The sequence below is a fragment of the Camelus bactrianus genome, chromosome 14, assembly GCF_048773025.1.
Source record: "Camelus bactrianus isolate YW-2024 breed Bactrian camel chromosome 14, ASM4877302v1, whole genome shotgun sequence".
NCBI lineage: Eukaryota > Metazoa > Chordata > Mammalia > Artiodactyla > Camelidae > Camelus > Camelus bactrianus.
The window spans coordinates 64,900,508-64,972,596 of record NC_133552.1 but is presented as its reverse complement, the minus strand read 5'-3'; the positions used below and the strand labels follow the sequence as shown (position 1 = coordinate 64,972,596).

General features: G+C 36.6%; 1 protein-coding gene and 1 non-coding gene across 2 annotated transcripts; one reads left to right on the top strand and one right to left on the bottom strand.

The window, feature by feature from the left end:
- Positions 1–43,059: 43,059 nt before the first annotated feature.
- On the bottom strand, positions 43,060–43,166 carry LOC123617733 (U6 spliceosomal RNA). Its single transcript, XR_006725936.1, has one exon. It is a non-coding gene; the product is annotated as a U6 spliceosomal RNA (small nuclear RNA).
- Positions 43,167–51,779: 8,613 nt separating this feature from the next.
- On the top strand, positions 51,780–51,980 carry LOC123617727 (protein transport protein Sec61 subunit gamma-like). The gene has a single exon (XM_045518834.1). It carries the CDS (start codon positions 51,780–51,782, stop codon positions 51,978–51,980), a length of 201 nt encoding a protein of 66 aa, XP_045374790.1.
- Positions 51,981–72,089: the final 20,109 nt, after the last annotated feature.

Here is a 72,089-nt window from a genome sequence, read left to right as displayed (position 1 = left end):
AAATATTAAGGTTTATTTGTTGTTTTATAGCACATTTCACAGCAATTCTAAAACCATGGATTATATATTAGGTCATATGTTCACCAGCTTAAACTGCAAGGATGAGTGAAAACACTCTGCTAAGTTTGGCCTCTACCCAAACCTAATGCATTTTATATGTCAGATGGATTCAATGCTTTCAAGGATAGAATGCAATTTATTTTTTGGCAAACATATGAGTTTCCAGTTTGAAGAAAATACTATTGGAAAAAAATTTTCTCAAAACTATATTTTGATGTGTGAGTATAAATCAATCAACCAGTATAGTGTTTGATTTAAACACTCAGAAATCTTTTTAACATGAGCTAGAAAAGCATTTCAGTAAAATGCGTTTAGGTTTGATGTTCTTGCAATAGTTCTTTTCTTTATGATTTCTGAAACTGTTCAGCTAGATTTGTTCTAGCACGTAGACGTTTTCTTTTCAGACTTCATCTAGAATTCACTATGAGATTGGAGGAGTAACTGATGTATCTGAGTATTAAAATGAATAAATTAACTAACTGTTGTGGTTGTTGAGCATAATCTCATGCTCCTGGACAGAGTGCTGCATTTAGGTTTGGACAGAAGGGTAGACCAGTCCCTGCATTGAATCCTTGGCCACGGTTTAGTCAAAATTGCCAGGTGATGATTTTCAAAAAGACCACTCGTGTATCCATTGATTATGAAAGCCTGGTTCATCTCAACAACACCAAGGAGAGTCCACCTTGATGGAGTCTCAGCAGCATCTCAGTAGCATCCTGAAATACGGTTTAGTGTTCAGGGTTTGCGTGGCATAAATCTGTCCTTTTAATAGAGCGATTTGAGTAGGATGGAACAAAGTGTATGAAGTATTAAGATTAGTGTACAGAGTGAGGTGAGGATCCCAAAACAAGCCTGGACAACAAACAGTGTTTTGGTAAGTGCATCATTTGCTCAGTTATGTTATCTCTTGTCCCAAGAAAGTGGCTTGTGGCCCAAATGAAAGAAATATTGCCTTGAAAGGTAGCCATTGAGTAATCTGTCATCAGTGATGTTACTGAGTGATCACAGTGTTATCTTCCTGGGCAAGAAATTCCAAGGTAAAGAGTAAACTCCTATCTGGGGAGGCAGCTTTCTACACTGATAGTTGTTATATGAAAGCAGAGTGTCTCCACTCTCAGAGTAGAGATGTAGGGCACTTTTGGTGGCTAGGGGAGCGCGCTCCTGCCCTCCGAAGCTGTCATTCAGTGAGGCGGGGTGGTTGCAGTGCTTTCCTATCGTGAAGGGGCTCAGCCTGAAGTCCAAACATAATGAAGAGGGAAGATGGGAGAATCACACAGAAGAGCAAGAGCACTGACAAAACCATGACCTAAGGTGGCCATGGCACTTGACTTTTCACATACAAAACCCAATAAATTGACTTTATAGCTTTGGGCATCTTACACTGGCATGTCTGCTGTTTGCCTCTTGAAAGCATGATAATTGACAAACACACTAAGCCATGGATAATGGTTCCCTTGGCAGGTAGAACTGATAAGCGGAGATGGGAATGTTCCCTTAAAAATAATGGTTGTAGAGAATATTCAAACATATGGGGAAACCCTTCGCAATGTAAGAGGGAAATAAGGAATATGCCAAACTTCATTTCATTAATTCAATAAGTTTTGCTGGCTACTTATGTGTCACATTTAGTTCCAGGTGCTGGAGATACGTATGAAAATAAAACAGAAAAAAAAAAATCTCTGCCCTCATAATACCACTTTATTTTTAAATAATATATTCATACTAAAAAAATGAAGTCCAAGGGATTATTAATGGTAGTTACCTACAAATAGTGACATCATGGCTGACTTTTTTCTTTGTATCTTTATATTTTAAAAATACGGTTTCAATATTTTATATAATAAATGCTTATTATTTATATTCATAAAAATGACTCTAAAAAATACTAAAGAAATGGAAAGGCATTAGGAGTTTGGAAAGAGATCTCTTTGGTTTTAACCCGATCTCTACACATTTCAGAAGCATCTAAAGCTACCCAGAATGTTACTGACTTAAGATACCAACTGGGGATGTCCAGTTCCCATCTCAATTATGTTAATCATGTCCAAAAAAGAAGTCAAGGAGTGTAGATACATGAAAGACGATTAAAAGTGTTCCTCCAGAGGTATTAGTGAAAATCAACACCACTTTATAATTTTTAAAATGGCTGGTTTAAAATTTGTACTAGCATGTTCTTTTATAATTTTAAACCACACTTTTTTTACCACAGAAAACTTAGGACACAAACTGAAACAAAAGTGAAGAAAATTAGCAGATTATATCACAACTCACATAACAATTGTAACCATTATCTGTTTCCATTTTTCATATCCTTGGATTTGATTTGTGATATCTAGATATATGTGAATAAATATAAGAATTAAATGATTAGAGCCATTTATTTGAAAAACTATTATTAAAAATATTCTGGCATATTGATTGTAGTCTACTTTTGTATCTGTATTTTTATTAACCATATTTTAATAAGTTTTATTCTATAATGGATATCTTGACTTGCATAATTTCAAAAGAAATTAAGATTTTTAAATGTATCTTTCATTCGTAATTGAAGGTAGATTTCTTTTTCAGGAATCTTTCGCAGATTAACATTTCTTTGCTTTAATGAAGTTCACTTAATATCTCAAATATTAGAACTGAAAATTAAAATGTACTTGTAGCGAGAGAATAAAAACAATATATCAATTATGATAGCAGGGCTTGTCTTTTCAAACAGTACACAGTTTGAGAAAACAGAAAGGAACTTGACAATGGTATATGTATGTATATATATAATCAGGTAGAAGAAAAGGTCAGTATATCTACCACACATCTAAAGCTTTAAGTGGTTTTACTTTTTCACTGGTTACATATCAGTTTTCAGACAGCAAATACAATTTTATGACAAGTGACCTTATCCCTGTCAGTAAGAGATGTGTCTCTGAGCTGTGCATCGACACTAAATATATTATTGTTATTATACTCTTACAGGAACAGAATAACACAACTTTATTAAATGTCAAGTGTTTATTTTATAAGATTTAGAGTTTATGGAAATGTGATAGAAAATTATGTCACAATAGTTAACTGAACACGATATAAGTTTATATTTTAGGAAAATAAGCTATAATATAAAATGAAGTATACAACAGATTTTTAATGCTTTGAAAGGTCTACTGAAGTTTTTGTTGTCTACATAGAATTATAGAAACAAAACAATATATATTTGTTTTACACAGTAAGTCATTTTGGAAATATTTTCCACATATTTATTATATATAAGTAGATTCCTTTTTCAAAATATGAAGTGAAAGAACATTTATGAAGCAAAGCATATTTTTTTCATGCCATCTTGCTTTAGACTAATGAAATGGCTAGTTCTAAATCCAATCATTTGTTTCATATTCAGGTTCATGTTTGGTGGTCTCTGATTTAAACTGATATGACAGCCAATGCTCGTCTTTACTGGTCCTATCAAAATTCTATGTGGACAAATATCAGACAGATTTTTTTCAGTCAGATTTTGCTTAAATGATATAGACAAAGCTAACTCAAATCATCTGAAAATGTGCTTTTGCACTTAAAAAGGAATGAAATGTTCAGAGTGATTAGAATATAAGAAATATAATATGTATGAATAACATCCATAGTAAGTCTTATGTTCAATATCTTATAATAACCTTTAATGAAAAAGAATATGAAAACAAATGTATGTATGTATATGCATGACTGGGACATTGTGCTGTACACCAGAAATTGCCACACAGTAACTGACAGTACTTCAATTAAAAAAAAAAAAAATATATATATATATATATATCTCCATAGTGAGTCTTGTACTGAGAGTCCAAAAAGGGAGAGATGAACAAGATCATAGAATGAAACGCATGTTGTTGGGCAGATATTCTTATTGTTATTCTTCTTCCCTCCTCCTCCCCACCTGTTTCTCTTTCACCTCCACCTCCTCCTCTAATCTTTAACATTAATGTTGGGAGAGACTGGTAGGAACCAGGTAGGAGCAAACATTTCCTTGGAAACTCTAACTCATCTCTAGATTTGCAGCCATATCCAGGTTATAATTAGATTTTAACAATCCCTTATGAATTCAGATTCTTCCCTAACTTAAAATGGATCATCTGCAAGGCTTGGATTCATTGACAACCCACATTATCACCTTACCTTACTTATTAAAATTAAGTGATGGATAAAGCATTCAGGTTTCTGTTGTTCTTTTTGAACATGTTTGATGTGAATATTTCTTAAAATTGATCTATGCCCTTCTCTTCCAGCTTCTAAAGGCTGCAGCATCCCAGAGCTCCTGACAGCTCTACTGTAATCTGTTTCTCTCCTTATGTTGCCTTCTGCTACAGCTTTTGACCTTGATTGGGGAGGAAAAAGTTCTTCTCTTCCTTTTTAGTTTCTTTGGCTGGCCTAATAATCAAACTGACATAAGATAGATTAACAGGAGAAAAGCAAATCTAATTTTTTATGGGAGCCCCAAAAAGTCATGAAAGGATCTCCAACAGTCAGGTGATTGAGTCTTATATACCATCCTGAGCTACGGAGAAAAGGATAAGGATCGGAGAGTCTCAAAGGTAAGGAAGACAAGTCTAAGAAAGATGAGAAGAGCACATGTTTAGTAAACAGCTTTGCCAAACAAAGATACCTGTCATGCAGGTGTCTTCCTAATATAGCTATTTTTGGTATTAGCTCCCTCTTGGTTCCTACACGCCATCTAAGTCATTTTAGGCAGTTAGTGGGGAGAAAAAAGCTCTTCCTGAGTCTCTTGAGCCTTGATTATCTTCAGCTGGAAATAATACACAGGCCAAAGTGTCCCATTCTGGGGTGGCCATCCCTGAACCCCATAACCTTCCTTCCTACCTCTTCAGGGAACCCCTGTGATTAAATTTGAGCTCTGCAGGTAATGCAGGACAGTCACCCCATCTCAAGATCCTTTACTTAATCACATATGAGAAGTTTCTTATTCCATGGGAGGCACCAGTCACAGGTTTTAGGGACCTGAACATGGACACCTTTGGTGGACCATTATTCAGCCTACCAAAATAACATATAACCTAGAATAAATAAAAAGCAACTAAAACAAACAAACAGACGACCCCAGCCCCTTTCATACTTAGAAAGATATTTGAATAGTGGTGTTTAAATGACTTGGGATTATATTTATTTCCATAAGAGTCCACTTACATTACTTGGTGCTACAAGAAATTGTAGTAAATTATCAAAGTCATATAAAGGCTTTGTGAGTCATATAAATGCAAATGGGAGTTTGATTTTTAATTTGTTAAATCATCAGCAGACATACTTAATGTTATTGTATAATAGGGTTATTGTTCACATGTAAAATGATATTATCACAAAATAAAAGATGTGATTTTGCATATGGGACAACAGGGAGAATTGGAATAAACATTATTATTTCTTTACCTTTCATGAACCAAAGTATGTTGTCCTTTTCAAAACTGTTAAATCAAGATAAATAGGCATGTATTTAAAGTTAAGGTTTTAAAGGCAGCTTTAGAGAAAGAAAAAATAATAGAAGAATCAATAAAATCTGAAGGGTTAATGGGGAGAGAAGACAGTGAATTAGCTGTGACCTCATCCTTCATGGTGGGAGGGAGCATGTGATGACTAAGGTTGATAAATCCAGGAGACAAATCGACATTACCTGAAGTCATATTAGTAACTCTGCTGTTTATTTGCTGTTTAAATTTCAGATTGATTTCTGGTTTTTCCTTCTGCTTCCTTTACACTTTCGCACTCTGACCCTTTACAGTGCACTGCTCAGGCTCCCTGGCCAGCTGGCTTCTGGATGGTTAGAGCCAAAGGGAAGCACTGGAGAGTGGGGTAAGAATCAAGGGAGAAGCCCACTAGTGCCCCCTCTCTGGGACAATCTAAACGCTGCCTACTACAATATGCAATTTACCCCCCAACGAGAATCTAGGCTCGTAAAACTGATTAACACTATTATATATGGGATCTGGGATCATATGATGCCTTGCTATTATTTGCAGATCTGTTCTGCTCTTAAAAGTCATAGTTCTTGTTAAAAAGAGACAAATAAATGAAACAAAAAAGTATATCTTTGAAGTGAGGGCAAGTAAGACAGTGTTATTTGCCCCTGTTTTGTAAAGTGGTTATCAACAACCATTTATTAAGCACCTAATATGTTCTGGAAAGTATTGGAAACACTTGGGATATTTGGGTAAATAAGATGGAATGCTTGTCTAGAAAACCAGCGTATTTCATATGTACACAAGTATAATCAAATTATCTACAAACAGTAATGCTGATGAATGCATTTGACACAGCAAATCAAGTCAGCATCCATAGAACATTTTGCTAGAAAAATGAAACTGGTCAAGTTTAGATATTTCACCATATTTAAGACTTGTGTTATATCATTTATGTATTTTATATCCCATAATGTTGTACTATATATTTGTAATTTATTTTGTTACCCGTAAGCACAATTTGGCAGTAACTTACTTAGACGCTCAGGGAATTGTCACTAAATTGACAGGCAAATTAAATAAAACAAACTATCAATTCAGCTAAATAATTGGTCAAGAAGTCAATTCTGTCAAGAAATTGTTTTGACTGAAATGGCTTGTTGTTTGAGGAAGTTAATTTTTCAATTCAGTCAGTGCTTTCAGAGTAATTTTGTGTGTGTGCTACAGCTTTAATCTGCTGAGGGATTCCATGTCCAGTTCAAAGTAACAAATGGAACTCTTTTTGATGGTATTGCTTTATATTCAGAAAACCCAGTGGGTAGTCCCAATAAGAAATGATAAACACAGCAACATGTTTTTGAAGCATGAAGTAGAATAATTTAGGAGCCTAAAAGCCCAGGTACAAATAATTATACATAAAATTGGTTAATTATAACTCAGAGATAAGTGGAAAGTGTCCAATTGCAACTGGAATTGCTCAATTGCCTGCACAATTATCCAATTGTAGCAGTAATTATTGGCTGCCGATTTTTTTCTCTCTAAAATAAATTCAATACTCATATGTGTATTTTAAATCTCAAGTACACATCATTACACTTCTAAAATTTGCTTCAAAGCATTGCTAGTTTCCATCTTGCAAATTATCTTACAAAAATACTTCCAAGTATACTATCTAAAATTAAGTTTAAGACAAAATTATCAATTAATGGACTCAATATTATACCAGCATAATTAATTCTCTTGACCTATATATTATTTACTGAGGAAGTGTGGAAATTAATTTTTAGTAATAGAGTGCCTCTAAAATTTTGCTCAACACAGAACACTCATTTTCATCTGATGAACCAGCATTATGCAGACACTATTAAACAAAGTTATTTTTTACAATATAAATTATTAACATCATGCGTATTGCTCCAAGTATAAGAACATGAAGGAACATTGAAATATTCAGAAATAATAGGGAAAGTCCAAGTGTGATTTACAAATGTTTTACTCTTTTCAAATAGTAGATTCCCAAAATAGATGATTTATATATTTGACTTTAAAAATTTTCCAAAAAATAAGGGTGGATGTGAAATAATTTAAATTGAATGACTCCACAGAAGCATAAATTTCAGACCCACATTTGACATCCAGCATAACTCTACTTCTGATTGCATCTCCACCATCTTTACTTTGGGCATAATATTCAGAATCCAAGGAATAAAGGCAGCTTGATGAGGAATTGTTAGAGGACAGATTTGTCAGAGATATCTGTCAAAAGAATGAAAAATAAATACATTTTAAAAATAAAGAAATAGACAGGAAGGGAAGGAGAGACAAAGGAAAGGTGGTTTTGCAAAGGTAGATGAAAGGAGTATTTTGAAGTGAGCATCACAGGTTTTAGGTTGTAATTACCATAGTCATTGGTAATGTCTATTTTAATGCATTCTCTCCCAGGAAAATGTTGAAAAAAACAATCCCAGCATTACCTACTAATCTCTGTTTGCAAACTTGACTGGTAAACAAAGTTTAGTCTCATTTCATTATCCAGCCGCTGAGCTGCTTCTGGCGAAAAGGCAGATGGCCGCCGTGCCCTTCTGTCACGTGGAGGTCGCCTGCTCTGTTGGGGTGCGTCAGCTCTCCGCAGTGTAAGCAGTATCCACTTTGAATCTGAACATCTGAGTGACAGACTTGAACCCTCTGCCTCTGACTCTGTAATCTCTGAATTATGCAGAACGTCCTTATTAGGGGTTGAGTTGCACCTCCCCCCAATTTATATGTTGATGTCCTGGCCCCTACATCTCAGAATCTGACTTCATTTGGAAATAGGGTCTTGGAGATGCAGTTAATTAAGATGAGGTCACCCTAGATTAGGGTGGACATGCTAATCCTGTATAATGGGTGTGCTTACACAAGGAGAGATGTGGACACAGTCACCCACACAGGGAGAAGGCCGTGTGACAGTGAGGACAGACATTGGGCTGACACGGCACAAGCCAAGGGATGCCGAGGAGTTCTGGTGAACCACCAGAAACTGGAAGAGTGGCATGGACTAGATTCTCCCTCACCATCCTCAGACGGAACTTCCCAACCCTGCCAACCCCTGCGTCTCCGACTTCTGGCTTTTACAGCTGTGAGAGAATAAGTTTCCACTGTCTAAGCCCCCTAGTTTGTGGTACTTTTCATAGCAGCCCGAGCAGACTAACCAGTGGTTCTGTCACTCTCCGTGTTTGAGCTTCTGCTTCCTCACTAAGTAGGGACCGCGCAAGCTCCCACAGCAAGAAGGCCATCACAAGCGGTGGCAGTTTTTCATTTCCCTACCTCCAAATACATATTCAGGAAAGGTCCTCTTACCCATTTCTCCAGCAAAGGAGGGAAAAGTTGTGTGATGAAGGATCTATTTGAATAGCAGGTTTTCCTATGGATTTGACTAGTTGTTGCATTGATTTTTATTAATATGCATATATAGTTTACTCTTGTAATCATTTACACAAAACTTGAAATTTTGAAAGGAAAATTTGGAAGAAGAAAACTTTCTTGAAGGGACCGTCTCCCGAGCCATTTCGACCATCGTTTCCCCCATGACCCAACTCCACTGGTACTCCTGTTTCTGAAAACAAATTCAACAATATGTGGAGAAAAATGTTGTTTAATTCAATAGCTCTCAGATAGTAAAAAGAACAAAGGATCATTTTAAATAGATCAAAAATCGTAACCAAACAGAATTCTTCAATCCCTCAATTCAAAGCTAGCAGTCCGTATTACATAAGAAAATCATCCTTTGAAAAGATGAACATTTGTGATTCCAATGTTTTCATTAAATACAGTTAAATTTCAGAGCACAAATTGATTTGATGCTTGTTTAATTTAATTTACTACATGCATTTATTTGTCATACTTTTATTTTTTTAATTAGTTTTGGTTAAGAGTTCCATCATTTATTTAGTGTGATCTCTAAATTCAAGTTTCAGCAAATGAGTTGAATACATTCTGCTTTTGATTCATAGACTCAGTGCCCTGGGTAAACCACATAAGAACTAACTGGATATTTTTTACAAAGGACAATCATGGCACCCACTGGAGGGCAAGGTCTCAGACCAAGACATCCTGGTCCTCATTTTCTGAGATAACAGCCTAGAATAAACCAAGATGCTCACAGAAAATGAAAGAAGGAAAACCTTCTGTTTTCTCCAGGGAACGTTATTTCAAAGCTGCCACTTGTTCACATATTGCCACAAATCGTTGACAATTTCAGCTCAGCCATCAAGAACACATTACCTCTATCCACTGTGGGGAGAAAGCTGTCAACGATATTGATTACAAATGTTTTCATGCCAAGAAAAAGCTGAACACTGAATATGTGCCACCAAAAAGCCCCACGGTGTGCGGTTCCAAAGTTACCCTGCAGTCTTCTTACATTGCTTTCAAAAATGACACGAACTGGTTAATTCAGTTCTTGTTATTTCCCTAAATGTTTGTTGACCCCTGTGTGTCAGCAGCGAATGATTACAGGAGTACAATGAGACCCATGTTTACTGCCAAGAGGCTCAGTTTTAATATAATTGAAGATGTACTTTGAAAAAATTGAAAAAAAAATTTAGAAATTCAGAATTCAATTTTCACCATGCATGTACATATATAAACACACATTACTTCATTGTTGGTAATAGAAGTTGTTTAACCCTTTGGTAAGCAACTACTCTGATGGGTATAAAATGTTTATAATATTTAGTCAAATATCCAAAATAAGAATCTACAAGATGACGAGGCATATACCAAATACAGAGATATTCATTGCACTGTAATAGTATCAGTCTGGTGTGACAAAAATGTCTCATGACAGCAAATGGTAACAGCATTATTAGAAACCCATTTGAGAGAAAACCCACAGCAATTTGGTTTGCCTTTCATATTTTAAATATGAACATGGTGTTGTACTAGAAAATACAAAAAGAAAAGTAAATTTATCAGATTATAGCATTTCAAATTAAGTTATATTGTTTTTAAAATAATTTGTAAAACTCCTTCATTCATTAGCACAATGATTATATAACTTGATACACTGTAGAGAAAACATGAAAATCAAACAATATAAACAAAAACTATAAAGGCTGAGGTTGGTGACTTATTTTAGAGATTTTCATTTCCTAAGGGATAGAAACTCTTCACAATTTGTGCAGTGTTAACATGAAAACTACCAGTTTAAAACTCCAGTTTAAGTCATGGTTATTCATTCATTTAGCAAGTATTTATACACCATGCCTTCTGCCAGCGCTGTATGAGGTGCTGGGAACCCATTAGATGAAAGTTACATTTCTTTCTCCAGGAGCCCAGGACCTAGTAAACAAGGGAATTTTGATATAGAGTGATAGATTTTTTTGGTGAATTTACACACAGGTGCTGTAGGAGACCACTGCAAGGGAGCTTATTCCAATCAGTGGGACTCTGAAGGCTCCCTGAGGGGGTACTATAAAAAAATGCACTTAAAACACACATGAGTTTGATGTGTTTCTTGCTTTACTAAATTGTGAGTGTATATATATATATATATATATATATAGTCCCACATATAGATATGGGATTAAGGATGTATTGGACAAAGAGATGGGGATAAGGATTCTAATTAAATATTCACAAAAATCTATTAAAATATCCTGAGAGTGTGGAAAAAGGGTGATTGAGGAGAAAGTCATAAATTCTCAATAGTTCCTTAGCTTTGACAGTGGTGTTAAAGGAAATACAAGATCAAGATTTGAATTTGGGATCCATTATCATGATTTTGAAAGAGGGAGTATTGAGTAACTTCAGATAACCTAATATTCAGAGATAAACAATATTCCATCAATCAGCCCCTAAAAATTAAAAAAAAAACAAAAACCACTGAAGGCAGAGCTCTGTTCAAGGAAACACCTTATGCTAGAAAAAATAAGATCGCAAGGAAGCTTGCATCAAGGTATAAAATACCTCATTTTATTATTAATGTTGCAATGGTATAAACTAAATAAATGGAAGAAGATGTTTGGAGAAAAAGTATAACAACCAACATTCTCTAGACTACAAAATGAAAATTGCATTTCCAAGAGGGAAGTAATTATGTGAGTGTTCTGACATTTTTTCCATATCTGTGCCAAATAGCTTTTATCTTGAATATTTCCTAAATATGAAAATTGGTTGATAGAATACAAAATAGATGTAGGAGTAGATACATTTTCACTAAAATAATTTAAATGATTATTTTATACACAGAATTTAATATGTATGAAAGCATGTAATGTTTAACATAATATATATTATAATAATTATAAAATTACTCTTTCCTTTCAATTCCTATTTAAAATATTAAATAGCTACACATAGACTTGCTGCTCCATAAATATTTATTGAATTCCAGGACCATTAGACTGTATGAAACACAAGATTTAGAGCTATGCCTGTTTATATTTAAGGTAAAAATCTACTGTTTAAGTGGGTAATTATTATCAACAACAAACCAAAAATAAATTGTAAAATATTTTTTAAAATGGATTTTCCCTGAAGGAAAAATATTAGAGATAAATGCTGCAAAGTAAAGAACAAAGATGGACTAAAATGCAACATTCACAAAGAAAATACCAGTGAACCAGCTCCGTAATGTGTGAAGTGCTCAGTCTGATAAAGAATATACAACTGGCTCACGATATGGGAAAAGGAAAATATTTTGAAAAGATGCAATGTTTTTGTAATTCTTTGCTAAAATGATTTATTATTATTAATTTTTACAATTTACAATCTTTTTTAACATTTTTTATTGATTTATAATCATTTTACAATGTTGCGTCAAATTCCAGTGTAGAGCCCAATTTTTCAGTTATACTTGAACATATATATATTCATTGTCACATTTTTTTCTCTGTGAGCTACCATAAGATCTTGTGTATATTTCCCTGTGCAATACAGTATAATCTTGTTTGTCTATTCTACAATTTTGAAATCCCGTCTATCCTTTCCCACCCTCCGCCCCCTTGGCAACCACAAGTTTGTATTCCATGTCTATGAGTCTATTTCTGTTTTGTACTTATGCTTTGTTTTTTTGTTTTTGTTTTTGTTTTTTAGATTCCACATATGATTAATCTCATATGGTATTTTTCTTTCTCTTTCTGGCTTACTTCACTTAGAATGACATTCTCCGGGAGCATCCATGTTGCTGCAAATAGCGTTATGTTGTCGGTTTATATGGCTGAGTAGTATTCCATTGTATAAATATACCACATCTTCTTTATCCAGTCATCTGTTGATGGACATTTAGGCTGTTTCCATGTCTTGGCTATTGTAAATAGTGCTGCTATGAACACTGGGGTGCAGGTGTCATCCTGAAGTAGGGTTCCTTGTGGATATAAGCCCAGGAGTGGGATTCCTGGGTCATATGGTAAGTCTATTCCTAGTCTTTTGAGGAATCTCCATACTGTTTTCCACAGTGGCTGCACCAAACTGCATTCCCACCAGCAGTGTAGGAGGGTTCCCCTTTCTCCACAGCCTCTCCAGTATTTGTCATTTGTGGATTTTTGAATGATGGCCATTCTGACTGTGAGGTGATAACTCATTGTAGTTTTGATTTGCATTTCTCTGATAATTAGTGATATTGAGCATTTTTTCATGTGCTTATTGATCATTTGTCTTCCTTGGTACAATCTTTATTGAGAGAAAAGCATTTATTATGGCTACTTGGAAAGATTTAAATGTAATCAAAGCAAACTGGAAAAAGGTTTAATTTCTCCCAAAGCAACCAAGAGGAGGAAAGACAACTGAATGGTTGCTTTGGTTAGGGAAACAGAGGACCTACTGTTGTGCTGGAGCTGGATGGAACTCCTAGAATTTGTCAGGATAAAGCATACATTGCATTGCCAGAGAACAGAACTGGCATGAGGTCACCTTGGATTTTACTAATAGGGTCACCTGGAGCAGGGAGGAAACACAACAGGAAGAAGCCGGGGGTTGATACTAGATGCACTGAGATGAGGGAAGGTGGCACATCTCCACCAGGATTGGAGATGCAAGGAAGATCTAACTGGTAGAAACTGTGTTTGAGAAGAACAATGAGAATCCCTGGAGAGTCAGCAAGGTTACCTTGAGAGAAGGAGCTAACTTACCACCTGCTCGGCCCAGAGCCCATAGAGCCCATCACAAAGCTAGCAAGACAGAGCTTCCTCTTTCTTCCTTCTCTGTCTTCCCGAGTTCCAGCACCCACACAGCTTGAAGTCAGGGTTTGGGATTAGGGGAATAAGGAGACAGGAGGAGAGTTAAACCAACTACACCCCTACCCCTGAAGCAGAGGAGTGTCTAGAATATGCCCCAGCAGAGAAGGAAGTCCTCACCAGGTACAAAGTCACAGTTGTTCATTATTCTGACCTAAGTTTGATGAGGTCACTGAGCATTTGCTGGGCCTGACCAATGTTGTAGGCATGGACATCCCTATACAGACTAGATAGTGGGCTTGCAAAATCTGACATAAACAGATGGCGTAACTGTCACACAATAAGCATGTTAGAATTAAACATATACCGTTGAAACTAAATAGCAATTAATAGCCTGATTTTTATGGTTCAGTTTTTGTGACTTACAAAGTAAATAAATAAGAAATGTTGAAACTGGTAAAAATAAAAAATAATTCTATCATAAAATAGTATCAATTTGAAGCCTAAAAATCTAATCTTGTTGTTTAAACTCCTTAAACATTTCTTATAAGACAATATTTCAAATTAGAATTACCAGAGTTAAAATTAACCTTATTCATTTTATCTAGTCACAGTGATCCAAGACCCTTGATTGGTTAAATTCTATTTATTAGGGAGTTTATCTCATTCTAAAAAAAAGTATCAAATCAGTAGCTGATTCTGCCATTTAATAAATCAAATATTTTCATGAGATAGAATCAGCAATCATTTGTTTTCCATTAATTTAATCAACAATTCAACAAATAGTTACTTAGCACTTAATAAATTTAAGGCCTATTCTAGGCACTAGGGTTAAAACAAGCAATAGAATAGATTAAATCTAACCCTTAGTGAGCCTTAGAGTGTATGGAAGGCAGGGTGGGGCAGGGTGGAGGAGAAAGAGGGAAACAAAGAAACAGAAATCAGATAAGGAGATTGTGCTTGAAAGGAAATACAACTTTAGATCTGGTGGTCTAGGAAACACATTTGATAAAGTCACTTCTGAGCAGAAACCAAAGAGATGGGAAAGATCATGCAGAGACGTAAGGAACAACATTCCAGAAAGAGATACAAGCAAATGCCAGTCCCAAGGCAGGAGCAGCATGCACGTCCCAGAAAAGGCAAGCAGGTCTGTCTGTCTGTCTGGAGCACAATGAGCAAGAGGAGGAAGGGTGGTGGGAAGTAAGATCAGAGCTGGGCAGGGGCAGAGCCCGCATCCTGTGAACCCAGGGCGTCCTGCTAAGATTTATCCTGAGTGAGGCAGGAAAACACTTCTAGCCAAGGTGTGACCAGGATTTGGGGGTTCTTCTGGGCTATGGGGTGGGAAGGAGCCCATGAAGGGAAGCCTGGGAGCAGCCAGCCCCATGAGAGCTCTGCAGAGAGAGATGAAGTGACCGGGCCCAGCCTGGCGCTGCTGCAGGCGCTGAAAAGTGGTGCAACGACGCGTATCTGAAGGGGGGTGTTCCGCTGCCGCAGGCGGCTCACCTGTGGGAAGTGAGCAAGGATGGAACCCTAGGTTCTGGGTTGCTGAATGGTGGTGTCACTTATTGAGAAGAAAACTGTGGGACAAGCAGGTTTGAGGAGAAAAAGCAAGAACACGTCTCTGGACCTCTTGTTTATGTTCATTACACATCCGAGAGCAATCATGGGATAGACATGCTGTTCCATTCAGTTTTCTCCTCAGGTAATGGCAAGGGCACTTAGATTAATAATGACAGAGGGTAGTTTTATGAGTAAGTGAAGTCAATTACTGCAAAATAATTATTGACTCTGACTGGATGAAAAGAGCTTTAAAACGTTTAGAGTATATATTCTCATGCCATCCCGTGTTATTTATTAGTAAATTTAGGCTAGGGCAAGTGCATGCATTCTGTTGTTTTTGTTGGTTGTTCTTTAAAGCTTAATCTAGAGCATTTAAGTAAAGCACAATTACATTCTTTCCCAGACTCCATAAAACTCACTTCACATGTGGAGGACACACTGAGTGTTAATTGGTGACACAGAAACATGGGATGATGATAATTACTGCAGCTCTACAGGAACCCATACCTACAAGCCACAGGGCTGTGGAGGTTGACATTGAAAGTCCATGGTAACCTGCCCACTTCCTGGGCTCAGACATGCGGTGACTCTAAGCTATTCCAGGTCCCCCAAGAAGCAGATGCTGATACGGGACTAAATGAGCAAGGCTTTGATTAGGGGAAGTGCCTGCGGAGAGCAGACAGGGAGGGGCTGGCAGAGTGCATTGTGACCCTGAATGAAGGAGAGAGGGAGGGGAGGCAGGTTACAAGCAGGCTAAAGGAGTTTCAGCAAGGCCCTCATGAAGTGCTTAAGCCAAGGTCAACGTCAGAGTTGTCCCCTGTCTTCCAAAAGTGCAGCCACCTTAGCACACTCCCTGTACTCTATCTTTGGATGCAAGCAGCTATGGGAGTTTTGGCTCCAGTGTAAATGCAGTGATGGATTTCAAAGCCCAGTAGGAAGGGCCCTGGGCCAATGACCTCCCAAAATTGTAGAGGAAAGCATTATAGGAAGATAAAGATAGACTTGTACTGAATTTAGGCAAGAGATACTATCTTTAGGTCAAGGGAATGGTCCATTGGAAGGATGCCTATGAGGAAAAGGTACCATCCATCATCATATTAGAATTAATTGTCAAGAGTTAATATTAGAAAGTAGGAATTTCAACCAAACATACTTTCAGGTCCGTCCAGGCTGCCGTAACAAAATATCATGGACTGGGTGGCTTAGAACAAAAAACATTTATGTCTCACAGTTATGGAGACTGGGAAATCCAAGATCAAGGCACTGACAGATCTTGTGTGTGGTGAGAGCCTGCTTCCTCATTCAAGGCTGACTTTTCACTGTGGAAACAAATCAGGAAGCTTTCTGGAGCCTCCTTAATAAGAGCACTAATGCCATTCATAAGGGCCCCACCCTCATGACCTAATCATCCCCAAAGCCCCCCACCTTGGAGGTTAGGGTTGCTGCATGTGAATTTTGAGGGGACACAAGCATTCACTCTATAACACTTACATGGATTATTTTGAAAGTATCTAGGCATTCCCCCATGGTACCCAGACACCTAGGCCAACTGCAATCATTTTGGTTCAAGAATAAAACAATAATAACAACAACAAAATAACATAGAGCCGGTATTAGGTTTTTCTACTGCCACACGTACTTCTTAAGAATTAACATATTTAACTTGTTTATGGGGTGAGTTCTGTATTACCATAAATGTCATGGAAGGAGGCAGCTGAGGCACAGAGAATTTATGTAACTTCTCTAAGGTCACAAAGCTAGGAAATTGGAAGAGGCAGTTTCCACACCAGGCATCTTGACTCCAAAAACCAGACTCCTAACCACTAGGGTACCCTGGCTATCCTTGGGGTTTTAGGCAATTCAGAAATGGTTCATAGAACCATTTCCCTAAATTGTGTCCTTAACATGATTATACATATCATTTTGACGATAGCAAATAAAATGAATTTTTTTTCAATTTCAAAATCTAGAGTTTTATAGAAAACTATCTTCAAAATATTAAACATTATACCTCTTAAAGGAAAAGAAAAAACAAACATTTCAGTAAACACAGTAGAGCCTAGGTGAAAATAAGCCTTTTTTAAAAAGAGACTGCCTAACATAAAATTGGTTTTGGCACATCACTTGGGCATAGCTTTGAAAATGGTTTATCGATAGCAGCCCGATTCACTGACTGTGGTGAGTGTTAATTTCAGAGGTTTATTAAAAATGTGAATCCTACTTTGTCAACCTGTTAACACAATGACAATATAAGCACTATACCCAAAGAGATTCTCACACCCTGGATAATTATAAAGCTTTTTATTCTGGGCATGTCAATTATTAGCATTGATCTTTGCTCTGAAAGCATTACTACATCTTAGGAAGTCCATGAAGGGGTGTTAAGTATGGGTCTCCTGAAGTGAAGTATGTAACAGTTAATTAAGTAGCTTGTACTGTAATGGAAAAAAAAAATAGCTAGAAATATGACTGACTCAGATCTTTTTAAGAAAGATAATGATCCAGTCACTGATAACACTGGAAAGGATGGGAGCTTAGACATTTATAAAATCAAGAATTGCCCGAATCTGTTCACTTTAGTAAAAAATTCTTTCCAACTATAGTGTTTCTTTTGGTGAATTAAGTGACATTTATCTGTCCAACAAGTTGAATCCAAATAATTACTAACAAATCACAGAGTCATGAAAATAACCCAACATTCAGGGCTCAAACAAAGCGCATGTGGGAAAGCAGATGATTTGATAGGGACTTGCTGAGGACAGACCACGGTGAGCAAAATGCTGTCCATGTAGGGTGGCATTCTAGCTCCCAGGAGTCATTTCTGTCTTTAGTTCAGTTGTTTTAGGAGGAATAATAAATTAATCTATGAATACTATGTGAATATATTTTATTAGAGGTTTTTAAGGTTTAAAGGTACCAAGGGAAAGAAAAAAAAAAAAAGACAAGACATCCCAGCCAGGTTAGCTGAGATGCAGGAGGAGAGCAGACTGCTGGGATGTGGGTGTGCGGGGCGTGGTGGGGGAGGGGGAAGCGGAGCGGGTGGCTCGCAATATGGAGAGGACAGGACCACACTGTGATAGAAGTGATCAGATGCGGTGATCAAGGACCACTCCTGAACATTTCCGTAGAAAACCTCTGCCACAGTTGTTTGATTTAACTGAAAAAATATATATATAAATAATAAATAAGCAAGATAGCAAAGGCATCATCTTGCTGCCGACAGTGAATCCCCCCCCCCCCCCCCAGGATACAGGGCTCACGAGGAGAGCAACCGTCTCTGTCCCGTTCCCTGCGACGGCCTCTGCTCCGGGCCACAGGATGAAGTGGGTGGGCGTGCAGTGGGCGTCATTGACTGGCTGCAGACATAGTCCTTCCCTGTTGCTCTAAAATGAAAAGGAGCCTCCCCAGTCTGCGACCATCCCCTGCACCAGGATTCAATGATCAGTAGAACATCGTTCACAGCATGTCCGCAGCTCCATTTCCACTTAATGTGTCCTCGATGATACAGAGACGCTCTTCTGTCTAGATGTTTAGTTATATTACTTCTCTCATAGTCTCCTGCAGAAACAACACTTCTCGAGCTTTCTGCTTTTCAAAACCATGGAGACCAGTGTTCCATTAGGAATTTTCAGGTTATCAAACAAACATAATAAATCCATTTTTTTCAGCAGTACCATCAGAATGATGTTTTTCCTCCAGATTAGCCTGATTGTATTGTGTCATTTTTTAAGGGATCTCAGCTTTGCCAAACATCTCTTTCTTTCTTTTTAGCCCCGAATGGACAGAGAAAACCCTAGACAAGCCTTTGAATAAACAGAAGGCCTCTGCTTTCAGGACATCCCAGTCTCTCCGCTGCCTTGTAGCTGACCCAGGCGGCCTGCTGTGGCATCTCGTTGAATCCTGACGTTTCTCACTAATATTTAACTTATGACAAGACTGACGATTCCCCACCATCAGCTGGTGTCCAGCAAACAAAACTAGTAAAACCAGGACAGAGAGTTCTACCTCCTCCTATCAAAATGCAGTAGAGAACTACATCTCATGACAAACTTTCTTAACATTCCCTTTCTTCTGTACATGAATCTTTCGCATCTTACAAGCACTAGAAAACCGTTTCCTTGTCCAAACTCTCCCTGAAAATCTATACCCAGTCCAAGCTGCTCTCTCTTTTATTGCTGTCTTTCTCCCCTCACCTATCCATCTCCCAGTTCTCCATATAGTATAGTAACTAATTTAATACTGACAACAATGCTAGTAGGGAGATATTATTGTTATTATTACTATCATTATCATCATCATCATCAATGTGATCATCAAAACTGTAGAGAGTCAAACACCAAAACATAGAAGCCAAGAAACTAGCTCAAATATGTAACCAGTAGAGGTAAATTCTGAACCTCACACTCTGAGCCTAGAGAACACCCCCATAGCCCCATTCTTCTCTACCTACTACTGGGGACACCCTCTGTTTCTCTTCTCCTTATGACATCCCCTGTTTCTATACACAGAAGAGACTCGATGCAACTTTCTTGAACAAAGGCAGACAAACACAGTCTTTGTTTCTGTAGGATGAAAACAATCACAGGAATGGAAATCCTCCTTTAAAAATAAATGATACTTTCAGCTTCTGACAATACTCCATGTCAAGTTTAAATAATTGCAGGAAAACTAAGAGAGTCAAGATAAGGAGGAAAAGAAGGAGATGGATGATGCTGATACTGGAAATATAATCCATCAATATCTACGTCCAACAATGTCAAAGGAAACATATTATTTGGGGTTGGATTTTGTCTGCTCCAAAAAAAGGATATCTTGAAATCCCAACCCCTAATACTTCAGAATGTAATGTTATTAGGAAATAGGGTCCTCACACTACACTCAAGTTAAAGTCAGGTCATTAGGGTGGGCTCTAATTGTACACATCTAGCATCCTTGTTGAGTGGGAAATTTGGACCCCAAAATGGGCATTGACAGAGAGAAGAAGACGTGAATGCCATCTACAAGCCAAGGAGCACCTGAAGCCCTCAGAAGCTCGGAGAGAGGCAAGGAACAAATTTTTCCTCTCCACTTTCTGAAGGAACCAACCCTTCTGACACCTGAATTTTGGACTTCTAGCTCCCAGAACTGTGAGACAATGCATTTCCATTATTTAAGCCAGCCAGTTTGTGGTACTTTGTTTTGGCAGCCCTAAGAAACTGATAAGACATCATTGGAACATCATGCTAATCCTCTCCTCCCTGTTTAAAAATGCAGAATGATCATTCTTTCACTCCCAAGCCAGGAGAGTCTCAGAGCCTCAGCCAGTAGGTGCCGAGCGGATGACTTCTTTAAGGAGAAGGCCAAGAGAAAAAGAAAGAAAGAAAGAAAGAGAAGAAAGAAATGTGCATCCATGGGCGTTTTCAATCTTCCTTCTTTGCTTGTGCTGCCCCACTTCCCTTTTACGCTGGAGCGTTCAAAGGAACTCAGCTTTGCTCAGCCAGAAGGCGGAGTCGGGTGGCTCATCCAAATGGCCACTTTGGGAGAAAGGAACAAAGGGGGAGGTTTGCTCTTCTAGGTAAGCGCTTGAAAAATGAAAAAACAAAAATGGTTAGGTGGCCTTGTGAAGACAATGTGCTTGATAGAACTCTTAATGAGCAAAGTCGGAACTAGCATTAGGTAGCCTCCCTTAAAATAAAGTATACACATTCCATTTTAGAACTAAGTAGTAATACCCAAAATAAAGAAGTAAAGCCGACCCAGCCAAGCGGCTGTTTGAGGAATGATGGCTTTCCCCCATGAATACATGTAAAAGTTTGCCTCATAAACCCCATTACCTCCCTGTAGCCTCTCGGAAAGTAGTCGCTAGGAAACACTTTGATAAAAGCAAGCTCCCAACACGGAAGGCAACGTGCCGCACCAGAGAACAAGCGCATTTCAAAAGTGGATGATGATGACCTTTCCCCTCGCAAGCCCAGCAACGGTTTCTCTGAAGTGTTGGGACTTTTTAGGTGAGAACCAAATTAATCTTTATTAATCCTCGTCACTGTGATTGCATAATGTCTACACTTGAATGTCTGATGTGTGCCTCGCTTTCCTCTACCTCTGGAAATCAGAAGTGTGAAAATAAACCTTACGCTTTAAAAGAAACATCAAGTTTGAAAAAAAAAAAAAGATATAATCATCTGAACCCAAAAGGGGAGGAAAAAAGTCTTCACAGGAGAGAAAATATACACTATGTCAGAGTTGCAGACATGTTCTGCTATGTTAATATATTCGCTGCTATATGTCAGGGCTGTGAAAAAACGCAGCAAAACAAGAGAGCAGGTGGCCAAGTGCATAGAGAAATTTTTAAAAATTTATTCATTTGCATTTTTTGAGAATCTCTCCTTAGAGCCTAATTAATACCTTTAAAATGACTTCCTGGAATGATCTGCATAGAGGCCCAACTGGAATTGCCAGGAGGTGCTAATTAGTGAGTGAGGTCAAGTTCCATAAAAAATAAATAAATGCAAACACAAACACGTCACAACAAGGGCAGGTTTCTGCCATTCTCAGTGTTTTCATTTGCTAACGTGCTTAGTCTGGCTCCCCATCTGAATGGATAATCGGACATAGGACCCACGCACACTGCAATCTAGGGCATCTCACGATGTCAAATCAAACCAAACACCATGGTGTTTAGTTCCCCTTCCCTAAACTTTAATTCTACTCTGATCTCTGAATCCCAGACCTTACAGGCTGACGCCATGTCCTCTTCCGACCTGGCTTCCAAGCATCAGTTTTTATACAAACCATCCCAGCATCTGTAAGATTTTGGATTTGTTTATTTTTTTCTGTGTCATTACTTTCTGATATACTCATTGATCTTGATATAAAAATCCATCTGCATATTTTTCAAAGGTCAGAAATTGTATATCTAGTATAAAGAAGAACTTATGAGGTCATCTTTTTTGCCAAAATTCCCTAAAGCAGCATTAACATTAAGAAAAGAAATAGAGGAGGTGTTAGTGGCCTGGGGTAGTCCTAATGAGGTTACCGCACAGTTCTGGGAGCTGAAGGGGAAACTTTCCCAGCAGAGGGTAGAGCTGCAGACTGTGGGTTGTGGGCTGTCGGCCGAGTCAGCGCCATGAGGAACTTACGGCTTCGACTTTGGGTGGTGACTTCCCCGGGCCCCAGTGGTCCGTGGGTGGTCAGCAGTGGGACCGGGATGGCTGCCCGACATCGTGATCATTCTCACGCTCTTCAGTCCAGAAGCGAGCACTGGAATCAGTCATTTTAGAGGGGGCGCATTATTCTAAGTCCAGTGGGCCAGGTGACGGGGCGCTGGCTGAGGTGGAGCTGCGCCTTCGGGTGTATCCGCAGGGATGAGCCCTGTTTTGACCTGTGCTGTGTTGCTTTTATAACCACACAGTTCTGAAGTCTGAAACGCATCCAGGTGCCAGGACTTTGGCCACCGAACTGAGGACCTCCATCCCACTGCCCACGTTTCCTTTCTACCCTCCACCCTGAATCTCTCCTTCCTTCCAGACAAACGTCTTCAAAGTCGTAAGTCGCTGGGTGTCCCTCACTTCTCTTCACCGGCTTCTCTTCGTCCCACTTTTAGCGCACCTTCATCTTCATCAGACCAGCTGGGTTGCCATCAGCCCAATCAACAATGCCACCAATGGCGTACATCCGTGTACATCTGTATACTTCTCTGGATTTGCACTGCTACCACCTAGTTAGGAGAAATGATGCCCCCTGAGAACTTACGAAGTGCCAGGCTCTGTGATATTTGCTCTATGTGAATTGTGGTGTCTAAGCTGTACAGCGACCTTATCAGGGCACTTTTGTCACCACCATTGTGCGCATGAGCGGAGTGGGCTTGGTGTGCTGTGTGAGTCCCACGGCCGCGAAGCTGCGCGCAGACAAGTCTAACTTTATAAGCTGGGAGTATGCTTCTCTTTCAAGCTCTACTCAGACTTATTCCTTCTTACACTTCTTACCCGCATAGTTGTACTGAATTCCTAATTGGTCTCCTTCCAACACTCCCTTTTATGTGTATAAATATATATATATATATTTATTGAAGTACAGTCAGTCTACTGTTGTGTTCAATTTCTGGTATACAGTGTCATGTTTCAGTCATACATGAACATACATATATTCATTTTCATATTCTTTTTCACCATAAGTTACTACAAGATATTGAATATAGTTCCCTGTGCTCTACAGTATGAACTTGTTTATCTGTTTTACATATATATTAGTATCTGAAAATCTCGAACTCCCACCCCTTTCCCCACCCCAGTAACCATAAGTTTGTTTTCTATGTCTGTGAGTCTGTTTCTGTTTTGTAAATAAGTTCATTTATCTTTTTCTTTTTTTTTTAGATTCCATATATTAGTGATATCAAATGGCATTTTTCTTTCTCTTTCCAGCTTACTTCACTTAGAATGACATTCTCCAGGTCCATCCATGTTGCTGCAAATGGCATTATTATATTATTTTTGTGGCTGAGTAGTATTCCATCGTGTTTATACATACCACAGCTTCTTTATCCAGTCATCTGTTGATGAACATCTAGGTTGTTTCCGTGTCTTGGCTATTGCAACTAGTGCTGCTATGAACATTGGGGTGCATGCATCTGTTTGAATTAAGGTTCCCTCTGGATTTATGCCCAGGAGTGGGATTACTTGATGATATGGTAAGTCTATTTTTAGTCTTTTGACACTCTTATCATATTCCTTTCAAAATATTCTCTGTCATTCCTTCATTCAGACCTTACAAGATTTCCTCTGGCTTCTGGGTGAAAGTAAAGTTCTGATCAGAAACCTACAGGCCTCTATTTGATGTGGTTTGGCCATTCCCCCAACCACACAGGAAGCTGGCCCCCATTTCCATCTTTCTCCCAGCTCTCTGCTGTTCTTGAAAATCATTGCATAGTCCTTTCCATTCTTGATATTACTGTGGATTTCTGGAATGTCATTCTCCTGCCAGCCTGATTATCTGATTAACCTTTGGATTCTACATAATGCTATAAAATACTAAAAGGCAAGAACCCATATCTAGTCTTTCTTCACCATGCCTACACACCATACTTAATAAATATTTGTCAGAGAAACACATTTTCTTTTAACAACCATACAATTCTAACTATATGATGGTACTCTAAAATAATGCATATCTTTATAGAAAATGTGGGGAATTCGTATAGAGTCAAAGGGATAAAAAGAAGAAAGAAAAAGAAAGAATACAAAAAAAAGAAAATCACCTATCCAGAAATGATAATATTTTATTAATATTTATCCCATTATTTTGCCATTGACAGTTAGATATCATATTATTTATATTTTTTCTGACTATGATTTATTTAACATTTTATTTAAAAAGTTTCTCGTAGCACTAACAGCTTTAATGTTTATAACTGTAATGGCTATGTACTAATCCAGTTGGGTTTAAATGTTGTTTAACTTACCAAATACTCATCACATAGCTAATTAGATTATTTCCAAGCCTTGGCAATATGAATGATGATCTAATAAACATCTCCGCACATAAAGCTTTTCTTCCCATTATATTTTTTTAGAATATTTACCTGATAGAACAATTAGCGAAAGAAGGATTCATGGCTCTTTAAACAGCATGTGTGCTTATTGCTAAGTTATTTCTGAAATGATTTCCCAATGAATAGGAAAGCCACATTCACTGACTTGCTAAAATTGTCCTCCATCACTCATTTTTGTTAAATTTTAGATCCCAAAATACTATATTATTGATTAATTTGTATTTCTTTACATTTATTGTTGAAATGTTTTATTATTATACTTTCTTATCTATATCCTCTCACTTCTATTTTTGTATTTATCAATATATGTGTGTGTTTATGTATATTTGGATACATTAGTCTATACACTTCTTTAATATACAGCTATTTATTCCCTAGCTATAATTATTTAGAGATTTTGATGCACATAATATTTTTATCTCTATATAGATGGATATCTTTTTAGATTTTGATATGGACATTGGCATAGATATCAATAGAGACATAAATACAGATACATTCTACGTGTCAGGAAGTACACTGGACTCTGAAAACCCAGGAGTGAAGAAATAGTCTTCTAGAAATAATGGAAGAAACCAGTAGTAAATAATGTTGCTATCCATATCACTGCTTTTCCAGAATATCAGAATTTAAGGCATATGGATTCAAGCATTATAATAAAATCCAGAAGTAATTTTTCAAATCCTTTTCTTTCTTGCTTAGTGTTTTTGATAATTTTATTGAAGTTGATGCCATCTCTCCCTGTGGGGGGAGGGGAGAGACCACGCTTGGTGAGCGTTCTCTTTAGTTACACACTGGTCTACAATATCTTGGCACAGTTGGGGTAAACTGAGAGAATGATGGCTTTTCTGAAGATTCTGATCTGGGTAATTTCAATCTTTTCTAACATGCCCAGAATGTACTTTACCTGAAGTTCATGATTATCTTCGTTAAAGGAGTCATATTTTGTGAAATGCTGAGTATATACTACACTAGTCTGTGGGGGAAACCCAGCTGTGCTTTCTCTGATCTCCTGAAAGATCTTAAGATATAAATTTAAATTAAGATTTCCCCATTATTTTAATGTTCTTCCTACAAATTAAATCAAGTAACCTTAGATCCACCAAGTGTGATTGCTCTATTTTGTATTAAGTATTTAATAGACATTTTCTGAGTGTGGAATTCACTTTGTACCTACTGCATTGCAAGTATAGGTGATTTCTATAGATTTTAATGAGACTGAGGGTGTTAAAATCGTTGGATTTTTCGCCATTTTGCCGTCAGTCCATCTCATATTGCCCCAAGAGCAGACATAAGCCATTTACTTCACATTCTCTCATAGTGATTGATCTATTACCCTAGAACTTTGAACTCTGAATTGCATGATCAGCCCACTGAGTACCACTGGGTCTCAAAATCATGTTCCATGGACAAGTCATTGATCCAACTGAAATGAAAAACTGCACTGTAGCCAAGGTCTAATCACTCCCAAACGTGTCAGGATTTTCAGAATGTTTTTTATGAGGAAATAAAAAGCTACAGAGAATATCAAACAGCTTTTCGAGGAGTGTGCCACACACCTAGTAGTAACTCAGTTGCCTGCTCCCTGGTTGAGATGAGAAAATGCCAACATTTACGTAAATCAAATTTAAGTAGAACGATAAGCAATAGTCAAGAAAATTGCTAAAAAGTGAAAACTTAGAGCAAGTAATTCCAGTAATCTCTCTATTTCTTATCTTCTTACCCGTATCAAAAATATTCTCGTACACATTAATTTGCTATTGGAACTTAAAAATCAGGTTTCGCAGAAATTTTATACAAAATTTTGATATATCGTAATTTGTTTACTTAGTTAATTCACCACTTCATCCTGACCCACTTTTTGACCTGCAGGAGTTACATATTAAATGTGAAGAGTTATACTATTTAATAAATAATGTTGTTGCATTTTATTTAAAATTAATTGATATTTCTCTATATCAAAAAGTCAAGGTGTAGATAGTGAAGGTAGAGAGCATCAATGGGCAATGACTTAAAAATATACTTGTAGAAACCTGCCTTTCCTGTGACTCTTTTTCTCAGAATTTGAAGAAATTAGCATCATTATTTTTGCTTTCTCGTCATGGAGTTGGTCCTCAGTTGTTCCATCTCCCTGACTCTCTCCTAAACTTCTAGAGAGAAAGGAAGCTATGTATGAGTATAAAGAATTTCAAGGAACATTTGCTGTCAAGATTAAATTAATGCATTTTTTCGGAGCATTAAGATTTAATATGTCTTGGGGGATGGAAGCAAACCAATAACCAAAATCTACTAAAATCAGCATTAATCAAACTTTACAGAATTTTCCACTTAAGTGTTAAGTCCTACTTTTCTTTCTTATGTTTCTAGTTCATAGCAATGATGGATTTAAAATATATATTTTCCCATGATGACTGTATGTTCTTTAGGATTTTAAAATGTTGGGAAGTGTAGGGAAGTCAATGGGTACAGTTATTAATACCTAAGTTGGACTGTATATTGTAAAAAATTTCAATAATACAATGAAATTAAAAGAGGAAACATAATCTCAATTTAACATATTTTTAATCTGTCCTTTGTAGAAAGCTGATTTGAGTATGAATTGTTAATTAATGAGCATTAATTGGGAAACTACTGTCGAGTCAGCACTCTGCTCAACACTGAGAATGGCTAATGAATCTGCTTCCTGTCACCAGCAGGCCCCTGCCTTCTGCACTAGCAGGGGTGGATGGGCATATATGTAGTGGAAAAAAGCAATAAAAGCAATAAATTTTGCAACAGAGGTTTGTACAGAAGCAATAGTGACTTTTAGAGAACAGTTAAATCCACCTGAGGGAGGGAAAACAAAACTGTGTAAGGGATATAAAACTTAGGCTGTATCTTGAAGAATTAATAAAAATCCTGATATTTTTGCCAGGAAAAAAAAATGATTCCAACCAGATGGAATAAAGAATTAATCCCAGAACTTTCTGAAGGTAAAGTATCAACAGACTACAGAACTTGGCAGTTTTAACCAACCACATAATATTAAAAAAAAAAAAATTATCAGCAGCTTTCAATAATATTCAGGTATATCTTGCTTATATACAAAATATAGAGGAAATCTAAGATAAAACGCCAATGATTGAAACCCTTGTTAAGTCACAATTCTTGTAATTTTCTCAGTTCAAACAATTACAATTCTTGGGCAAAATGATGTTTGTGTTTTGCATGGAGTTTGATTCACAGGTGAAGCAGCTGCTCTAGCTGGACACACAAGTGTTTGAATTCACCACTGCTGCTTAATGGATGGTGGACAATCTCTTTATCTCTCTGATTAAGTGACAATTTTTTACCCATTTGCCTGCTTATTGAAACATGGGTAATAATAGTGACTGCTCCTGGGTTTTGTGAATTTCTGTGCACAATCCTTGACCCATGTTAACATTACTGGTATCATCCTCATCACGACCACCACCACCACCATTTTCATGATAATTCACTTAGAAAGAGAATGTTATTAATAGTGATGAATTGAGAAAGAAAATTTGTATTTTTAGAAACAGCAAAGTCAACTAATCTTTTATTTCCTAAAGAAATCAGTCATGACAGAACAGGAAAGGAATCTGTTGCTTTATCATTTTTTTCAAATAAATTTAATTTTCCCAAGAAAATTTTATTCAAAATATGTCTTTTCTTTTTTTGGCTTTTCTTCAAGCATGTATTAAAATTGCCAAATATGATTTATTTTATAAGTAAATAATTCATTTTTGGGGACTGCGACATGATTGCTATTTATATAATTATCTTGAACAAAGAAGATCCATGTTTTTCTGTAAGTTGTGGTTGCTGTCACTTTATCACTAGGCTCTAACATCAGGGAAGTCTATAAAACAACGTTTTGTTTGCTGTGCAAACAACCACTATCCCCCTTTTTTAACATCTCTGGAATAGACATTAAATGCTGCCGCACAGATTAACGTCTTTCCGTAAGGATTTGGGAGATAGTTTTGATTTCTGAGAAAGAGCATTGAAGTTGGTACCGGAAGACATATTTAAACCCAGGTCTGTCTCTTACACACTGTGGACTCTTTCGTCAATCATTGAACTTCTTTGTGGGACTTCTTTCTTGGTTGAAATTGAAATGATGAAACCATTTGTTTTTGTTGCAAGAACGAATCGAGATAAACTGTTTTGCTGGCTGCTGTCACATCTACAAACCCAAGGCAGTATTATTACTAGTGAATATAGATGTCGTTGTCATTCAACTAATGAAAAATGACCCCAGGTCAGTTTAATGGGAGAATGTATTTCCTAGCAGTGGGAAACTTTCTTTCCCTCCATTCCAGACTTCAGGATTATGTAAAATGTGTATGAGAAGCCACTGCTTCCTAAAAGCTGAACTGGTGTGTGTGTGTGTGTGTGTGTGTAGAGAGACAGATCTGGATTTTTTAAAGAATTTCCAGATTCATTTCATGCTTTCATTCTCCAAGGTATTTGTATTTGCTGTTAACTGCATTTAAAAATCAAACCAAACCCTACAGTTCTTTTTTCCCGTTAGCCTTCCTTTGACACAAGGACTGTAGCTCAGTTAGGACTTAGCATCTCCGTGGTTCCCAGAATTCCTTGGCAACGAGAGTTTCTTTCCTCTCCAGCCCGTCTGCAGTGTCTCACCTTCACCTCTGCAGGCACTGTGTAATTATCATGTCCGCAGACTACTTTTCTTTTCTCCATCAGTTTTGACAAGAAGATGGATCCTCTCGCTACAGAGTACATGTCATTGTTCATGAAGCCCTTGCCCAACAGGAACTTAAATATTAATTGTGAAAAAGCGGCATGGGGTAAGGATCTTTGATGAACTAAAATTACTGTTGTGCCGTGATGTGAAGGGCCTTTAATTTTGCCATCTGGGTCTAATTGACAGAGAATGACTAAGAATTGTAGCCTGGAGAATTGGTGAACTTTGTGTATGGACAATTAACTAGAAAAAGAAAGAGCTAGTTTGGAAAATTGTATCTGAAAATGAGGTGTCTGAACACCTTCGGATTATGCAGCCAGTTTTCTATCAAAGAGACCCATTTCCTGCACTGAACGGTAGCTGGGCTGCTTAAGATTGGTGTCCATGCACTTGGACCCAAATAAAGATATCAATATTCTAAAGAAACCATGGCCCGTGTCACGGGATCTCCCAGTGTCTTCCCTGCTGGCTAGCAGTTCTTACTACACTTCCTATTACAACAAAGATCATTTCACCAGATCTCTGATGTAAGTATCTAAGCCTTTTGATTTAGCAGATATTTATCTCTAACAGAAAAAAAAAAAAAAATGAAAAAGCCGATCATAGATGTTTACATTTTTAGGCTAAAATTAATTGATTGTGGGTTTATTCACAAGATTAGTTTTTATTTTCAAAATGCACAAAGGAGAACGAAATTGAATTGAAGCACTAGACGCTTTAAAAACAATTAATTTACTAGAAAAACTAACGAGCTATTAACCTGCTGTTATCAAATAGTAATCTGCTTACAAATTTCCTTAGCTGAACTATCTTTTTTCTTTCAAATTGATGTGCTTAGGCTGTGTGTATTTTATAATGTAGATTTATGGTGTTGCAAAATCAATGAGAAAACATTTCTTACATACGTTAGCTATAATAAATGGCTTTTAAAAATTACTGGGATTTTGACCATCACTTCAAAAAAGGAGCATTTGATGTTCACATTTTCTTAAACCTCAGGGGACTTTACATTTGAAAGTTATGTGTGGGAAAATACCACACTGGATAAACTTTAACATTTCAAATTACAAAGAAAATTATAAATGTTAAGCCTAGCAGATACCTAGCCCAGTCCTCTCTTTGGAAAGATAGAAGAACTGAGACCAGAAGGGTTTGTAGCTTCACTAGTTCATATCACAGTTGCCTCCATGTCTTTTCTGCTGACATCAGTCTAACACTCAAACCACTAAAAAGAGTCAGGAAGCGTCACAGGTACAATCCAAATGCATGACTTACAGCTTCAAGATCAAGATCACTTTATGGACAAAAATAATTACAGGACAACTGTATCAAAAGCTCAGTTTGGAGCCTCCATTTAAAACTTACAGAATACCCAAAGCAATAGCTAATCTTGAACATTGCAAATGTCAATGGGGTGAGGGAAAAAGGCAACATACCTTAGGAGGAAATATGTCAGTGTTTTCTATTTAAATATATATTTTGTAAGCAGGAAAAGATCAGATAGGAAGTCTGTTTTCAATAATTCCTTAGGGAAGCCTCCTAACATATGAATGAACAAAACTGGGTTTGGTGAGTATCTTGATAGCTAAATAAAGTTTTCAATCCGTATTCACCTCTTTGGCATCTTTTGGCATTGCTTATATATGGTGGTAAATATATATGTCTGTGTGATTTATTCTGTAAGCTCTGTGCTTGGAGTCAATGCTTCAAATGGTGTCAGCATTGATTTCTAGAAGGAGAGTAAGCTTTTAGGGGAAGATATGCTGCTGCCTCTGTTTCTGGCCATGATAATGGTTTACATGTGTCAAAAATTGTCATTTCAAAAATAATAAAAGTTTTTTAAAATATATACAGGCTGCCCAAGAATTATGCCAAAATGTATTTCCTTTCCATCATTTCAGAATATACGTATCAAACATTTTCACCAGGTCACTCCACTTTAGATCACTGAAGCAGCAGAGGTTACTGAAATTTTCTCCCGGTTGCTTCGGTCAGTATGATCAAAAGGAGACTGCCAGCATCACTTCATCTTAATCACACGTAGTTAATTAGAATAATGTACGTCTGGGGAGAAAGAGAGGCTAGCCTGTCCCTGGAATAGGCATCCAACCCCTTGAAAGCCATCCAAGTGAAGGCAATATATGGACCATACAAACTAATGAACGCTTCTCCTCTCATTGTTGCTGTGTTTGAAAAAAAAAAAAAAGTGTATTTCTTCTGAGCCGAACACGGCTTCCCACGTGACTTCTGTGCACTGCTATTAACCAGTAACGAGCTAGTCCGCACACTGCTATCAGGCTTCTGTTCCTCTTCGTGCCTGCCAAAACATCCTTTTTTAATAATACCCTAAAACAGGTCCTTCCTGTCTTTTCTCTTATTTAAATATATTCTTGTTCCTGTGTTTTATTAACATCGCCAATGCTGTCTCCTAGGTAAAAGATTAATTACTTGGCTGTGATTCACAGAAATGGAGCAGTAACTAAATTACTGAGGGAATATGTCAGAAAATCAGTCATTGTTATATCACCGATAAAATTCTTTAAAAGAAGAAATAAAGAAACACTCTTCAGTATAGGAACGTGCCCATATGCCAGGGGAAGGCACCTCAAGCCTTTGTTTAGACGTGGATGGTACCCCAAAGGGCCTCCATATGCAGTAGCCAATGCCTACTTAACGCTGATAAATGGGTCTGACTTTATCGTGATGCTGCCCCATAAGTGAATATCTCTTTGTTGCTCATTAATTAAATTTGGGTTAGCTATATTTCTGTGAACCCTCAATAACGGTGGTACTAGGGGAGAATCAAACCTCACTTCTAATTAAAGTTGTAACTGTGATTTGCAGTCTTTGAAGTTTTTTTTTTCCCCCAAAATGCTGTTCCTGAAACCCTGTTTTGTTTTCTAGCTTCTTTCAAGAAATCAGTAACTCTCAAATACCATTATACAGCACAGATTTATCAAAACATAATGGACTATGAATAATGATAATTTCAAAACAAAGATTATGCATAATCCAATTTGGTGCACCCAAAAGCCAAATCACAGGCATAATAATGATAATAATCATAGTAATAAAGATAAAATTGGAGGATATTAGCATCAACAGGAATCATAGCTCCATGACTTGATCAAGCATCTCTCTTTCTCCCTTGCTCTTTTTTCCTTTTACCCTCTTTTCTCTTTACAACACCTCATCCTAGGTCTCAGCCCCCATGAAGCTTGCTGTCAGCTTTTCTCAAATCTCATTCTGCAAATACATTAGTATCTTCTATTTTTTTTTAATTAAGTTGCTGCATTCATTGAGAATGGCAGTCATCAGAAAGACTGGTCAGGAAAGTGTAAGATTGTGGTATGCCAAGACTGATGAGTTTGGGAACAACTTCTGTATCCATTCATTAATTTTCAAGGTATTGGATCTATTGTCCTCAAATGTGTCAAGAATACAGCTAACCAGAAAGTGATTTATTCCAATAATATCTTTACACATAAAGCAAAGTAGAGAGAATTCAATGAGATGTAACAAAAAAGTCAGAACTTAGCTTCATCCTGGAATTTCCAGGGTCCGTGTTTGGATGCACCAAATGATCTTGCATGGAGCCATGATTGACACCAAAATTATCATCCTTAATAACAGTTAAGGGTTGTAGGAACCGTATTGAGTTCATCTTTTCATTCCATTGCCATTACACTTGGTCTGAAGCTTTCAGTTTTTTAATGACTTTTTAAATAAAGAGATTTATTTGATTTAAAAATAATGAGAAGAAGTGTGGTGGATTTGTTTTTTTACATCAGGATCAACAGAAACTTTCCATTTTGGTTCATATGTGAAGGACATACCATAATTTACAACAAAGTCACAGAATACCAAAAGCAAATGTTAAATACGACAGGATAGTTTTGAAGACGTAACGTGTGCCAAAAAGAATTACAGAATTTGTACAGATATTCGTTTGAATTTGGCATCTGTCACAATGAAACTGCTGTAGTCACTTAACTTTCCTAAAACTCATTTTTTACGCCAAATAATATCAACTGCCCCTTAGATTTATTGAGAGATTATGTAAAGGCATATATGGAAAGCTAATAGCATGGTATCAGGCATAGGGTTTAGTATGTGGTCCCCGATTTAAGCTTTGATCATTATGATTTTTAAATGGAAAATATTTTAACAAAATGTATCCAAAACAATACCCAAAACTGAGGAATACTGCAGTATATTTACATTTATCTTCACGATTCTGTGTTTTTTATAATATATCTCTTTAGAGAATTTCCATGAAATTAGCAGCTGCATGGGTAATACAAAAACAAAAATAATGTCCGAACTCATCTTTGTTTTATATTTAACTTTTTCATCTAAGCCCTTTACAAGATCTGTCATTATGCACAAAATGTGGCTTATATTATATATTTCCTGAAACATCAGTAAAAATAAATCATTACCCATCAGCATCAACATTTACTTCTAAGATGATGTTTATCTTGCGTTTCCCAGGTGAGGTGGTGGCTGGATTAAAACTCTGTTGTTGCTGCATCTCTGGTGTCTTATCCCATAATACTCACAGAAAATGTGAAGTCAAGAAAAATGGAAAATTGTACATGTCAGATACATATATTAGCAATGATACTAATTTAATAGAGTTCTAATTTATCATTAGTTAAGTTTTTCTTTGTGTGATCTGAATTAGTGCCTCAATCACCACTAATCATTTATGACATTTATAAAACTGTGTTTCAAGTGATTTTATAAAACTGGCTATATAAAATGTTAAAAATGAACATTATTGTTCTCAAACACTTAGATATTGGTCAACAAAGCAAAGCAATTTTAGTGGAAATTAATGCCAGATAAAAAGGTTAATTACAGATAAATTACAAAAGGGTGATAACCAACTTGGCAGTGACCTAATTATTTCAAAACAGGAATTTGGGGCTTCAAGCATATAGATTTTGTTTTAAGAATCATTCACCATGGACTAGCACTTATGATGTACTAGGCAATTTGATAGATGTGGTGAAGAGGGTGAACAGAAATATTTTGAGGATGCTGAGGCCACTGCAGGAAGTCCTGACTTCTGTCTCTCATGGGCCCATGCGAGTCCTTGCTGAAATAGGGGACAAGCTGTCCCTGCTTACTCTGGGAACTTGCATCGTTCGGTGCTGCTGGGAACACCCCCAACTTCATCCACATTTTCTCAGGTGTCTTCAGCCATCCTCAAGGTTCCAAACTGAAGCTTAGTGGGCAGGGCAGGGGGCTTTCTGCTGCAATTCCTTGTCTGCTGCTGATGCTGGATGGCCACTGTGTGCATACCACTGCGCCTTATGAGCGGTTTTCATCACAGCGAAGTCAATTCCTTCATTTTGTAATTTTTGACATTGTCAAGGAAGGTTAAGTTTTTCCGGAATTAACACTGAGGTATTCTGTGTGAATTGCTTAGCTTTATTTTTTTAGTGGCAGAGGTGGCGAGATCCCAGGAGAGCAGTGATGAGCCCTGGGGATCTGGAAAGGAGAGCTCTTCTGCCCCAGCCATTACTCAGCAAAGGAGGGCACAGGAAGGTGAAGGCAACTGCTGTCAAACCCAGCGTTTCATTAGTGGATGGATAATGAAAGGCAGTTGAGACTCCGCAGTAATTCTGGAGTTTTAAAATTTACTTGCAACCACTTAAAAACATTTATATCTGAATTATAAATCAGTAAGTGCTCATTTAGAAGAGATTTGTGTATATAAGCCACATAAAAATTAAGAGGATTAAAACTAAGCTGAACCATTTCGTGTTTCATCCTAATGGCAATCTTTTGCTTTGCTTGTTTTTCTAATACACAATCATTCCTTGATTCTTCAGGTTTGTCTTCTAGTACTGCTATGAACCTGACAAACTTTATAGATTTTAAAATGCCATATTTTATCAAATATGAGAGATATACATTTTCACATACCTTGACTTCTTGGAATGTGTCTTGCAATTGCCATCAACCAGGCCACAGACAGGACACAACTTTTACTGCTTTGCATGGATATGCATGGGTTAGAGCTTGTTAGAGTGTCCTCATTTTTAAATTAGTTAAGTATTTTTAGTTTAATTGGTGGTTTAATTGCCAAGAAATTCTATTTACAAAGATTGCATCATCATGAAAAAGCATTAAAACAAAAAGGTACTGTGTCTACAGGAAAAAAATGGAACTCAAACAGCAGAGTAAATTCCACATCGGTGAAGAACATATCTATCATTGGAGGAATGATTACAATTTCATATTTTCTTGCAAAGTAACAAAAATATGCTTTGTGAGACCTAAAGAAGTAAGATGTCCAGAAGTTTGAAGTTCTGCTGCGTTTTGCTTGAGTTAGGATTGCGTGTATCACAACAAGCCATGAAGCTGATGTCAAGATAAATTGCCAAATAGCTAAAAATAGGTGAAAAAAATTCAAAGCAAAGAGATGCTGGTGTGACAGATTTATGCATCAAATGCGACTATCGTTAAGGTGTCAAGCATCAATTTGTCAGGAATTTCCTGCTGACGTTGAGCAAAAGACAGTAACAACACACTCTTTTTAGAAATGCTGCATCACCAGTGCTCCCGTTGCCACATAGCACTGGACTGTGTTTAAGAAAAAAAGACACTGATTATTCTAAGTCGAAAAGTGACTCAGAAGACTTGGACTCTGAATATGAAGAAACATCAAACTTCAGTTTATTTCACCTTTTTTTTTTGGATGCCCGAGTATGATATGATAAAAATCTTTAAACTTTAAGAGAACTCTTTCACTAAATATAAAGTAAATATTCTTTGTGTTAAGGAAAATACATACTTAGAAATCTGTCTACGGAAGTCTATAGATGGGAGGTGGCAACACATTTTGGGCAAAGGGGACAGAACGTGAAAGGCCTTGAGAAAGAGGAATCATCACACGTCTGATGTATTAAAATGAAACTGAGGAGACCTGACAAAAGATATTGAGGAAGAGAGTTTCATGCGGTGAAAATGAGGGCTCGTCAGAGCCTGAATCATGCTGCCCTTGAAGGCCGAGTTTATACATATATATTTTTTATATTATCTAATCATTGAGCCCATTTGACAGATGTAGAAAAGAGAGATCAACACAGAGCGCTGGTAACACAGTGAGGCAGGAGACGGTGCTGAGAACGATTCTAAGGTTCTTGTATTTGATCATCGAGAGAGGAAGCACTGCAGAAGGTTCAGAGTCGAGGAAAAGGGCACGAGTCAGTTGGGGACTTAGCAAAGCTGAAGTATTTGGACGCTGTAGTATTTGCGAATAGACATCTGGCTAGTTCAAATTTCCTACCCTGCACAGTGATAGGAATTTTGGAAAGTAGTCTAGGCTGACCTAGGACATTTGAAGTTCTCCATAACCTACAATGGAGTAGTTGCATTCCTAGGAATCTACATTGGAAAAGGTAGTGGGCTGGAATATTGTACAGAAACATTCATAGAAGCCTGGATTATAATAGTGAAAAATATTGGGAATGACTCAAATAGACACACACAAATTGTGGTACATTCAGAAAATGCACATTTTACAGCAATTAAAATAATCTACAACCACCATACGCCATACCTCTGGCTATAGTTTCTTCATTGGGTAGTGACCATCCGTGAGTTCACTATTTAATGATGCATTAAACCGCCCATTCATGTTTTATATAATTTTAAGTATATATGCTGTATTTTACATTTAATGATATGCACATATATGTTAATTATATATACACACAAGATGAATATAAATACACAAATGCATACACATATTGATATCAAATGGGGAGCAATGAAACTAAGAAATGTTAAAAAAAAACTAGATGGATAAAGTAAATTTTTTAATGCTTCTTACTGGACAGAAATTACATTAAACAAGAGAAAAGGTTTATTGTGATGTTGGATAGGACGACCCTAAGCATCATAGAATCATTTCTCCATTTGTTAACTTATACATTTGACAATATCCTGATAAAATAGCAACAAGGGTTCTTTTTAACTACACTATTTGATTTTAAATTTATATGGAAGTAAAGGAACAGATAAAAATACCTAGGGAAATTCCAGAAAGCAAATAGGGAGTGGTCACTACAATGAACAGAAACTGAAACATATTGTGTAGACCAGACACAATGTTTTATGAATCTGGCCTAGGAATAGACAAGAACAATGGAACACACTGGTAATCCAGAGACAGACATAAGTGGATACAGGAATTTGGTGTTAGTTGGCGTCCAAGTGTGTTAGACAAGGCAGAGTTGGACCATTCCGTAAATAAGGCACGCATCATAGCCCAGCCTCTGTAAAAACAAAAGTAAACATGGATTCATACTTCCTACCTTAAATATACAATTTCAATGAATCCAAAATACAAATGTTAAAAAATAAAATTACCTAAGTGCTAAATACGTGAGAGAATCATTATAGCATTTGGAGTGAGGAAAGATTTTCTCCTGTGATTCAACTGAGAAGTCATGGAAGAAAGATTGATAAATACACCACTTACAATTTAAATGTTACCATTTAAAATTCTTTGCGGGAAGAAAAGATCAACAAGAGCAAAGCTGTACAACAGATGAGTTAGAAAAATCTACTTTCATCAAATACCAACATCAAAGGGCCAAACGTCCTGAAATACGTACTAATCACTATTAATGTATAAAAAAAAACAAACACTCAATAGAATAGTAAATGCAGCCAGTTACACACACACACACACACACATACACACACAATACAATTAACTTTTAAGTGTTGGAAAATATGATCAGATATATTTGTAAGAATAACACAAATTACATCCTACATTGATAGACAGTTTCCTCCATCAGATTAGAACAGTCTAAAAGCTTAATAAAGAATCTCGAAGCAGGCCTTTGTCCACACCCATGGAAAGCAGGTTGGCAGTATCTGTGAAAACTGGGATGTGTGTGAACAGGAACAGAAAACAACACCCCAGAATGTGACTGTAGTAAGCAGTTCAGAACAGGCCAGCCTCAAATGTGATGCTTCGGTATATTGATTATTTTGAGCTACAGGTACTTGAGAAAGAGCAAATACAGGGAGAGCCTTTTTCTGGATTCCGCTTATCTGCCTAATGACAAATCTTCCAGAAGGAACTCAGTTGTCGTAAACTCCCTCCCCAGAAGCATCTCAACCAGGGAATGCTGACTCATCACAGGAGAGACGAGAAGTCACTGGGCAAACTGTCACAAACTGTCATATTTCCCATCTGCTCTTCTAAGGGGACATTCATCTTCCCTAAAAAATTACTAAGTCTCTCCAAAAGGGCCTCTGCCCCCTCCCTTGTCCCAATTAATATGGTAAATAGATTTTTATTTCTTCTTTTCTTTCCTCCATCCTCATATTTTTCCTTCAGTCTCTCCTTCCCTCCCTCCCCTCCTTCTCTTACTTTATATTTATTTCATGAAGGACCATCCAGTTGGTGCAGCACTGCTAAACCTAGTTTTCACTGCACTGTAGTTGGGGAAATTAACTCACAGATTCCGGCATCAGTTTATCTGTCATGTGTGGGCATTTTTCTTCTGTGACATGTTACAACTTCTCTCTACATGGGGATGTTTTAGTGGATGTTTAGAAGCAGAACATTCAAAGAAGGAAAACTTGGCACATTCTCGAAGACATATTTCTACATTTCAATTATAAAATGTGGTATGGTCTTTAAATTTTATTGTGGTCTTTAAATACAGCTAATTTCTTCTTTGCGTTGAATAGTAATGATTGATATTTGAGTTTATACTTTCAGCAAAGTGTATTAGTGACAATCATGTTTTGGCATTATTCATAGTACCTTCTTTCCCTATAAAAACTGAATTATAAAATAAAAAACTGATTTAAATAAAATTAAACAAAAAATCTTTGTGTTAACACTTTTCAAAAATTGAAAGCTGAAATCAGGCTATTTTAAAAATCAAGTTAGGTCCAAACCATACCCTAGAGCAATTTATAATCTCTACTTCTGTCCCCCATCATTCCACCTGTCTCATGCCTGCACGCGTGTGCGCTCGCGCAGACACACACGCAGAGCCAGAGAAAGACACAGAGATTTCTGTGTCATGAACAAAAGTAGTGAGATTGTTTCAACATTAAGATACCACTTACAATACTTTAAAAATACTATCTGCGTAGTCTGCTGCTTTATTGAAAGTTTTTAAGCCTGTAAGCCATTAAAATTATTGATTTGGGGGGGGGTCTTCTGAAACTAAACTATCAAGTATCCTTGTGCACTTGATAGGTTATTGATTTCCTTCAGAAAGATTTAAAGAAATGTGATGAGACCAAAAGATCAAAGAGAAACTAAATTTTGTTTAGCACATCGCCTCATAACCAGGAGGGTTTTTTTTAACCCATTAATATTTTCTTAACTATATGTTTCTCCTTTTTTAAAAAATATTCTAATGATTAAATGATTCTAGGAAATAAACATTTTAATATTGCAATGTTGTTGAACATTGGTCATAAAAATATACTAAGAAAAATCTACGTATTTAAGAAGAAAAGCCAATAAAAGACCTTGTTGCCTAAAAGTTTATCATCATTTTTTACTTTCTGACTACAATGCTAGGTGATTGTGGTTTTCCTCAACCAGATTCATTTTCATCATATATTTTAAGTTCGCAAACAATTCCCCTCTGCAGATACTTCCGAATTCATGTATCCATCCAATCATTCACTCCACCCCCAGACCCGTGTTGTCGTGTGCCTTCCGCGATTTGTTATGTGGGAGACCGAGAAGGAAGCTCAGTCCCAAATTTAAATCCTTTTGCTTCAAGGGAGGAGCTGGGAGTCAGGGGGTGCGGTGAGGTCCGGAACACAGGAGCTGCTCACTAAACGCTTCCGCACTTTCCATGCTGCGTCATCTGCATTTCAGTGCATTTAAACTGAGGACCAAAAAAGAAAAGGAGATGGCTGCTGGAGAGTTGTAAGGAGGTCATTCCAGGCAGAGAAAAAAAAAGTTGGTTTAAGGACCTTGGGGAATGAAAGCATTTAGCATTTCTGACAATTTGAAAGAAAACCAAGGAGCAATCTGAAAATAGTCAGGACCTGGTCATGTGTAACCTTACAGACTTTGAAGAAAATACTAATTTTTAATGGAATGTGTAACACTGTACTTTAGACTAAATGAGCACATCATAAATGATGGCTGAATGAGTGAGTTAATTAGATAATGCGAATGAGACCACCTATTAATTATACTAAATAAATGCTTAAATGTGTTCATGTGTACGTGTGTACGTGTGTGTGTGTAGTTACCAAGGGAACAAGATTCCAAATAATTGGTAATGGTGGTTTTTATATTTGTATCTTATTTATTTTTAAAGATTTTCACCATAAATATCCTATTAGATGCAAGAATAAACTCTATTGTTTTTAATTATGTCTTACAACTTCTCTTTATTCTCATTTTTAAGACAACATTGTGTCTATAATAAGTGTTAGTCAGAGCCATGATTTATCATTAGACTATGCCCTAAATTATTATATACTTTCATTTAGTTGTTTTTCATATTTCAGGCATAAATTTATCCTTTCAATTTGATACATAATTGCGTGAATTTACTACTTAATTGCACATGCTTTGCTGAAACAAAATAAATATTAGGACTAATAGATTTGATACAAGGATTCATGCTTTAGTCCTGAAAGATTTTCTTAAACTAGCTTGAAAAACGAATTCCAAGATGCTAGGCAAAAATGTCTACCTTGATATGTTTTAAAAATTCTAGGTTAAATAAAGTTGAAAAGTTTGTGTGTGTGTGTGTGTGTGTGGCGTTGTCATTGTTGTGGATCTCCAGGGATGTGCACTAGGAGGCGAAGAGGGTGAAATATTTTTCCGTGATATTTTGATACCACAGCTAATCAGAATAGGTATTATAATCTCCTCCAGGTGGTGATCTAAAGAATACCCATGAGGACTGTGTTCTTGCTCTGAGAGGTAAATAACTCAGCGTGGTACAATGGTAATCCCAGTGAGCCGCACAGAAGAATTCAATTTCTAGTTCTGACAGTGAAAAATGCCTAGACTTGTGAGCAAGATCATTTAAACTACCTACTCCTCAGTTTATTTAGTTGTAATAATAAACAGCTAATATCTTATCTTTATAAGATAGGTTAGGACTCATAAAATAATATTTAAATTCTACAAAAATTTCATCTAGTTATTAATTTTAAAATCCTGACATTTTCATATATTTGTATTTTAACATAATGGTAAAATCATACTGAAAAACTCTATCAGTGCAAAGAGCCTGTATTTATTTCTATTAGGACTTTTCTTTAAAAAGAATAGAATTAGATGTTGAAAGAATTAGATAGTCCACACTGAAGCAGAAGACCTGGTTCCTAAAATTCCCTTTCCTGAGGGAAGAGAGGGATTAGGACTTTTAATATGAACTTTGGTCATCTTTTATCCAAGTCTCCTTTACCTAACCAATCAATAATTAAACTTCCGACCTGTGACAGCGATGTTATTATCCAAACTTTAAAGCAAGAAAAGTCAACAATTTATCACAGAGAATATAAATACCTGAAGGCATCCAGTTAATTACTTTCAAAGGTTATGCCATTATAATTTACAGGTGCCAACGAGCAAGCCCCACTTTCCAGTTACCGATTCCATTTCTTCAGAGGTTATAACACGCACCTGCGGCACACGCAAAATGTGAAGTGTGCTGCCTTCATCGTGCTGAACCTAAGGGGAAGAATGTAGAAAACTCTCTCTCCACTGTAAAGCAGTGCCCAAAATAAAGACACACGGCTCATTTTCCTAAAACAGAAGTAGAGTATCAACCATCATATTTTTGATGTGTTTTCATATTATAAAATAATCTTGGTACTTACACCAATCTGTTATCATAATAAAAAAAGACTTTTGGACTTATTTTGTCCTCTAAATATAACAAGATGTCACTGGCTTTTAAATCCTTGTCTTCCCATTAATTACATATTTGCTGAGACTAATTAGAAATAAATAGAGAACAATGATTCAAAGAACCACCATCTAGTATATTACTGATAGCATTTTCATACAGTGGCCTCCAAACGTTTTATAAGTGTGTACTTCTGTTGTCAAATACGAATGTTCCTCCTTTTGCCGCGCAGTAGAGCACCGCAGACAAGCCCCTGTCTCCTTGGACCATTAACCAAATCCCCAGTACTTCTCTGTCTCCAACTACTGTGTGTTCGCTGGGCTCCTCTGTTTGTTGTAATTTTCTAATTACCTGGTAATTCTTACCACTTTATCTTCTCTGTTTTGAAATTTCTTTTCCTGTTTTCAGTACCTTCTTCATGTGTTTGATAATATTTGTTATTTTCCTCAAGGAATTGTATTCAGTCAATTTCAGGGATTTAATGACAGCCTTAAAGAGTGGTCTTAAGGAATCCTCTTCATTGTCTTTATAGAAACTTGGCATTTTTACAATTTTTTTTTTCCCAAGTACTTGCTAATCCTCACTCCACGGGGACCATGACGTGGGTGAGACCCCGCCGGTACACCTTAGCTGAAGTTCTAGACCCATCACTTAGGATACTAATGAAAACACCGGATATGGGAGCAAATATTTTGTCTATGGAGATTTTTTTTTTAATATGGAACCCTTCATGAATTTGGGTGTCATCTTTGCACAGGGGCATTGCTAATCCTCTCTGTGTCATTCCAATTTTATCCTATGTGCTGCAGAACCTAGCACTATGGAGATTATTTTTATTTGATTTTAAATTGCCATTATGTAATTTTTATCATTAGATTTAACATTGGGTCTTTTCCTTTTTGCGTTTAATTGTAATTAAATTCCCCATCTTGCATCAGAAATCTCTCATTTAAATGTGAATTTAAATTTGAATGCCAAACATTTAAAATTTCAAATGTTTCATGATAGAAAATTTAACATATTCTCTGTTCTCTTTTTCTGGATTTTATCATGACCCTTAGAGTTTCAGTTATTAGTATTCTTTATATCAGTTTAAACACAAGCACAAACTCTGAATTATTTTGGCTTAGATAGTTAAACAATTCAGTTGTTACTTAAAAATTGCCACTATTAAATTCAATCACATTAAAATTAGCAGAGGCTTGATCATTTCTTTCATATGTTAACACATTCCAGCTTTCAAGGGACTTGAAGCAGGAGCATAAAGGTAGTTTTTAACTGATAAAATTTAATGTGATCAAATTGTTAAGCCAATTGATTTAATTATCAAATGTATGTTTTCTAGGCAATCAGAGTAAGGAGAGGTTTATTTTGAAACTTCATCAAAACCTAGTCAACAATGCTGCAGTCGCACATGTTTAAAAGAGTTCACACATGTGGAGGAGAGAAAAAAAACAGAACAGCCAGGAGGGACTTCAGAGAGGACGTCAAATTGGACTAACACGGGACGGAGTGTGGAACTGTGTTGGTCAGAGGTCAAAGAAAGTTGGCAGATGGACGAAGGGACTAGGGATCAATTAGGAGATCACAAGGCATTAAATCTACGCTTTGAGTTTTTCATCTTTACTGAAAAACATATTTGGTTATTACTTCTGACCTTAAGGTTATAGTGTGCCAATTATTTCCATTCGTTCATTATATAAAATTCGTTGTGATTGATCATAGAATAGGAACATGTTGGATTCTCGACTGTGAAGAGTAATAAATGTTCTTTGTTTCTTCAAGAAGTTCTGAAAGAGTCTAAAAAGATAAAATGTGATTATACTTGATATTAAATAAATGGAAATCCCATATTTAGAAGAAATTCAGCATGAAGTGGCACCCTGATGTGAGACTGAACACACTCCATACTAATGTCAATGGTTAGCAGTATCTAAAAGTTATTGTTCTGTGTTTTACGCTGTCTGCACTTACACATTTACAAATAGGAAATGCTTATTCAATAAGAATCGGGGATTCCTTTTAGTCGCTAAGAACTCATTCATGTATTCCATTCACTGAAGTCATCTGGGGCTTTTCAGATGCCTATTATGACTCTGGAATTTCTTATGCTAAAGCAAACAAAGTTCAGAGAGCAAATAGCCCAATAGCAAGTTAAAAGTCCTCGAGGTGCTAGATAATTTATGCCTTAGGAAACCCTCTGATTACAACTGATATGAGTTTCAAAAATAACCAGACTTAATAGACTAATTGTGAAAGATTAGTCTATTTATCTGAGCTAGTTAAACACTGCAGTAGACTGGAACCAATTAAATAAATAACTCTAATTCTATATTATTAACTTCAAAAGCCTCCAGTTCCCATCACTGCAGCGCTATGATAGGTAATTTTTTTTCAAAGCACAATTCCTTCCCCCCACAAAAGGAAGTGTAATTTGGCACATTTTTTAGTGAGTCTGCATACATCAGACTAAATATGGCCAATTGAATTTGCCATATTAGCCCTGCGTATAAATAGAGCAGAATATCAAGTTGAAGTTTTGTATTTTAGGTGCAAGTAAGACTTCACCCAGATAAACTGTTTCAATGTATTTAACTCATTGTGTTCAAATAAATGAAATCAGTCTGATTCTTAAAGATGATCCTCTTTAAATCACATTTAATAACTTAATTTAAAATATGTTCCTGATCTCATTACCACAAAATCGAGTAACTCAAAAGTTCTAAAATAGTAGAGAAAAGAAAAACGAAAAAGGAGACTTATTCACAGACTCCAACACTGCATGTGTCTGATACAAATGCAGTCTTACTTATTTATAGTCCCCATTGCCTAAACAAGAATATAAACTTTAATATTTTTATCTCAGAATTAAATGAAAACTCAGAGTCTAAATTCCTTAATTAAACGTTCTTAGCTCTGTCTTGGTTAAGCCAGAAAACAGTAAAAATAAATGTAATATATTAAGTGGGGATTTAAAATAAAATGATCTCCATGGGAGAAATATTTGTTGATTACTTGAATGGTGTGATTGGAAATTAAATATTAATGTAGATACCCTTTACAGATGACTAATATGATAGTAACTGAAATGTTCAGAGTATTGAACTGAAAAGGAGATTTGGATATTTGTTGCCTAGATTTATTTGTCAAACTTGGCATCCTCTCTTCCTATCCCTCTCTCTCTCTCTATCTCTCTCTCTCTCTCTCTCGCTTCCTCCCTCCCTCCCTCCCTCCCCCCTCTCTCTTTCATATTTATCTCACAAACTCACAAATGTGAGTTGTATAGCTGCTTTTCCATAAGCTCTGAGGTTTGATGATAAATATATCTTAGTTGACACTCTTCCTTCTCAGGGACAGTTTGCAAATCAGAAATTAAAAGAAAAGTGTCTGGACACTGTAGCTAAAAGTAAGGGCAGTTTCTGACACTTCCTTCATCTGTATCTGTCCACGTGAATTAGATTTGAAATCCAACTGTGATAATGTTGAATCATGTTTATCCCTGTGTCAGAGGCTAACATGGATTCAAGAAAATTTCTTTTAAGGGTCTTATGCCCTTTGCTATAGATAACTCTGTTTTGAATACAAGAAAGGAGAAAAGCTTGACTGCTAAATTCTTCTTTTGACCAAGGCTCATGAAATCCTAGAGCATCAGGGGAAACCATCCAGGCGCTGATACGTCAGGTCCCGCGCCCACAGACTTCGCTGTTCCTGCGAGTTTCCCCAGCCTCCTGGAAGCAGGCGGAGTGATGCCGCCAGGCAGAACCGTATGAATCTGTATCTGGTCCACAACATTTTCATTCTCCCAACTGCTGAGCGCCTGTAAGTGTCCAATAATACTTTTAAAGGAATGAGAGAGTAAATTAAAAGGGCTGACTGAAGATGCAACGTTGTATCATTAAGCAAAGTATTTTCTCACGCTTTGACAAACTGGAGCGAAATAAAAGGAAATGTATTTGTTATCAAGTGGAAGATCACCGTCACTCTTTGGAAGATAAGAAGAGCAGGAAAAATGGGATCACAGGAAAAGAGTCAAAGACAGGCTTTAGATATTGGGGAAAGCATTATTTAGAAAGGACCATCTTTTAAAGGAACAAGTTCACCTTTTAAGACGAGAACTGACGGGTGGTATCGATAAACTTCTTCAGTCTAAGCCCCTGGCTACTTTGGTTAATGTCCAGATGTTTGCTTTGAGGAAAAGTCCAGAGACGCTAATTCCTGGCCACCATGCCCACCCATTTATCCCAAATCATGGATGTGAAGTGTCGTCTAATTAACTCTCTGCTCAGTTTCCAGAGGGACACTCCGGACACTGGAAGAAGGGCAGGGGAAGGTGGCTTACTGACTGTAATTGGTGGCAGAGACTCTGGGAAACAGATCAGTTTTCAGTCTGGTTTGTAAACTTTTATTTTAAAGATTTATGTTTTTATTTTATTTTTATTTTACCATTAGAACCATCGTTCTAGGCAACTGCTATTGCATTATTGGACCAGGCATTAGGAAGTAAACCACTAGGAAAATGTCATATAAATTCAATAATTTACACTATAAAACTTGCCCTAAGTTAATTTAATGGCTTTTTGATTTCCCTCTGAGGCCATGAGTCTGTGTTTGGAATCCAGTGCTAAATTCATTAGTGAATGCTTTAATCTGTGCTCTATATTTAGTTTCCAATCAACTTTCTTGTAAATAGAACCATTTTCTTCACTTCTATTTTCTTTATTTAATTTAAAACTGATCAGTAAACGTCCTAATAAGCTTTGCTTTAATTTTGTAGTTGTCTTATTTTTTGACGCTGCAATTCAAGGCGAATGTGAGCCTTTAGTGGACGATTCCAACTTTGTAACAATAATGATTCGGATCTGTAGATTGTGAACCATCAGATTCGAATTCTTTACAATTAGGAGATGATGGGCTTCATGTGGGGCATCTGCGATGATCCAAAGATTCTGCAGCTGCCACTTCGTGATTTTTAAAGGAAATTCACTTTCAATCTGGGTACCTGGTGACAATGAGATTCTCACACAAGGGCACTACTGAGAAAAAAAAGATGAAGACTTAAAAAATTACTAAACAGAATTTTCTCTTCCTGAAAATGAACATAGTAATTAATATTTCAATGGAAGATAAAATATATGTTTATAAATATAAGTTCTTTATATTAATGGATGTTCATTCATTAAAATATAGTAAATTGTTTTCATTATCAATTCTATACTGAGTTCACAAAAGATGGATGTAATGTCATCTGATCTGAGTCACGTAGAATAAAGATTAAAATTACATTAACTTTTCACATTTACTAGTTAGCTTTGGAGCAAGTAAAATGCTTCTCTACATGGTGTCGTTCCCCTGAGTTTAGATTATTACTAAGGATCTTATGTATTCTGATTATTACCCAAGGTGGTGTTGAGTGTAGTTTAAGCTAAACCAGTTTTCCTTCTTTTATTTATTTATTCTTTTCCCACACTCATTTCCATCATTTAATTATTTGGGGTCTAAATTTAAAACTCCATATTCTACTAGGTATTTAAAATACCTTTAAGACACTTTGAGCTAATATTTAATCAATAAAATTCTCTAAATTTGGTTTCCCTCTATAAAATGAATATAGTAATTTCCATTAAAATATTAGTAAGATTTAAATATAATAATAACATGTTTAAAAGTGAATATATATCACAAAGATGAAAATCACTGTTCTGCTTTGGACATATTCTTCTGGTGCATGGATTATGGAATTACGGGAACAGAAATACCTCAGTCTGTATTCATAGGATTTCTGCTGCTGCAGATAATCACTATTAGAGCAGTGTTAATGTTCCTATTAATATCCCTTCACATCAGTGCTCTGTCTATGACAATTCATCACTTTTCCGAAGCCAGAATTCTCCCTGAAGAACATCAAAACCTTTGAATGAAATTGCTGGTAAAGTTGTTGCTCAAAATCACAAGCTTACTGAAACTTAAATGTATCATAAATTTTTGAAGATAATAAATGAAGAGAAACTAATATTTTTTGGTGGGAAGCTGTAAAACTCTCTGTCCTTACACTTGTTAACTTCCCGTAGATTCAGAGAATAGATCAGAGTAGTAACAGGAAAGAAAATACGTGAGATAACAGCTGAAGAGGTGAAATTTATGCATTACAGTTATACTGGCTTACCCAGCTAGGAAACAGCACCTGTCTGTCCAGCCATCCATATTGAGAGATCCTGAAAGTTACAAAAGCAGAATCCGTTATTCAATTATTAAGTGATAAGCACTACTTATAATGACTTAAAATCCCACAATTTACAAACTTTTCTCCTGAGGTAAGTATAATAAATGCCTGGCCAATCTTTAAGTTTTCTAGGAACAGTCCATAAAACTTTTAGCAGAAACCAATAAATATAAATAACAATTATTTTCTCCTCAGGCACTATTGTAATGATTTTCAGTTAGCCCTCGCAAGCTTAAAAAATAATTCTCATTATTCAGATTTTGTAGACATAAAAAAGCTTCAATAAATTTCTTAAGGTCACAAAATTGTTGATTTATCACTTAATCCACAGGAAAAATTAGACTGCTCAATCATCATTAACTATTTCTAATGATTTGAGTGTTCCTTAAGATTTTCTGTCATAGACCAGAGAGGTAACCAGTCCATGCTGCTTTAACTTCATTTAGATTTTGTAAAATAAAAGCCTGGGAAAAAAAAGCTTATATCAGATTGTAATGGCAGAGTTCTGTTAAAAAATATAACTTCTTAGGAGGAAGCAAGTGCTTGGGTGAAATGTATTTTCTATTTTCGCATGCCAAAGAAAAACTGTAGTTCTAAAACAGGAGATAAATTAGTTCATCATGTCCCTCCTCCTTCAGGAAAACTGATCAGCAGATCTGAAGAGGGGAAGTTCCCCAACAAGAAAATAATTATCCTTAGTAAGATTTCCTTTCAATTGCTGTATTTGACCTCTTTAGAGGATAACATTTATAATGAAGGAATTAGAGCATTATAAAACTTTTTGAGCAGATGATTTTTAACGCCAAAAGATAACAAGGAAATTATTATAATTTGGATTGTCACCATTATTAAAATCATCAGTGAAATAGTTCTAGGTAGTTTCAAAGAAAATGAAAAAGGATGATGATTGCCCTGAAGAAATTTGCATATTAAACTTCAAATTCTCGTTGTTGAATACACATATGATGGGATGTACAAAAGCCATCTCAGTGTTACCAAGCTAAACCAGGTAGGATACAGAAAACCACCACAAGGTCTATGTAAATACACTGATACTGATAAAAGTACATTTCTCCTGGATGGTGAAAAATGCCATCCATGCTCCTCAGAAGTCTACTGACAGAAACGCTTGGTTCTTTGGCTTTTACCTCAATGACAGCTATACATCATTTCCAAGTTTCCCTTTCCTGAGACGACACACATTACTTGTTTACTTTTCAGGCATTTTCTACATATTCATAAAGTTTCTCACAAACAGAATCCCATACTATGTTTTTTCCTCCCTACAGATATGTGAGTCTGTCATAAACTCTATTCTCCATCCTGCTTTTTTGCACTCCTATTATGTTATGGAGAACATTATACATCAGTGCACGTAGAGAAGGCTCATTCTTTCTAAATGCTGCATATAGTTGCATAGACAGAACACGATTTATACAGGTCTGAAATTGATAGCCGTTTTAGGTGCTTTCAATCTTCTACTATTTTATACTCTTGCCATGAATGACATTGTGCATAATTATTTACTTGTAGGACAAACATATAAACAGAAATAGAATTGCTGGATCAAAAATCATGTGCATTTTAAACAAATACATGTAAAACATATAGGTGAAATATACATTCAATTATATATGTAAATTGTCTTCTGTAGATGTACCATTTTCACAACCAGCAGGAATGTATGAAAATGCCTCACCAACACAGTGTGATTTTGTTCTCATTTCTGCCAATCTTTGCCAAATTTAATTTACTTTTATTGTATTATGAGTAGTAGATAATTTTCCATATAAATAAAAGCATATTTGTTTATTTTCCAAAATTGTTTATTCATATCCTTTGTTAAGTTTTTATTTTGCATTTCAATTTAATTCTAATGGACTTATAGAAGCTCCTTGTGTACAAGACAATGTCCCTTTTTATACAGTACACATCGCAAATATCAACCTCACTGTTAAAGACTGAATTATTAGTCCCAACTTTTCACATCTCTTAGACAGAATTATATATGAAAAACCTGGTCCTTGCTGCATCATGAGACAATGCTCTTCTCTACCTCTGGGATTCGTCCTTGTCAATGTGACCTGTTTTGTCCAAAGATGAGTTCACAGATGTGACAGGAGAGGAGAATTTTAACTTGCTTACAAGCCTGGTCTTAATTTCTGGCATTTTGTGATCCAGAATTAGAAATGGTTCCCTGCAGTTACCATCGCCCTTTCAACCTGGTCACCACATTGAATATACAAAAAGCCCCGCGCCCACGCTGGGCCAGCAGCCAAGCCCAGCTGACGCTGCAGGCTGAGGCAGCAGCCCAGTCTGCATTGGCTTATTTAGCTGCAACCTGAGGCTGCGTGTGCATGAGTGTAAATCCTTACAGAGTAAGATTTAGGGGTAGTTTGTTACACACCACAGCTGACACAAATACTAAATGGTCAGTTGTCTCTGGCATGCTGTTTTCTTTAAAAATGCAATATAGATATATATATTATTTATATAGCTTACATGTATTATTTTCATGTATATCTTCTGAGATATGTATGCGGATGAGATGGATCTAAGTACTGAAAACATGAATTACAATTAGATACTTTGTTTTTTATTGTACTTTGATAGTATTTTTCTTTCACTTAATTGTCATACACCTTTAGATTTCTTTTAATATAAATTGAAGACTATGAATTAAAATATATTTTTCAATTTGAATATTGCCATGCTATTTACTAAACTATACTTTCTTTGCTGACTTCAAATGTCTCCCTTAATACACTGAGTTTTCCAATGTATTGTGATTTATTTCTAAAATGTCTTGTGTCTATCTCTCTACATATATATTATAGACACATATTCATGTAAATTTCCTAACACTCTTTAATCACCATCTTTGTTAGATCCAATTTTTTCTTCTTATCCTTTCTGAGAATGATTCTTACTTATTTTTTCTAGGCATTCCAAAGTGATATTAGTAGTTTATGGAATTTTTCAGGAGGGGGCCCCACCCTGCCCTGCGCCTGCACTGTGCACTCTGCTCACCTGTTCAGGAAGCAGGTCGAGGCCACATGGGGCTGTGCTGGTGTGCTGACGTCTCCCCAGAGGACCAGCGAATGCAGAGGTGGGCAGGTGGTAGCCCGCCGGCTTCCTGGTTCCAGGGTTGCCTGTCCGTCGGCTCTTGTGCTCTGTGTCACTGGTGTCTAAGCTGATGGCAGGCAGACGTCATGGACCAAGTAATGCAATTCGTTGAGCCAAGTGGGCGATTTGTGAAGACCTCAGTGCAGCTAGTTATAAGATGCACCAAACTTGATACAAAAGAATTCCATAAAATTGCCATGGCAACAGCATTAGGATTTGATATAATGGGGTTTGTTGGATTTGGGGGGAAATGGAGCCATATTCCTATTAATAGCATCCATTGTTGATGGCTGAAGACCTTTTCTGAAAAGTGTGTTTTATCCTGGGTATTGGTGAACAAGTGAGGATTTGAGAAACTCATGGAGTGGAAATGTGCCTATGTATTTTGTTTTTCTTTCTATTTTTTCTTCACAGATGCTTTGTATTTCTTAATTAAAATAACTTCAAAATAGAAAAAAAAAATTTCAGTTGGCATTTTCAATGAAATTATATAAAATATCAAAATGATTTAGGGGAAAGTTATATTTTTAGGATATACTGAGTCTTCATTTTCAATTATATAAAACATGTTTAACTTATTACTCTTTTATGCCCTTCAGGAATGTCCTTTAAAGGTTCTTGATGTTACGTCTATTTTTTTTATTATTATATCAACTTCATCTTCTTTCTCACTGTTGTTTGCCTAGTGAGAAGATACATAAACTTTGTATCCAGTCAGTTAAATGAGGTACATGTTAATCTGAAATTCATCTTTGTCTTTTCTCCTTTATCAAAGTTTTCTAGGTGAAATATCGAATCAATGATTTAAAAAAAATATTTCTCTCCTGACTTTTTAAAAACTTTTATTGGGAAACAATTGTAGATTCACAGGCAGAATAACACAGACAGATCCTGTGTACCCTTCACCCAGTTTCTCCAAATGGTGGCATCATCAAAAACACGTCACAGTATGTAACACTACATCTCAACTAGAATATTGGCGTGGATACAGTGGAAACACAGAAGATACCATTACACAAGGACCATGCAGTTAACCCGTCTATAGCCACACCCACTTGTCCCTCATCTTCACTTTCTACTTAACCACTTTGAAACCACAAATCTGTTCTCCATTTCTAGACTTCTGTCGCCAAGAATGTTATTTCACAGAATTAGGGTACAAAGCCTATTGGTGTTGGTTTTTCACTGAGCATAGTTTTCTGGAGCTCTATCCATGTTGTTGCATGTATCATCGGTCTATTCCTTTATATTCCTGAGTAGGATCCTACGGTATGGCTTTCCCACAGTTTATTTAATCATTCACCCACTGAAAAGCATTTGGACTGATTCCAATTTATGATTCTTATGAATAAAGCTTCTATGAACACTTGTACTGGTTTTTGTGTCAACATAAGTCTTCATTTCTCTGGGACAAATCCCCAGGAGAGTGCCATTGCAGGGTTGTATATTTAGTGTTTTAAGAAACAGACCTACTATTTTCTGGTATCATTTTATAATTTCACTAGCAACATATGAGTGACGCAGGCCCTCTCCATCCTTGGCAGCATTCAGTATTGTCACTCCTTTTTTTCCTGTTTTAGCCATTTTAATAGGTGTGTGCTGCTATCCCATTAATTTGCATTTCCCTAACAACTAATGCTGTTGAACATCTTTTCATGAGTTCATTTGCCATCTGTGTATCTTCTTCAGTGAAATTGCTCTTTGTGACTTCTGCCTTGTTCTAATTGGATAGTTTGCTTTTTTATTGTTGAGTTTTGAGAGTTCTTTTTATATTTTACATGCGGGTTCATTGTTAGATAAGTAGTTTGCAAATATTTTCCCCACTTCACAGTTTGTTTTTTCATCCTGATGTCAACTCTAGGTACTCTTTGCTTAGCGCTATATCACAAAGATTTTTTCCTATCTTTCAATAAAAGTTTTAGTTTTACATTTAACCCCATGATCCCTTTAAATTAGTTTTTGTATAAGGAATACAACTTAAGTCAAGTTTCACTTGTGTGTGTGTGTGTGTGTGTGTGTGTGTGTGTGTGTCTATGGATGTCCAATTGCTCCAGCACAATTTGTTGAAAGATTTATTTTACTCTCATCAAATTGTTTTTGCAACTTTGTCAAAAACCAGTTGGGAAGAATTACGTGGGTCTATTACTAATTTTGCTACTTTGATTATTGATCTAAGTATCCATCCCTCAGACAGTACCACCCTGCCTTAATCACTGCAGCTGAGTAGTAAAACTGAATATTAAGTAGAGTAATTCCTCCCACTTCGTTCTTTTCTTTATCAAGTATTGGGTATTTTAGGTCCTTTTCTTCCCCATATAAATTTTAGAATAAACTTGGCAACAAAATCCCTTCCACTTGCCCAAATGTGAGAATGCTTTGATATCCTTTTCATCCCTGGAGAATATTTTTTGCTAGATATCAGATATTGAGTTAAAAGATCCTTTCTATCAACGTCCAAAAATGTTGTGCCTGCTTCTTCAGACGTCCATGATTTATGATGATAAATCCGCTGCCATTACAATTGCTTTTCTCATAGAGAAGTTGTCACTTTTTTTTCTGACTGCTTTTAAGAGTCTTTTTTTGTCTCTAACTTTCAAAAGATTAATGGTGTTCCTTGGTATGGATTTCTTTGGGTTTATCCTGTTTAAGATTTGCTCAGTTCCTTGACTCTATAAGTTTATATTTTTTGATAAATTTGGGAGGTTTTTAGTTATTATTTCCTTGAGTACTTTTTCAGTCCTACCCTCTTTCTTCTCTCCTTCAGGGACTCTGAAATCATGTATATTAAATCTTTTTTTTAATGATCATACAGATCCCTGAGGCTCTGTTCATATTTTTTTCTAGTCTATTTTCTGTTTTTAGCTAGAGTGATTTCTACTGTTCTATACTCAGGTTCACTGATTTTTTTCCCCTCCGTACCCTCCATTCAACTGTTGAACCCAAATTTTATTTCAGTTATTGTATTATTTTTTAAGTTTTAGAATTTCCAAAAGTTCTCTACATCTTTTATTTCTTTGATAAAACTTTCCACTTGTTTTGGCTGAAGGCTTTTATATTTTCATTTGTTTCAAGTGTGTTCATAATTGCTCATTGATGTTTTTATGTCTTGACTACTCTAAAACACTTGTCAGATAATTCTAACGTCTCTATCATCTTGGTGCTGATATCTATTAATTATCTTCTTTTTTCGTTGGGTTTGAAGTCATGCTGTTTCTTGATGTGTCAGGTACTTTTTTTTTCTTGAAACCTCAACATTTCTGTATTGTGTTATGAGTACATGGATCTTATTTAAAACTCCAGTTTGAGGGGGCTTTTTCTGTTGCTGCCCCAGCAGGGGAGGAAGGATACTGTCTCGTCACTGCCGGCTGGAGGTGGAAGTCTATTTCCACACTGGCCTCTATCGGCGCTCCAGAGGCGGAGGATCCGTGTTGCGGTTGGGCAGGGGAAGGTTCTAGCTCACCACATTGGCTCTTCTGACGCCAGTCTCAGGGTGACTGCATTACTGCTGTATGACGGTGAAAGTCCCCTCCCTCGAGGAGGCCAGTTCTAACGCCACCGAGCAAGAAAGGGCAGGACAGCCCCTTAAGGCTGGAGGGGAGTAGAAATCCAAGCCCCGCATCCATCCTGCAGGGGCCCCACACAGGGGCACGGTGTTGTCTGCGACGAGGATCTCTACTGTCAAGTAATGCTGACAGTCCCATCTTTTACTTGATCTGTTCTAGTACCACCATGGTGGGCTTGTGGGGACAGCCAGTGCACCCCGGCAGAGGTGGAACTCTGGGCTCCCCGCAAGGCTTTTCCTAGTGTGGTGGGAGATGAAACCAAAGTGTTACCTGTGATATTTTTTCATTTGGCTGGAGTAGAGCATTTGTTCTCTAAAGTTGTCTAGTTTGTTAAATTTCTCCTTTCTGGCCCTTTGTACAGGAAGAACAAGCTTTTGTTGGGGCTTTTTTCTTTTTTTTCTTTTTTTTTTTTTTTTGTGTTGACACAGTGAGTTTCAAGTTGACCACTTCTTAAGCAAAAAGAAAATTCAGAGAACCCAGCACCACATCTTTCCTTCTGCGTCAGCGTGTCTACCTGGTCTTCCTTCTCTCCACTTTTCAGAGTCGCCTTATGCTTGGTTCATGTCTGATGTTCAGGGTTTGAGTTGTACTTAGAGAAATAAGTAAAAGCACATCCACACCACCTTCTTGAAAGTGTAAGTCTCTATTCAGATTTTTTTTTCCTATTTCAATTATGGGACTGATTCACCCATATATTCAGAATAACATTTAATAACAATAAGACACTCATAATTTCTACTTTAAAGAAAAAAAAAGCTTTACTTTAAAGCTTTCACAAAGGCTTCATATGCTTGTAGAATATTAAGAGAACATTAACATGGGATTTTTCATTTAATTCATTAAAGAAATGGGAATTCATTTTCTGTTATCAAAGTAATTATTCTCATTTCATTTAGATATTTTTTCAAAAACTGGTTGTTGCATTTAAAACTTTCTATTGAATATACAATGAGAAGATCACAAGTTTTTTGCTTCCATTTATTAATATGATGAATAAAATATTTTAACACCAAAACATCTTGACATTACATCTTAAATCCTACTTGGTCATGATGTATCAATGCCCTGTTGAAAATGGATTCTGTTTTCTAATTTTTGTTTGAGATTTTTTTTTTCACTGATATTCAAAAAAATGATCCATGATTTTCTTTGTGCTATCTTTTTGAGCTAATCTTGATGTCAGTGTACTCTTTTCTCCTTTTTTAAAAACTAAAGTTTCTTTTCTTTTTTTTTTTTTTCCTATTTCAGTACTCCATGACAGAAAAAGCAGTGTTTTACAGTTTCTTTGTATAAATAGTACACATTTCTTGTTAAGTTTATTCCTACGTATTTCATTTTCTCTAATTATATTTTATTGTATTTCTTAAATAGTTGATAGAATATAGTTTGAAATTGCCTAGGCCTGGTACTTATCTAAGTGTAATTCTTCCTTCCCAGTTTTCTCTGTTTCTCCCAGAGTTCAGTCTGGCAGCTTCGTGTTTTCCCAGACTATGACCTGTCCAAGGCAGCCAGAGCCAAGCGAAATTCTACGCTTTGGTCAGTGGGAGCTCAGGCATCCTTGCTGTGTTCAAGCTAAAGCTGTTGATTATTCCTCCTGCTGCTGACCAGTAGGAGTAGCAGCAGTCTTAGTATTTAAAATGGAAACCCTGCCACCCCTATTGACTCCAGACTGCGACCTACAGGGAGAATGAAGGTGCCCTAGACACCGTTCCAGAAGGAAGTCGTCTATGAGAGGGTTCTTTTGGACTCTTTCTCTTAAAAGGAAGGCAGGGTGGGGGCAGTATGTTCTTTTGTTCTACAAACCCCCAAATGAGTCTCTAGAGTTACTCATGTCTATCAGTGTCCAGACTTAGATCAGTCTCTAAACTGCGGTGTGTGTACATGCATGTGTGTGTGTGGGCGCGCGCGCGTGCACGCGCGTGTGTGTGACCAGACTGACTTTTCTGCACTAGGCTCTGCTGAGAGGTATTTAGCAATGCTCTTTGATTTTACTGAGCGTCTTCTTCTCACCCATCCCCCCCCCCAGCCTTTGAATCTCATCTAAATCTCATCCCACAGCGGAATTCTATTTAACCTTGGTGTATTGGTCAAGCACTGGTGAAGAAGAAATGAGTTTATCTACTTCCTTTTAACTTCCATGAATCAGTTTTCACCTTCCAGGTCAAAAAAGTAAAGGTAGCAGTGCCATTGCCAAGGATTCTCTTTTGAGCTGTCATGCAAAGTTGCTTTCTTTATATTGATGGGGTTCTTTTTGTTTTGTTTTTTTGGGGGGGGGTTTCCTCTTAGAACGTAGCTGTTCATATGCCCAGAGGGTCTATATGTGTGTGTATCTATGTGTATATATAAATATATATCTCTTCAAGCTTTCTTATTGTGCCATTGACTTTTGACATTGAAAGTACTCCCTAAGCTTGCTCTAGTCCCTGCGTCCCTTAAATACTTTGCAGTAAGTCACTTTGCAGTTCCTAGCTTCTTTCTGGTGAAAATAGATACTTAAAATATGTTTGCTTAATTTTGAACACCTTGGGGCAATTTTTAAACATCACTGCACAATGTTCAAGTCATCTAATTTGCGGTTTTCTTAAAGAGATATAGGAATAAGGGCCGAAATCACTGAAGACATGACAGAAACTTCAAAAAGAAAACATCAGAAAGCCACAAAGACATTGACTAGATATTGACGATTAGGAAGGAGAAATGATTTGAGTGACACTCAGTCTTTGCACATGCTTACACATGTGCAGGGAGGTGACAGCACTTTGCACAAAATTATGAGCTTTCGGATGGCAGGATGAAGGGTAGTTACAAAGAAATGCAGCAACCAGCAGCAGCCCGGTGGCCAGCAGGCATTCTGTAAATGACTTTGGAATGACTATTAAATGAATTCCATACTACATACACCGAGTTTGACGTGGAAATTTCAGTGCTAGTGTAACCTTAAACCTATATTGTGCTTTAAATTTACCAATCACTTTTGTATGTTATCCCATTAAGTGCATGGTAAACCCATGGAGTAAAACATCATTTAAGCCTTTTATAGCTTATTCTGTTTATCTGAAGGCATTAACTGCATGTCTTCTAAGTTAATCTTCATTTTTGAAATATTGTTATTCATTTATTTCAAAGTTATTCTGGGTGCTCTCACATTTCTGAGTTATTCTAATTTAGATTTATGCTATTATTTTATATCTTTTATCATTTTCTTAATTTATTTTAGTTTTCTATATATTTTTTGGAATTTTTTGTATCAGTTTCCATCTGTTCTCTGCCATGCCTTTTTGGATTGCTTTCATTTTCTATAGGTGCATTATTTTATTTTAATTTATCTTTTTTCTTATAACTTAGTATGGAATTTAATTGTGATAAATTTTGTTGTGCTGTGTTTTCTTTCTCTGCATGAAATTAGTTTCATGGGTCTTAGGAAGAAGGGATGAGTCTGAAGAGTTTTTCTAGATTCAGAGCTGGAATGCTGTCTCCTGGAATTTCCAGCAATATTTAAGGTATGGTCATTTTCCATTTAAAATCTCCCAACAGTTTGTTTTCCTTATTTTAATCATGACTGATTCTTTTGCCCCTCTCTTTCCTCATCTGATAAATTCAGATTGTCTTTCTAGCAGATTATTTTTCAAAAGAGATAATTTTACATATCTGTCAAGCAGACACTGTCCTCAGTGTGCGTCTTTGTTGTGGAAGGGGTTTTTAAGATTTCATAGACTTCAGATAACTCCTACCCCTTCATACTAAGCCATGGTCCCATGATCATGACCCACAATTTAGACTGTGAAAAAATATTAATAGTTTTCATGGCTGCTTCTCCATCTGTCTGGCCCATGTTCCAGTGCTTGCCTGGTGGCAATTTTACAGTTTCCAACTTCTCATGTCCATTTCATATCATCATGGTCGCGTCTCTTTCCTCCTGAACAGGTGCTGGTTGCAGTCAAGTCTTGTGCTGTCGGTGATTTGTGCTCCCTCCTCTTGTTTCGTGATTTCTGGTTGTGGGTGTTCCATGGGGGTTTGGCTTTGCTATTCTAGTTTTTAAGAAGTGATTCCAACATTACTGTTGCCACCATTTTCTGGCATATCTTCTCCTGACCTCAAGGTGAGAGCACAAAGCTCAATCATTAAGCCTTCAAATGACATAACCGGTTTCTTGGATTGTGGCCTCCAGTGCATTAAAACTGTATATTTCTTAATTTAATAGAACAGAATAAATATCTATACATGTAAATGCCTTATTTCCTGAAATTGAAAATTTTCATATTTCTATAAGCTCTTTTCACACACACATAAGTACACACACTGCCTGCTCATAATTGAAAATTGACTTTGATTTTCACAAAACATTCTAAGTACAAAGAATCTTGTTTTTCACCAAATTATCTCAGATTTTTTCCACTTTATAATTTTTATCAGATTGATGTGTCTGTTCTCATTGTCAGAGTGAACCACAGAACAATTCCACTGGTTTGATTTTACTGCAGAGTCTTGGCAATGTTTTTTGTTTTGTTTTGTTTTGTTTTTTATAGACTGGAGATTTCAAATCACACCTCTTACCCCATCAGAACTGGAAAAAGATAGTCTTAGCAAACTAAAAACAATGATGAACGAGGAATGTTTTTGCAAGTTCAATGCACTGAAATAATTATTTCTTGAACACTCAAGTTTGTGTCTTAATTTTACTAAGAAAGTTGATAGATTTCAAATATCTGGAAACCATTTCTGCATCTCTTAACTGTCTGGTGATAAACTGAGGAGAAAACAATCATCTTTGAGTGTCAATAATTGCGATAATAAATACTTTCTTGGGGAAAATCTTTATAGGCTGGAAGTAATTTTTAAATTTCAAGGCAAAAAAATAATGCCACATTTTCTACCCAGTTACACTAGGCATCCATTGAGGCCAAGGGATGTGTTCCTTTGCTGGGGTCTCCATCTGAACCCTTCTCAGGGTGCTACATGGCATGTCTCCATACAGCCTCATAGCTTTGTGAACAATTTACCAAGGGATTATGGCATCTCCATAATATTCCTACCTACACATTTTTTAACTCAATTCAGTAATTAATTTAGTCAAATAGAATATATGATTAAATGTTTAAAATAGTTGTTACTTATCTAGCTAATTGCTTGTTTGGTTTAATTAATTAATAATTTTTAAATGTTTGTAATTTTATGGAAAGTAATCTTGGTTTTGCTACAGTAATTTGTACACTCCCCAAGTTCCAGCACGGTGTGTCATATTACAAACTCACCTATGGTTTCTCTCTACTCATATCTTCCCACCAAAATGTAGCTAAGTCATTTCATACACAGAGTTCCTTCTAGCCATAAATTTAATACACTTTTTAGCTAAATATTTTCAGAGTTGTGTAAAACATTTTTTTTTCCAGGAGCTAAATAACATAACTTAAATTTTCAAATATGACTCCTATGTTATTGAAAAAAAAAAAAAAACCTCATTTTGGTAAATTGATTAAGAAATCAATTTTCAGTTGAATAATTACACTGGTTTTTTTGCCTGAGAACAGTAATTATTCAGAGCTTAAGGGGACAGAAGTATCATAGCAAAGGGCAGTTTATTCTGTTTATCCATTGTGACTTGTATTTCTCATTCAGAGTTTAAAAACCATTTAAAATATTAAAACTTCCCGAACTGCTTAGATCTGACTAGGAACACAGTGTGGAGTGAACAAAATGAAAACCGCCCCCACCACACCACCAACAGGAACCACAGAACAGTGAGCAAATCGCAAAATGCTTGGATGTTAGTTTTCCAATATCAAATAAGATGAGTGTGATACTTGACCTTCTGTGCCCTGTCGTCGGTTTTTTTGTTTGTTTGTTTTTCCTCCTGAAAGTTGGAAGAGTCCAAACCTGAGCTTCCCTAAGGTTGCTGTCAGTGTCTCTGTCACCATCTCAGTAGCTGAGTAATCCCCTGGTCTCTACAAATGCTTCTTTGTCTCTCCTGGTTATGGAAGGGTTAACTCTTCAAATACAAAGACATCTATTAATTGTATTTCCACAAGGTATTTAGCAACACTCCTTTCTTTCCTTCAAATATGTACATTTCTTTTTTACTTAGGATGCAAACTGACAGCACAAGTTTGTTAAATTCTTTGTCTTTAAAAACTTTCACACAACTGAAAATTAAATAAAAATTTAAATATCTGTTACCTTACAGAACATAGAATGATAATGAAACTGTTTTCTACTTTCAAAAGTCTTGGATAAAGTTCCAAAAAGGGAAGTAAAGAAATTAAAATTTATCACAAGTCTAGTCTTTGCAGGCTGCTGTGAGTTTATTTAATTACTTTTAGTTAACTCACTTAGTTTTATTTAAAACTTTAAAATATATTGGAAAATATTCAACAAATCATTGTTGAAATCATACCAAGAAGAAGATTTGTGATTATCAGGTATTTTTCAAATAAAATTATAATTTAAAATGCAAAAAGAAAAAAAGTGGAAAATAGATTTTACTACCTTTAAAATAGATCTGTGTCTTAAAATATTTTAAAGTCTTAAAAGTAAAATAGATTTTATTGTCTTATTTTACACATGAAGAAACAATGAGATGAAAACAATCACTTAATCATCAACAGGTGTGATATTTGTACACCAGCCTCATGGCGGAACAGTGAGCATGTGCGATTTACTCTACATCACAGATGTGAGGCCGGCCTGTCAAGGGCAGTGAAGCCATTCACATGGAGAGTTGGTTCTGTAAAATGATCGCCTTTTTTTTGTGTTTGATTTTATGTAAGATAAGTTGCAAAGATAGAATTGAAATCGGAGTATCACATTTACTTGCACAAATAACACACATTTTAAAATGAAAGGGTGCAAACCAAATAAACAGATTGTATATAAATGAGCTGTGTGAGGAATTGCACTTAACGTGGAAGTTTAACAGTCGTATAAAAATGCATGCAATACTGTCATAATTTTACCGAGAGCTCTTTTACTCTTTCTAGAAATTTAAGTTGGAATTCTTCTTGTGATTTTGTAGTCTGTAACAACTTACAAAGAGCACATTATAGTCAGCATGGCTTGGAGCTAAACAAGTGAGGAAGCGTCCGTTCTTGGTTTATGGCAAAGAGGCAGTGCGGTCATCAGGATAATTCCCCATCCGCATGTCTGCTCCTCACACGACAAGCTAGGAAGAAGTCGATATTCTCCATGATTTTCATTATTACTTCACACTGTCTGAAAGTTCTAATTAATTGAATAATACAAGAAACAGATATGTGAGCTACCTGTGTTGAATAAAAGTGTAAAACTACCAAAACACAGCAGAGGAGAAGTCTTCCTGGCATTGGTCTGGGCGAGCGTTTTGGCTTTGACGCCAAAAGCACAGGCAACAAAAGGAAAAACAGACAAGTAGGAGTGTGTCTGTTGACTGAAATCAATGCACAGCCTAAAAGTCGAGAGTCATGTTTTATTTGGCAGACGTTTCTGAGGACTCGAACCCCTTTGAGCCCTGGATGACAGCCTCGCAGATCCCTCCTAGGGACTGCTCCGAAGTGGTAGGGGAGGAGCTAGGATGTATAGGAGCTTTACAACAAAGACCAGGTAGTCAGAACATTAAAAGATTACTTGTTAACTAAAGAAAACCAGGCATCTCAAGTTAAAGAATTTAGCGTTTTCCTATGTACGGGAGGAGGCAAACATTTGGGCTCATTGAATTCATTTCTTTGACAAGCACCTAGCTATCTAGGGCCAGCATCCTGTCCTTTCTTATTCTGAGTCCCCTCGGGGTGCACCACTGTGAGTGGCTGCAGAGCAGGGCTGCGGCCTGTCTTCACTGGGGGGTGGCGGCAGCCGCTGATGTCTTGATGGCTTCAACATTCTTTGTTTACTGATGTGGTTTGCAGTATTTTTTGTTCACACATGAGACAAAAAAAGCTTCTGTACAGCAAAGGAAATAATCAATAGAGATTATTGAGACAATCTATGATTGGAAGAAAGAAAATATTTGCAAACTGTACACCTAATAAGAGATGAATAACCAAATCATGTAAGGAAACATCACAGCACAAAAACAAGAAAAACAAATATTTTTATTTTAAAAATGGGCAAAGAACTTGAATAGACATTTTCCCAACAAAGACACACAAATGGCCAATGAGTATTTTAAAATATATTCAGTATCACTAACCACCAGAAAAATGCACATCAAAATCAGAAGGAGAATCCACCTCACACCTGTTATGATGGTTTTTATCAAAAAGACAGAAAATAACAAGTGTTTTGTTGAGAATAAGGAGAAGTGGCACCTTTCTGCACTATGAGTGGAAAGTAAATTGGTGTAGCTGTTGCAGAAAACAGCATGGTGTTTTCTCAAAAAAATTAAAATACACCATAAAGCTTTGAAAGATATAGTGTCTTACTGAAGCAGGAAAACAGATGTGGGGCATGAGGAGGGCCATGTCCCAGGCTTTGGTTGAGCCCCTGGGATGTGCCCCGCCAAGTGTGGATCCTTGGCTTCACGCAGGAAAGAATTCAAGAGCGAGCCACAGTTGAGTGAAGGTAGATTTATTCAGAGAGATACATTGAAAGGCAAGAGAAAAGCCACGAGGTGTGGGGGTTGGGTGCTCAGATTAAAAGTAGGTACACACCCCATAGACGGAGTGTGGGCTGACTCCGAAGAAAGAGAGAGAGGGGAGGCCGAGAGGCAGCGTGTTGCTGATTTTTATGGGGTTGGTGGCTTCATATGCTAATAAGTGGGAGGACCAGTCCAAGTGGCCTGGAGAAGGGGCTGGGGTTCCCAGGAAGTTGGCCATTTCCCACTCTCTGACTTTTTGTGGCTAGCCTTGGGACTACCATGGCACCTGTGGGCGTATTATTCACCATGTTAATATGTTACAATGGGAGTATAATGAAGCTCAAGATCTACTAGAAGTTAAATCTCTCATCATCCTGAGCCTCAAGGCCTGCTGGGGGTTGAATCTTTTACCATTTTGATGTTAATTGCTGTGGCAGTCCCTTTCCTGTCTCATTACTCCTGGAGTAAAGAGGAAGTTTGGGTTTTTGTTTGTTTGTTTGTTTGTTTTTACTACTCGATAAAATAAAGACAGTATTTTATTCTGGGACAACAGTTGACTCAGTTTACTGCCATTTATAAAAGATTTGTGTCCCATACACAGTTCCTGGAAGTCCTATAACACAACCCATTGCATTTGCAAGTACCACTTGGTCTTCTCTGTGTCTCTAGGTAGTTACTGCTCTTGTTGTAATAAGGTCCTTTGTCTTTGACTCAGGAGTCTGATGCCCGCTGTCAGCACCCAGGAAACTGTGACAAGCTAGTATGTAATTAGAGTAAAATCTAAGACCCATCAGAGTTCCTGATAACTGGATACAAACGTTTTTAAAAGACTTGCCAGTGTACATGCAAAAAACCTCCAAGCTCAATAATAAGCAATGAAATTCAGACCAGACAAAAAAACTTCATTCTTTAACGGTTGAAAGTATGAACACTTTTCCATGAATGTTTATAAAGGTTTTGGCACTTTCATTTACTACTGCTACCAATGCTCAATTCTATGGGGGTGATTCAGTGATATGTTGAAATGACTTTAAGATGTACACCTTAGTGAAATAAAATGTTTACATAATACATCAATTTAGTTTATAAAAACTTATGACTCCTAGTCTCAGCAATGATGTATTCACAAGAACTTTCTTTGTGACTTTGATCATGATATAAAAAACCAAAATACTTTATACATAATATCTAACAGTAATATTTTAGATGAACAAAATCAGTTATCTTGAGATGAAATGTTTTGTAGCAACAACAATGTGCTTTCAGACATTTTCTTTGTTGACATGGGAAAATTATAACTTAGCTAATTGGAATAAGGATGACACAAAACAGAATTTTTAGAACAACTCCAGATTTGAAAGATAATATATTTAGATACACTGAAAACAGAAAATGTATACTCTCACCATATACTAGTGGATGTCTTAGATGTATTAGTTGATAAATAAGCAGCAGGCTAGACATACAAATTTTAGAATATTCAGCATCTAAAAGAGTTGAAATCAAAACTTTGGATAAGTTTACCAAAGGGGAGTGGAGAGAAACATGAGAATCCAGGGACTAAATCCTGCATCTAATGTAACTAGATTAACAAGAGACTGAGATAGAGAGGCCTGGTATCAGGAAGAAACCCAGGTGAAAATATACTTGGAAGCCAAGTAAAAGTACTGCATCAAAAAAAGGAAAACCTGCTTAACTGGGGCAAATGACATTGAGTAAGATGAAGACTAAAACTGACCTTGGACACGAAGAGTCCAATATTCCAGGAAGTCCTTTAGGAAATAGTTATCTCACTTTCTGAGATCAACGAAACAACCACCTTACTTACGCCCGTAATTTTAAAATCCCAAGTAAAATAATGACAAAAATATATCTTTCTGTAGTATGATAAGAACATACCATTAGTAAGTGGGATTTGGAACTGAAATGCAAAAACAACGTTTGCATGCTGGGAAATGCAGTAACATCTGTTATATTAGAAAACCAAGTGAGAAAAGCTCTATCACCATTTTTAAGGAATTCAAGAAGGCATTCTTGAAATTCATCAGTAAGTCATGTGGATTAACAGGCTATTTCTTCACCTAATAAATACAAGGAGTTATTATGGCTTTTAATTTACATTTTTGGTTTTGAATTTTTAAAGATGTAAAAGATCTTTTTGTTTTTGAGAATGCAAGCACTTAGTCTTCTGGATAGACTAAGATGAATCAAGAATCATTTAAAAACTTGAAAACAAAATGAACAATAGCATATTCCATCTATTTAGATCTGTAAGTTTGCATATTTAATATCATATTGATTTATACTTTGTTCTGATTTATCAACTCAAGAATAAACCATAACTGGAATGCCCTCTTGAAGTTAAAAAATGGCCTGCATCTGGTTGAGAATATAGACAGAACTGTAAAATCTAAACAGTTTCAAGCCCATGTATGTTTTATGTTGTGATCAATGGCCACCACAGAGGTAAACAAAGCCACAGGGGGAAAAATAGTTGAGAATGAAAAAGACTCCTACGATATGACTTTTGCAGACTGATGTGTTTAATTGAATGACTTGATACACCTCTTAAACTGTGTAAATAACTAAAACTCTGGATGAAGAACTAATTTGATACAATTATTAATATGGTAATGGGAAAATTCAGGGATTACAAAGCCAGAAAGGTAGTTAAGCAGTTTCTGCTTCTTTTCTTTTATTTACGGTTTCTATTGAGGTAAGAATAGCTCACATGAGATGTAACCTCTTACATTTTTCAGTGCCCATTAGGGTGTTGTTACCACAGGCTCGGTGTCATGCAGTAGATCTCTAGAATTTATTCATCTTGCATAATCAAAACTTTATAGCTACTGAACATTTTCTGCTCCTCTCTTTCTGTAAGTTTGACTATGTTAGATACCTCATATAAGTGGAATCACACCGTATTTATCTTTTTCTAATTTGCTTATTTCACTTAGCATAGTGTCCTCCACAGTCATCCGTGCTGTTGCATATGGGAGGATTTCCTTCCTTTAAAGAGCTGAATTGTATTCTATTTTCCTTTTCCGTTCATCAGTCGAGGGACATTTAGGTTGCTTTCATATCTTGGCTATTGTGAATAACGTTGTTATGAACTTGAGAGTGCAGATATGTCTTTGAGATCCTGATTTCAACTCCTTAGGACACATACCCAGAAGTGCAATTTCCAGATTACATGGTAGTTCTATTTTTAATATTTTTAGGAGCGTCCGTGTTATTTTTCATAGTGGCTGCACCATTTTGCATTCCCACCAACAGTGTAAAAGTATTTCAATTTCTTCACATCCTTGTCAATATCTGTTAACTTCTTTTTTCGATAATTGCCATTCTAACAGGTTTGAGGTACTATCTCACTGTGCACTCCCCATGGATCAGTAATACTGAGCATTCTTTCCTATACCTCTTGGCCATGTGTGAGTCTTTGTTGGAGAAATGTCTATTTAAGTCCTGTGCTCGTTTTTATATTGGGTATTGCTATTTGCTACTGAGTTGTAGGTGTTCCTTATACATTTTGGAAATTAACCCCCAATCAGATATATGGTTTGCAAAAATTTTCTCCCTTTCTATAAGCTGCATTTTCACTGGGGTTTTCTTTGTTGTGCAGAAGTGTTTCAGTTTGATGTAATCCCACTTGTATGTTTTGTTTGTCCTTTGGGGTCATATTCAAGAAATCATTGCAAAGACTAATGTCATGAAGATTTTTTTCCCGTTTTTTTCCTCATAGTTTTATGTTTAAGTCTTTGATCCATTTAGAGTTGACTTTTGTATATGTTGTAAACTAAAGATCCAACTTCATTCTTTTGCATGTGGATATCTGGTTTTCTAAACACCATTTGTTGAAGAGACCATCCTTTTCCCATTCTGTATTCTTGACAGTGTAGTTGAAGATCAATTGATCATATCTGCATATCTATCTCTGGATTCCCTATCATGTTCCATTGGTCTATATGTCAGATTTTGTGTCAGTCTCATACTGTTTTGATTACTATAGCGTTCTAACGCATTGGAAGTCAAGAAGTGTGAGAGCCCCAGCTTTGTTCTTTCTCAAATTTGCTTTGGCTATTTGGAGTCTCAAATCATAGCATGGGTTCTTCTTTACTTGATATGACAGTCTCTGGGTTATTTCAACATAAGATTGTGTATTTCATAAATTTAAAAAAAAATATTGAAAAAGGATTTCTCTTTTTACATGGAAGAACAGATTTAATTAGGATGGGCAAAACTAAAATTGGTCCTCACTTTATTTACTTCATATAGCAAATTCTCCACTCTGCCCTTCTGGATTTCTGATATTTGAGATTCCTTTTAGATCTAAATACATTACATATTGAAGTACAGTATGTTTAAATTATAAGCAATCTTAGAGATCATAATTTTAATCTTTCATTTTTTAGTTGAGAGAATTGGGACTCAGTGAGTATATGGAAGTAATTTGGTTAGGGTTAGTTATTTTCCCAGCTAAAAAAAAAAACCTTTTATTTTTCATCACACATAGTGTATGCTGCCTTATGTGTGACTACTGTTAGGTTATTATTTCAGTGCTAAAAGGTAAATAATAAAAACATAAAATCAGAAGCCCTCATTAGGATACTTCTGATGTAATATTATTGTTGTTAGACAAACTCACTGAGGGAGTCATCAGTTTCATTGATATTCTAGAGAATTACAGGAGGAAAATTCACCAACACTAATGCCAGTTACATATGTAAATCCTCTGTTCAATGATGGGAGAATGACCCCAAAATGTTTGACTTAATTCATCTTTTCTGAGGCCCTTCACTACAGAACTAAAAATCTAAATAATGAGTAGGGACAGAGTATTAAGTATCTTTCTTCACTTAGGGGATGATTAATTGTAATGGCTGAACCCTTGAACATTAAGTTGAATACTAATCTGATGACAGAGTCTGGAAATAAGCCAGTACTACGCATACATCTGGGTGCTTTCTACCCTTTTTGACAGAATAATAAAGAGAAAAAGAGGAACATATTAACAGTTTATATTCATTCCACTTAACACAGTCTCCTTTCAATGTGTGTGTAAGTTAAATGGAAAAGTAAATTTCTCAGAACGTCTTGGGCATAAATATAAGCTGCATGTGTATCTCTGGTTGATGTGATACTGGTCTCTGGGTTTTGAGATGTATGATGTGAATCTTCTTCAAACACAAGTGAGGGAAGGAAACAACAAAGAGGATCTAACCTGAGCCCATAATTTACACTCGCATCTCTCCGTCATGCTTGGCTGTTGTCCTGCGGACAGCTTGGAGAAAAAGTACAGTCCAGTGTAGTTGCAAAATGCTTTCAGGTGGTTTTGATTTACAGAGAGAATACTCACTAAATTGCTCTGTATCACATGGATTCACAGAGCTGGTGCAAGTAAACTCAAAGGACAAATGGATGAAAGGTCAAAGATACAATGTTATTAAACCCTTTTGCCAATAGACAATAAAAATAGGGGAGCCACTTTCACAGAAAGAGCTGGAAAAACAGGAAGCTCTTTCAAACGTATTTTTATTGTTCCAAGGATTAGCCATACCCCAACGATAATAGAAGGGGAAAAAGTCTTCAGGTGCTTATTTCTAAATCCCCCTTCTCTAGCTTTGGTGTTTAGAAATAGACGAGTATGAGGTTTAGTATCAGCCTCCCTGAGCACTGATAACGTTTCTTCTTTCTTCAGTGTGGATCAATTTGGTCATGACACCATCCTTCAGATAGTCCGCCTTGCTCCATTCATTTGAAATAAAGCACCGCACTGTTGCTGTGTGCTAGGATTTTTCCCCATCAACTCACTGCTGTTGTCCACTTCCCTCTCCTGTGATCTGAAAGTAGGTATGTAGCAGATCTTACCAAGTTCATATTAATTATTTTGAATGAACAAAATTGTAAAAATTCATATGAGTTCCACTGAAGTCTTTTTTGAGGGAAGATATCTGACCGTATGCTTGTACTATGTCAACCATATATGGCTATAAACATATAAACAAAACTGGATTCCTGCTTCTGTGTTGTGCTCCATCATAGCACAAGGTTACGTTCCCGAGAAGTACTGCAAAGCATAGAGACATCATTGTGTTTTCTCAGTGATATAATGATAGGGTCCATTTTTCCACGTAAATAAAACAACTGTTTTCAGTCATCTGTCTTTTAAATGACCATAAAGTTGGATGTGGAGTCTGCCTCTTTGATGTATATACTTTCCTGTGAAAACTCTGCCAGAAACCTCTGCTTTCTCTTACTTTCCCTCCTCCCCCTTATTGTCCCAGTTGGGTAACTCAGTATTGAGCGGATCAGCTTACCTCCTGTGCTCCTTTCCTTCACTAACATTCTGTCATTTTACACGTTATCTGTATTTATTTCACAAAGCCTTGATCTACATGCAGAAATGCCTTAGGTATTTTTTGGAGAGAACAGAAAGTCATTAATCTGCCAACATGTGGACTTCACAATATTATATATTTAGTTTTATTTTGTAACATCCTACAAAATATATTTTAAATTTTCCAGTACCTTTTTTCTTTTGTTTTGTCTTTGCCTATTAGGCAGAAAGCCTAAAAAGCTGAAATTATAATTAGGAGATACTAGAGAAAGAAGATTTCTCCAGGAAATCTACTCAGGAAGGAATAGTAGAGAAAATTTTCTCTGTCCATTTTAGAAGCAAAGGAAGATTTTAGGACTGGTAGGAGGAAGGCAAAGGAGTCAGAAGCCAGCACCCCCGGACAGAGAACATGACACCACAAACTCAAGACCTCATCGTGCCTAATCATCTGCAGATGCAGCCTGGGGCAGGTCACAAGCATCCAGGAGAAACCGTCCCCTCTGGTGGTCCATACCAATGATGTAGGAGTAAAACCGTAGCACTTCAGCAGTGGGGAAGGGATGTCAAAATATAAACTTGTCTAAAGCAGGAATTCTCATTACCTGCAGCCACTGAGCAGCATTCAGGACAGTCAGAGTTTTCTCTCTCCAAATGGAGAGATAGAACCCTGGGGGTGGATAGGACTTGTGTCCGTTCAGTCTCAGTTCTTCAGTAGAAAACCAGGGTTAGGACAAAGAGTGGGAGTAATTCTGATTCGAGTTGAAGGCTGGGACTGCGGATTTCCTCAGCAGGTGGCATGGTGACAACCCAAAGAACCAAAGAGACCAGCTCTGTGTGGGGTCAGACTCACCTGGTAGACACTTCATGTCAAAGATCAACATAAGCTCAAGAATAAGACAAGGTCCCCCCCTCACCCCAACAGCTCTTCACCAAAATGATACACAAGATAATAAATAAGCATATAAAACGTTAATATTAATAATCACTAGGGACATGCAAATTGAAACTCAAATGGCTACAACTGCACCTCAGCTGGGAGAGCTAAAGTGTAAAAGACAGACCACACCAAATATTGATGGAGGTGAGGAAGACCGGGAAATCTAAAACACAACCCGTGGGGGTGCAAATAACACAACAGTTTGAAAAACAGTTGTACCATTTCTTAAAGCTGAATCATACACTGATCCAGCCGTTACACTGCTAGGTAGGTTTTATTCTCTGGGCACCCAAGATAAATGAAAGCGTATGGACAGCATTGAAGTAGATGAAACAAGGATATCTTTAAATGGGCGGCTTTAAGTCCCAAAGCCTTCTCCTCGGTGCTCGCCCCACCTCGTGTCTTCTGGAGGAGTTGAAAGTTGAGAACACAATATTACAGAAAAACATTTTTTTTTCAAATCTGTTGCATTTTAAGTATAAACTTTTAATTTCATTTTTCTAACGACTCTCCGTTATGAACACATTTTTATAAAATTCATTGACCTTTAAATAAATCCTTGTGCACTTTCCAGAGCTCAGTTCAATAAGCATGTTTATCCTGCCCTCTGCTTGGGGGAATATTATATATACATTATGCAAACATCTTTACTAAGCTCAACCACGGTGCACTGAGTTTAAATAGACTTTATTCATATCTTTGAAATCTTGATAAGGCAAATGTCTGTATTCTAGAAATTGTGTGATTCATATGTAGTTGTCTTGAGTATTTCTTTGAGAAGAAAACTGGTAGCAGGCCTGGAGTTGGGGTGCTGGGCCTTTCATACAGTTTCTGTACTTTCTGGGAAAGAAAATATGATGACAAAGCCATAACCGAAAAAAAAAAAAAAAAAAAAAAGAACAGAAAAGAAAAACCATCAGAGCAAAAAGCTAATCCTGCCAACTGGTTAATTGGGTAAAACTTTTTGCAAGGCCACAATGTGTGATACAAAGCTGGGTGCCATTTAAATAAGGC

Excerpts from the sequence above, each read along its gene's own strand:
- LOC123617727 (XM_045518834.1), top strand. The coding sequence starts at position 51,780 with ATGGACCAAGTAATGCAATTCGTTGAGCCAAGTGGGCGATTTGTGAAG.